Here is a 71715-nt window from a genome sequence, read left to right as displayed (position 1 = left end):
CAGAATTCCTTTGACGATTACTTTTTCGGCTTGTGTGGACTCATCAATAGCTACGGTTCTACATTCGGTTGAACAGAATTCAGTTTCGGTATATATTGTTTAATGTTTTCCAACCAAACAGTCCGTGAAAAAATTGTAACTTCCATTAGGTCACTGTTGAAAATGAATATACTTCAGATATTTCAAATACAGTAGGCGAAATAGAAGATTTTTTAGTAAGTTATTGCCCCTGAAAAAAAAACATGTTTAGTTAGATTCAGTAAATTAATTTCAATATTATTAAAATTATTATTTCAAGGACAATAGCCTCATACCTTTTGAAACATCCATTTCATCAATATTCGATTTACTTTTATTTACAATTTAGAAACTCATATAGTCAGAATATTCCCATAACAACCCATAACCAAAACACCTGTAAATGTAAAGTACTTTAAGCCTTGGACAAAATATGATTTCGTCAATTAGAATTTTTTTATTTTTAATTAAAAGATCATCTGTTGTTTTTTATTTGGGTTTCGAAAGAATTAATTGACTTATTTACAAATTATAATGAAAATTTACCTTATTTTAAATTCTCACAGCCGAAATATTCGAGAATCACGTCAGATTACCTAAAAGATTACAAACACTATTCTCTATGCACGAACACGTGACGATTTTTTATTTTCTCGCCTAATCGACAGGTGTCGCTTAAAAGTAGTACCACAGGAATACGGAACAAATACCGGCTGTCTGCTTGGCGTCGCCTCCGTATTAACCGCCCGTAGAATCTTGGGTCTATTTCTTTATTATGTCTATGGTTGAAACACTAAGTCTCAACTAATTGTTGGATATCCTATGATAAACTTTAAAAAGTACCAGATGGTAAAGAGGGAAATATTTAACATACAGAACTGGCAGCCCTGTTAATCAGCTGATGTATGAATCTTATTGTAAAAAGTAAAAAGTTCAGTCTAGTCTTTGATGTTTTGTTAAACATTTAGTTTTAGTTTTAACCGTTATGTTTAATATGATTTTATTAATAAATCTTTAATGATTACTGAAGGTTGGCCTCTTAATTAATTCCAACATGGTATCAAAAGCGTGGTTCTTCAGTTTTAAACTGAAGTGTTGATAGTCCGCAGATAAGGCCCAAGGCCCGTCATTAAACAGCATGGCATCGCGGCGTGGACTTTCCAAATCGTAATATGTTTTTTTTTAATACTTTACCTGGGAAGAAATAAGAAGTTTATTTGTTCATAACAAAATATTGATAATGGCGGAAAATTCTTTGATGTCGATCGTAGGCCAGATGGCAAAGTTAGACTCATACAATTGGAAGAGTTGGCGTTTTGAAGTTAAAATGCGGTTAGGAGACCGTGACCTTTGGGATATTGTGGATAATATAGAGAAACCGCAAAGAAAGATTTTTATTTCGTGTCCAAGTAAGTGTGGCCTTGATTTTATGTTTCATAATTAATTTTTATCAATAAGCCACCCAAGTAACATCGTTAATTTGTTTGCAATCAAAGCCTTGTTCAGCTGTTATCCGGGCTCTAGGCAAAGTTTGAACCGGACCCCATCCTAAATTTTATTCAGATTATAGCTGAAAAAAAAATATTACATTTTAGTAGTTACTTTATAAAATTAAAATTACCCAGCAAACACAAGAACGTCCTTTGGACATCCGATAGACGTCACACTCGGATCTTGCCGTCGTCCGTAGGACATCCCAAAATAAGGGTTTGACGTCCAAATGTCTGGTTTGTCCATAGCCGTAGTACGTCCCGGGTACGAGTTGTCGGACGTCCAACGGCGATTACTGCGGTCGTCCCCTGGATGTCTTTCTATAAAACCTAGAGATGTCTTTAGGCCTTTAATTTGGTTCAATCATGGCTCAATAGGGATGAAACTAGGACGTTCATTGGATATCGTATTCTGAACAAATAATTTAAAAAGCCAAACTTGATATTAAAATTTTATTCAAAACATTAAAATACAAGATAATGGAAAAAATCCAGCAACAAGTGTACAATTTGATTGTAATAACACGAACTCTGCAAGTATTAGCAGTTAACATATAAATTACAAAACTTATATAGTTATTTAATTTTTATATAACAAAATAAATTTCGAACTAAAAAATTAAATAACCTTCCTTATACAAATGTAAAAAAAAAACAATAAAATTAATTTTTAAATCAGAAGCAAAATAAAACTAAGCCATTTAATACTATTCCTTAAAAAAAAAATTAAGACTATCGGATGAAAAATGTACTCTAGAAATTACTGTTTCTCGAAGCTTAATTTTAATATTTATCCAAATCTTACTTTTGGAATTACAATTTAACTATATAAAATATCACAGTATAAAATAAAGCTAAATAAAGTTAAATTGAAACATGTACAGGTCCAAAATGAACTTTAAAAACAGCGAACCTTCCCTAACATTCGGAGAATTACACGCAAATCTTACTTTTGGAATTCCAAATCCAATATATAAAATATAACAAAATTAAATAAAGCTTTAGGCGAACCACTCAGTGAGAGTAATGAATAATAAACTTAAAAAGTTAAATTGAAACATGTACAGGTCCAAAATGAATAGACTTTGATCAAACATATTTTCTTCCTACCTCTGTAAAAGACACATTAAAAAAATCAAGTTAAAATCATAAAAAAAATCAAACAGTTTTTTAATAAAATACTTACTCTTATGATATATTATCAGCAATACTAGAGATTACTATGTTATAATCTTTAACGTTTGTGTAGAACGCATTATGTACTTAATGGTGACCGATTCCAAACTATCGAGTAATGGCGTCGTACAAAAGAAACTACAAACTGGGATACCAGATATTTTAAAAGGACTTTAGCGCGGCCAACTTAGATCAGCTTTTTCGCAGTAATTGGCTGTGATTGTAGAAATAATTCATCAAATGAAAATAATGGAAATAAAAATATAATTAAGTATTTTTGATTTAACACGTAATTTCATTAATTCACGTTAAATAAACTCGTAAATTTAAATAATAATATTCATAATAAAATTAATATTTTGTGGTTCATTAATCATTATCAGCTCAAATACAAATACAGGTGAAAAAAATTAAAATTAATTGCTGATAAACGCACCTCTAGATAGCATTGATGGACGAAACATTTCGGACGAATAGTGGAGATCCATGCGACGTCGATTGGGCTGAATATCGGATGTCACGAAATTGGTTCTACGAGGACTAAAATGGGACGTCCGTTATTCGTCCCGTATGACAAATTTTGGACGGGACCAAGCTGGGCTCTAAGGACCATGCTGGGACGTCCCAGGGACGATTTGTGTTTGCTGGGTACCAATTAAGCGACAGCGATTTTAAATCAGAAACAATTAAGAAGATGTTAACTGCCGAATTTGGACGGCAGATTCAACATGAGGCAATGAGAACCCAGGGGGATTAGCTTTTTCGGCGCAAGCATATACACAAAAACAAGATAGTAAAGCTCAAGATCAGCGGAAGGGTCATAGGTAAGCAAACCCTGGGCCATCTCAAGTCAGATGTTACAATTGTGACAAGATAGGGTAAAATTGTACTATTGGGGATCCGCCGCAATTTGGTTTTTATTTCTTTTTTTTTAAACATTCCTTGGAGAATACAATTTTACTAAATATTAACCCCCGCTTTTTGAGAATCATTGAGAATTTAAGTAATATTTCCAAATTCATACATTCCGTAATATTTCCTAATATATGTAGAATATACAGCGCAATTTTGGTCCTAATTATAAATTTTGATATATCGTAGGGTACATGACGGTAGTATTACTACTTTTGAACTTTACTACGATTTGATATCTTTGTTGTAATATAGAATGATATAATAATAATGATCATATATTGAACCCAACCTAACCTAACCTAACCAATTTAATCGTATCATAGGGTAGGTTAGGTTAGGTTAGACTAAAAAGTAGATTAGTCCATAATTAAAAGGGATAATATAGCTAAATCCTAAGCAAATTTGAAGAAATTAAAAAACTTATTAATAACTCGTACCCAATAGGTCTTCGAGCAAAAAACGCGAAACTCGGATCAAATAGATCTTCGAGTAATAAACTAAATTAATTTTAATTTAGTTTATTACTCGAAGATCTATTTGATCCGAGTTTCGCGTTTTTTGCTCGAAAATCGGTAGTGATAATATAGCTTTTTAAATTGTACGCTTTGCATCTAAGAAAGAATAGGCATTCATGAAGAATAAAATTTATTGCATTTAAGTTAAGTAATTTTAACAAAAGGAACACATAACGTTAATAAATATTGAGGTTATAAAATATCGTGGTTGAAAATAGTTAATCTCACCTACAAATTTCTTGCATTAGGCTCTTTCCTTGATTTGGAAGCTTTAATTTTTAATTAGTTTTAAAACGTATCTTAAATATGGACCTTTAAAAACAGTGGAGGCGCCAGCGAGTAGTCAAGGTATGCACCCTATTTTGACAATTCATCCTTGGGAAATAAGGCTCCCAAAAAATTGAGGGTCCTCCTACCCTAGTAGCACATTTTCGTTGGCCCAACTGTAATGGATTTGCAGTTGGCCATTTCAGTTGGGATAACAGCCATTTTCCAGTCGAAATGTCCCTACCGGCCAAGGGCTGGTTCCAAGGTTTTTATTGGTGTAAATATTTTCAGCGTTAACTGGTGTTGGCCAATTATTGTTTTCATTTATGGGTTACAGTTATTTTTGTAGTCAAATCTGGTTGTTACCAACTGTGATAACACAAACATTTTTAATGCATTTTACAAAATCAGATGCTGGCCAACTACTAGTTGTTATACATCTACCGCAAATCTAATAGGAAACCAACCCCATTTCGGCTAGGAAACCAACCCCAAAATTAAATTAAAATATTTAACTTAAACACATAAAAGAAATTCAAAGAATAAAATGGTTTTATTGGAAGCTAATTTCACAAATTTTTATTTGAAAGTGGAAATTATTTATCATTGTCCTCATCACTTTCATCAGGCGCTGGCTGTTTTTTTCTTTTTTCTCGACCTCCATCTCAGTCAAACGCGTACTTTATCCATTTTTTTATGACATTTTCCACTTGGAAATCTGTTATGCCTTCAATATTTTCTTTCACTGTTTCTGCAAATTTAAATAGAATAATTTTTATAATTATTAATTATTAATAATTATAATAGTAATAGTAATTGTAAATGCATAAAATTAAAATTAAACACTTGCCTATTATTACATTTTTCAATTTTAATTCATTAAATGATTTCTTATCTTGAGGACCGCCACCAACCCAATTGTATTTCAATGCTAAGGAATTAGTTAAAACTTTCTTTAGAATTGTCCTACATGTATCTTTTAAAGTTAAGCAGCCATAAGATGCAAATGCTTGTATCTGTAAATGTTTTTCATTAGATCAATATAAAACCATGATGAAATGTATATAAAATTATGAATTTATTACCACTTGTTTTTTACGGCATCATTTTCCATTAAGTCTTCCACAATTTTTACGTCTTCAAAAGATTTGAGTGGAAGTTTGGGAAACCCGTTGATATCTTCGATTTTCACTTTTTTCTTTTGGACGAACATCCATGGTTACTGATTACGGATTGAACTTTCGTATTTAGGTCCGAAAGCATCAACAGAACTGTATTTTGAAAGTGGGCTGGTTGAATTTCTGAAAAGAAATTAAAAAAATTAGAATATAAATATATTTTGATTTCATTGTGAAAACCTATACCATCAATGTAGATATTTTTATTTCGAGCAGCTGTGTTAGATCTTGAATTACCTTAGTTTATAAAATGAAATATTTCAAAAAATAAGGAAAAAGTCAGTGCAAATGGTTTTAAGATATTTACCAATTTGTACATTCCTTATGCATTCCCTGACGTACTCTGGATTAATTCATGAAATTTGCCTACTTTGAAAGTTGTCAGTTCTTTGAAACTGAATTTCACGACGGTTTCTGTTGTTCCTGTCAGAGTCATTCCCATCTCTGGATTGAGCCATGACAGAGTAGTTTTGATCCCTAGTTTGAGGTGAGGAGCGGCAGTTTTCATCCCAGGGTCTAGAAACACTCTGAAAGTTTTCATTTCTGGATCGAGTCGAATTAAGAATAATCATTTTGGTTTATGGATTGAGAAAAATAACAGGTAGCCTCAGTGGATCGAGGTGTTAAAAAATAGTCTTCATTTCGAAATGGAGGTGATGAGCCACAGTAGTTTTCATCTCTGAATGACTTTTCACTGTTATTGTCAATATTGACAACATTACCGTAACCCCTGTATATTATCGTATCACCAACTTCAGTATTTCCCAATTCTTTAACTACACTGGGAATTGCTTGTTTTTTATTAGAGTTAGTAAAAGTTTTTCCTGAAAATATTTTAGCCATATAAATAGGGCAACTAAGTAGTAATTGCCTGGAAGATAATTTACCTGGAAGTGGTAGTGGTTTAGGAAGTATAATATTTTTATCGGATTTTTTCTTTTTTGTCATTGGGTTGCCATTAACAGGTTTGGTTTTCGGTCGTAATTTAGTCCCAATTTCTTCATCATCTAAAAGAGATAAATATATTTGATCATTGCATTGAAATAATATGGCATTTGGTCTCGTACCTGAATCAGAACTCTCAGTTTCTTCAATAATAAGCCTCTTACGCTTTAATTTTTTGAATGCGGTGACCTCTCCCCAATGTTTCTACTTCGCTTGCCAGATCTGAGGTGTTTTCCGCTTTTTCAAGTACCTGCTTCGCTTTGCTGTAAGACACTTATGATTGTTTTTTGTTTTTTTAAATACCAAACATTTAGTCATTTCAAAAGAAATGTTTATGAATGTATTTACTTGTCTTGTACAATAGCTTTCTTTGATATAAAGACCATTCTGTAGTGTTGCATGGTGAACACTTTAAATATACAAATGTCAAACTATAGATAATTATTATTTAAAAACCACCATATAGGGACGTGATCCGATTTGCTATGTTTTCAATAGTTTCTTTAAGAAAATAGTCCTAATTTGTTGATCTTAAAAAAACTAGCTTTTGCAGAACAATGTACCAGCGGAACAATTTTAGCGAACAGTGAATCTTTGCTATTTGGGAAAAAGAAACACTTTCGGTCTAATTGAGAAAGAGAAAAGACACTTTTAGACACCCTAGCAATGAAAATGCCTAAAATTGACGAACGAAGAGGATAATCAAAAACATCTTTATAAAATTTGCAAGTGTTCGCAATATTCTTAATTTCTTTTTCTTCAAATTGATAAATTTCCAAAATTTTAATTCTCCAGATTTCAATTTAAAGCAATTATCTCTATCATGGACAGATACACAAAACATAGGAGTAATAATTTTTTTGAATGATCTGGCATTATTTGGAATATTTTGTCTTCTGTTTTTACATTCACTTTTCAGAGTAATATGATTAACTTTGTTGTTTTTATTTAAACTTAAATTTTCAGTTAGGCGCTTTTGAACTTGTTCTAATGGCTTGTTCGGCGAGCGTACCGGTTTTTTTAAGTAATTGTAAATAATTTTCGAAACGAAAAACACTGAATGTATCTACGGGGCCAAACATTGTTACATCAGATGATAAGTGTGTTTACGAATGAACATTTAACACCACGAAATCCTGTCCATATATCTCGGAACTACTAGTAACAAACATATTTAATAATTCCCCAGCGTAATCACAATAATCTTTACAATGAACTGGAGAAGCTAAAATGTAAATAGCGCAAGACAGAAGTCTGAAGTGATTTAAAACACATTCCGAAAGTATGCCTTCACCTAATATAGGCCCAGTATATATTAAAAATTGCCCAAATTCAGATGCTTTCCATCTGTCAATATATCTTAGCGCTCTGGGCTTTCGTGCAAATTCACTAGGAATTCGTTTTCTACATATGTCAAGTTTTTGCGAAAAATCTTTTATCATTTGGGAGATTAAACGAACTACCGCGTTTCCCCTTTTTACCATGCAATTTAACATTCTTCGCATAACCCCCAAACAAACTAGATGCATGTAATCCAGAGGAAACTGTCTTACTAAATCCATATTTATTTGTCTCAAGGGGGTAAGAGGCCCAAATAAATGGTGCTCTTCATTTTCTTGGTTTCTAAAAGTCTCATTGGTACGCAAACTAATAGAGGTATCACTTGCTTCTGATATTAAAAATATTGTGCGATGGTTAAACCTAGCACCCATAATAGTACACTTATCGCATGAAAAAAACCTGTCTTATCCTTTGCTGTGTTTCACAAATGATCTAGCTGGAGTATCAAGTATGAAAGGACCATCACATAAACCTTCATATGTATTAGCCTCATAGGTAAAACCATTTTCACTAAGGTCATTTAAATCATTAATTAAAGGCTGTAAATATTAATTTAGTGATTCAGGTTTGCTATTCCCACAAAATATTCCAACCGGAAAAACCTCACTAACAATACCCTCTGAAAATCTATACACCGCCGCTAATATAGGCCAGAAATTTTTATTAAAACTTTTGAACAATGGAATTCCATCAATGTTAATAGCAAAAGATAAAGGTTGGTTATAACTCTGATTAGATTTCAAATATTCAGATATCCCTTTTTTGAACCCAATATGCCAATAATCACCGCCACTTATTTTATTTATTCCAGTAGTTTTTCTTTGAGTATGCCAAAGTGTTCGACTATCTTTTGGAAGCTCCCTATGGCCATGGGCTCTTAAAATATCAAATAAACTATTCAGCCTGACAGTGTCAATACTATAATTCAATGCCCAATTCCGAATATCTTCGCCAATATCAGTTACATTATCAGAAACACTGCTAATATTACTGCTGTCACTGTCAAATGAACCATCATAAAAGAATCTGTCAAAACTTTCACTTGATATGTCCGAGCATTCGTCAGAATAATTTTCTACTTTATCCGCACTCTGCGATATCACAAATTCACCCCCTAACTTAAATTGACTATAGGTCTCTAGCGTTTCTGTTTCGGAAATCTCATCACTATTTTCAAACCCTGTCTCACAGTTTCGTTCTGATGCTCGTTCTACTATTTGCTTGATATAATCATCCCTTTTTCTCCGTAATTGCCGCTTACTTTCTGGTAGTCCCCTCAAATGAGCCTTTTTGCATTAAGGGAGAGAGAGAGAAACGAGCGCATGCGCGTTGGTCTGTTTGTAGCCAATATTACTGCGCGATCTCTGGGATACACGAGCATTTCTTCTAACTACCGTAAGTCTAGTTGATATAATTTAATATTTTAAAGTGTTATGCAAAACATTTTTATACTTTTTCCAGGAAGATATAAAACTAAACGTAAATACAATCTTATTTTATAAAACGCGTTATATGACAGTACAGAATGCCTTCGTGTTGTGTGGCTGGCTGTAGGACTCGATCAGGTACAGAGGAGGCCAAAAGAGATCAAATAAAATTCCATAGGATACCTATTGCAAGAACTAAATTATGGCAAAAGATAATTAATAGGAAAAATTGGAAATTGTCACATACAAGTAGAATGTGTAGCAGAAACTTTGTTAGTGGCTACCCTGGCTGGGAAAAAGACGACGAAGATTGGGTACCAACTCTTTTTATGAAGCCAAGTAAAATGAAAGTGAAAAGGATCCGGCCTCAGAGTCAGCAGTCACAGAGTTCTTTAGTTCAGGTACAGACGGCTATGGATAAGGTCTCTGAAAAGTAAACACCTCATTGGAATCTGCTTTTAACGCCTTGAGCAAAGAAGATTCATCAGATTTTCGAGAAAAAAGGCGTACAATGAGAGAAATCAAAAAGGTATTCCAAGAAGAGTTTTTTTTTGTTTTGAAATCAATTGTGTTATTTATATCTTTGAAGCTTAAAAGAGCTAAAGAACTGAAAGAGGAACACTTTCATTCTGACTCTCTGAAGGCTTCCCTGTCCTTTCATGACTACGAGGATAATTCCATTAGCCAACCTGTAGAAAGAAACTTAGAGCAAAGCGAAAGACCTCACGCATGTAGAAGTAAGATATGCATTGCAGTAAAAGTTAACATAATCCAGTAGTAAATACACACCCCCCCCACTGGTTTAAGGGGTTTTCCCCCCCACTGGTTTAAGGGGTTTTCCCCCCACTGGTTTAAGGGTTTTCCCCCCACTGGTTTAAGGGTTTTCCCCCCACTGGTTTAAGGGTTTTTCCCCCACTGGTTTAAGGGTTTTTCCCCCACTGGTTTAAGGGTTTTTCCCCCACTGGTTTAAGGGTTTTTCCCCCCACTGGTTTAAGGGGTTTTCCCCCCACTGGTTTAAGGGGTTTTCCCCCCACTGGTTTAAGGGGTTTTCCCCCCACTGGTTTAAGGGTTTTTCCCCCCACTGGTTTAAGGGTTTTTCCCCCCACTGGTTTAAGGGTTTTTCCCCCCACTGGTTTAAGGGTTTTTCCCCCCACTGGTTTAAGGGGTTTTCCCCCCACTGGTTTAAGGGGTTTTCCCCCCACTGGTTTAAGGGGTTTTCCCCCCACTGGTTTAAGGGGTTTTCCCCCCACTGGTTTAAGGGGTTTTCCCCCCACTGGTTTAAGGGTTTTTCCCCCCACTGGTTTAAGGGTTTTTCCCCCCACTGGTTTAAGGGTTTTTCCCCCCACTGGTTTAAGGGTTTTTCCCCCACTGGTTTAAGGGTTTTTCCCCCACTGGTTTAAGGGTTTTTCCCCCACTGGTTTAAGGGTTTTTCCCCCCACTGGTTTAAGGGTTTTCCCCCCACTGGTTTAAGGGTTTTCCCGCCACTGGTTTAAGGGTTTTCCCCCCCACTGGTTTAAGGGTTTTTCCCCCTACTGGTTTAAGGGTTTTTCCCCCCCACTGGTTTAAGGGTTTTTCCCCCCCACTGGTTTAAGGGTTTTCCCCCCCCACTGGTTTAAGGGTTTTTCCCCCCCACTGGTTTAAGGGTTTTCCCCCCCACTGGTTTAAGGGTTTTCCCCCCCACTGGTTTAAGGGTTTTTCCCCCCACTGGTTTAAGGGTTTTTCCCCCCCACTGGTTTAAGGGTTTTTCCCCCCCACTGGTTTAAGGGTTTTTCCCCCCCACTGGTTTAAGGGTTTTTCCCCCCACTGGTTTAAGGGTTTTTCCCCCCACTGGTTTAAGGGTTTTCCCCCCCACTGGTTTAAGGGTTTGTTTCCCCCACTGGTTTAAGGGTTTGTTTCCCCCACTGGTTTAAGGGTTTGTTTCCCCCACTGGTTTAAGGGTTTGTTTCCCCCACTGGTTTAAGGGTTTGTTTCCCGCACTGGTTTAAGGGTTTGTTTCCCGCACTGGTTTAAGGGTTTGTTTCCCCCACTGGTTTAAGGGTTTGTTTCCCCCACTGGTTTAAGGGTTTTTCCCCCCCACTGGTTTAAGGGTTTTTCCCCCCCACTGGTTTAAGGGTTTTTCCCCCCCACTGGTTTAAGGGTTTTTCCCCCCACTGGTTTAAGGGTTTTTCCCCCCCACTGGTTTAAGGGTTTTTCCCCCCACTGGTTTAAGGGTTTTTCCCCCCCACTGGTTTAAGGGTTTTTCCCCCCCACTGGTTTAAGGGTTTTTCCCCCCACTGGTTTAAGGGTTTGTTTCCCCCCCACTGGTTTAAGGGTTTGTTTCCCCCACTGGTTTAAGGGTTTGTTTCCCCCACTGGTTTAAGGGTTTGTTTCCCCCACTGGTTTAAGGGTTTGTTTCCCCCACTGGTTTAAGGGTTTGTTTCCCGCACTGGTTTAAGGGTTTGTTTCCCCCACTGGTTTAAGGGTTTGTTTCCCCCACTGGTTTAAGGGTTTTTCCCCCCCACTGGTTTAAGGGTTTTTCCCCCCCACTGGTTTAAGGGTTTTTCCCCCCCACTGGTTTAAGGGTTTTTCCCCCCCACTGGTTTAAGGGTTTTTCCCCCCACTGGTTTAAGGGTTTTTCCCCCCACTGGTTTAAGGGTTTTTCCCCCCCACTGGTTTAAGGGTTTTTCCCCCCACTGGTTTAAGGGTTTTCCCCCCACTGGTTTAAGGGTTTGTTTCCCCCCACTGGTTTAAGGGTTTGTTTCCCCCCACTGGTTTAAGGGTTTGTTTCCCCCCACTGGTTTAAGGGTTTGTTTCCCCCCACTGGTTTAAGGGTTTGTTTCCCCCCACTGGTTTAAGGGTTTGTTTCCCCCCACTGGTTTAAGGGTTTGTTTCCCCCCACTGGTTTAAGGGTTTGTTTCCCCCACTGGTTTAAGGGTTTGTTTCCCCCACTGGTTTAAGGGTTTGTTTCCCCCCACTGGTTTAAGGGTTTGTTTCCCCCCACTGGTTTAAGGGTTTGTTTCCCCCCACTGGTTTAAGGGTTTGTTTCCCCCCACTGGTTTAAGGGTTTGTTTCCCCCCACTGGTTTAAGGGTTTGTTTCCCCCCACTGGTTTAAGGGTTTGTTTCCCCCCACTGGTTTAAGGGTTTGTTTCCCCCCACTGGTTTAAGGGTTTGTTTCCCCCCACTGGTTTAAGGGTTTGTTTCCCCCCACTGGTTTAAGGGTTTGTTTCCCCCCACTGGTTTAAGGGTTTGTTTCCCCCCACTGGTTTAAGGGTTTGTTTCCCCCCACTGGTTTAAGGGTTTGTTTCCCCCCACTGGTTTAAGGGTTTGTTTCCCCCCACTGGTTTAAGGGTTTGTTTCCCCCCACTGGTTTAAGGGTTTGTTTCCCCCCACTGGTTTAAGGGTTTGTTTCCCCCCACTGGTTTAAGGGTTTGTTTCCCCCCACTGGTTTAAGGGTTTGTTTCCCCCCACTGGTTTAAGGGTTTGTTTCCCCCCACTGGTTTAAGGGTTTGTTTCCCCCCACTGGTTTAAGGGTTTGTTTCCCCCCACTGGTTTAAGGGTTTGTTTCCCCCCCACTGGTTTAAGGGTTTGTTTCCCCCCACTGGTTTAAGGGTTTGTTTCCCCCCACTGGTTTAAGGGTTTGTTTCCCCCCACTGGTTTAAGGGTTTGTTTCCCCCCACTGGTTTAAGGGTTTGTTTCCCCCCACTGGTTTAAGGGTTTGTTTCCCCCCACTGGTTTAAGGGTTTGTTTCCCCCCACTGGTTTAAGGGTTTGTTTCCCCCCACTGGTTTAAGGGTTGTTTCCCCCCACTGGTTTAAGGGTTTTTTCCCCCCACTGGTTTAAGGGTTTTTTCCCCCCACTGGTTTAAGGGTTTTTTCCCCCCACTGGTTTAAGGGTTTTTTCCCCCCACTGGTTTAAGGGTTTTTTCCCCCCACTGGTTTAAGGGTTTTTTCCCCCCACTGGTTTAAGGGTTTTTTCCCCCCACTGGTTTAAGGGTTTGTTTCCCCCCACTGGTTTAAGGGTTTGTTTCCCCCCACTGGTTTAAGGGTTTGTTTCCCCCCACTGGTTTAAGGGTTTGTTTCCCCCCACTGGTTTAAGGGTTTGTTTCCCCCCACTGGTTTAAGGGTTTGTTTCCCCCCACTGGTTTAAGGGTTTGTTTCCCCCCACTGGTTTAAGGGTTTGTTTCCCCCCACTGGTTTAAGGGTTTGTTTCCCCCCACTGGTTTAAGGGTTTGCTTCCCCCCACTGGTTTAAGGGTTTGTTTCCCCCCACTGGTTTAAGGGTTTGTTTCCCCCCACTGGTTTAAGGGTTTGTTTCCCCCCACTGGTTTAAGGGTTTGTTTCCCCCCACTGGTTTAAGGGTTTGTTTCCCCCCACTGGTTTAAGGGTTTGTTTCCCCCCACTGGTTTAAGGGTTTGTTTCCCCCCACTGGTTTAAGGGTTTGTTTCCCCCCACTGGTTTAAGGGTTTGTTTCCCCCCACTGGTTTAAGGGTTTGTTTCCCCCCACTGGTTTAAGGGTTTGTTTCCCCCCACTGGTTTAAGGGTTTGTTTCCCCCCACTGGTTTAAGGGTTTGTTTCCCCCCACTGGTTTAAGGGTTTGTTTCCCCCCACTGGTTTAAGGGTTTGTTTCCCCCCACTGGTTTAAGGGTTTGTTTCCCCCCACTGGTTTAAGGGTTTGTTTCCCCCCACTGGTTTAAGGGTTTGTTTCCCCCCACTGGTTTAAGGGTTTTTTCCCCCCACTGGTTTAAGGGTTTTTTCCCCCCACTGGTTTAAGGGTTTTTTCCCCCCACTGGTTTAAGGGTTTTTTCCCCCCACTGGTTTAAGGGTTTTTTCCCCCCACTGGTTTAAGGGTTTTTTCCCCCCACTGGTTTAAGGGTTGTTTCCCCCCACTGGTTTAAGGGTTTGTTTCCCCCCACTGGTTTAAGGGTTTGTTTCCCCCCACTGGTTTAAGGGTTTGTTTCCCCCCACTGGTTTAAGGGTTTGTTTCCCCCCACTGGTTTAAGGGTTTGTTTCCCCCCACTGGTTTAAGGGTTTGTTTCCCCCCACTGGTTTAAGGGTTTGTTTCCCCCCACTGGTTTAAGGGTTTGTTTCCCCCCACTGGTTTAAGGGTTTGTTTCCCCCCACTGGTTTAAGGGTTTGTTTCCCCCCACTGGTTTAAGGGTTTGTTTCCCCCCACTGGTTTAAGGGTTTGTTTCCCCCCACTGGTTTAAGGGTTTGTTTCCCCCCACTGGTTTAAGGGTTTGTTTCCCCCCACTGGTTTAAGGGTTTGTTTCCCCCCACTGGTTTAAGGGTTTGTTTCCCCCCACTGGTTTAAGGGTTTGTTTCCCCCCACTGGTTTAAGGGTTTGTTTCCCCCCACTGGTTTAAGGGTTTGTTTCCCCCCACTGGTTTAAGGGTTTGTTTCCCCCCACTGGTTTAAGGGTTTGTTTCCCCCCACTGGTTTAAGGGTTTGTTTCCCCCCACTGGTTTAAGGGTTTGTTTCCCCCCACTGGTTTAAGGGTTTGTTTCCCCCCACTGGTTTAAGGGTTTGTTTCCCCCCACTGGTTTAAGGGTTTGTTTCCCCCCACTGGTTTAAGGGTTTGTTTCCCCCCACTGGTTTAAGGGTTTGTTTCCCCCCACTGGTTTAAGGGTTTGTTTCCCCCCACTGGTTTAAGGGTTTGTTTCCCCCCACTGGTTTAAGGGTTTGTTTCCCCCCACTGGTTTAAGGGTTTGTTTCCCCCCACTGGTTTAAGGGTTTGTTTCCCCCCACTGGTTTAAGGGTTTGTTTCCCCCCACTGGTTTAAGGGTTTGTTTCCCCCCACTGGTTTAAGGGTTTGTTTCCCCCCACTGGTTTAAGGGTTTGTTTCCCCCCACTGGTTTAAGGGTTTGTTTCTCCCCACTGGTTTAAGGGTTTGTTTCTCCCCACTGGTTTAAGGGTTGTTTCTCCCCACTGGTTTAAGGGTTGTTTCTCCCCACTGGTTTAAGGGTTGTTTCTCCCCACTGGTTTAAGGGTTTTTTCTCCCCACTGGTTTAAGGGTTTTTTCTCCCCACTGGTTTAAGGGTTTTTTCTCCCCACTGGTTTAAGGGTTTTTTCTCCCCACTGGTTTAAGGGTTTTTTCTCCCCACTGGTTTAAGGGTTTTTTCTCCCCACTGGTTTAAGGGTTTTTTCTCCCCACTGGTTTAAGGGTTTTTTCCCCCCACTGGTTTAAGGGTTTTTTCCCCCCTACTGGTTTAAGGGTTTTTTCCCCCCTACTGGTTTAAGGGTTTTTTCCCCCCTACTGGTTTAAGGGTTTTTTCCCCCCTACTGGTTTAAGGGTTTTTTCCCCCCTACTGGTTTAAGGGTTTTTTCCCCCCTACTGGTTTAAGGGTTTTTTCCCCCCTACTGGTTTAAGGGTTTTTTCCCCCCTACTGGTTTAAGGGTTTTTTCCCCCCTACTGGTTTAAGGGTTTTTTCCCCCCTACTGGTTTAAGGGTTTTTTCCCCCCTACTGGTTTAAGGGTTTTTCCCCCCTACTGGCTTAAGGGTTTTTCCCCCCTACTGGTTTAAGGGTTTTTCTCCCCTACTGGTTTAAGGGTTTTTCTCCCCTACTGGTTTAAGGGTTTTTCTCCCCTACTGGTTTAAGGGTTTTTCCCCCCCACTGGTTTAAGGGTTTTTCCCCCCCACTGGTTTAAGGGTTTTCCCCCCCACTGGTTTAAGGGTTTGTTTCCCCCACTGGTTTAAGGGTTTGTTTCCCCCACTGGTTTAAGGGTTTTTCCCCCCACTGGTTTAAGGGTTTTTCCCCCCCACTGGTTTAAGGGTTTTTCCCCCCCACTGGTTTAAGGGTTTTTCCCCCCCACTGGTTTAAGGGTTTTCCCCCCCACTGGTTTAAGGGTTTTCCCCCCCACTGGTTTAAGGGTTTTTCCCCCCCACTGGTTTAAGGGTTTTTCCCCCCCACTGGTTTAAGGGTTTTTCCCCCCACTGGTTTAAGGGTTTTTCCCCCCACTGGTTTAAGGGTTTTTCCCCCCCACTGGTTTAAGGGTTTTTCCCCCCACTGGTTTAAGGGTTTTTCCCCCCACTGGTTTAAGGGTTTTTCCCCCCACTGGTTTAAGGGTTTTTCCCCCCCACTGGTTTAAGGGTTTTTCCCCCCCACTGGTTTAAGGGTTTTTCCCCCACTGGTTTAAGGTTTTTCCCCCCACTGGTTTAAGGGTTTTCCCCCCACTGGTTTAAGGGTTTTTCCCCCCACTGGTTTAAGGGTTTTTCCCCCCACTGGTTTAAGGGTTTTTCCCCCCCACTGGTTTAAGGGTTTTTCCCCCCCCACTGGTTTAAGGGTTTTTCCCCCCCCACTGGTTTAAGGGTTTTTCCCCCCACTGGTTTAAGGGTTTTTCCCCCCACTGGTTTAAGGGTTTTTCCCCCCACTGGTTTAAGGGTTTTTCCCCCCCACTGGTTTAAGGGTTTTTCCCCCCCACTGGTTTAAGGGTTTTTCCCCCCCCACTGGTTTAAGGGTTTTTCCCCCGCACTGGTTTAAGGGTTTTTCCCCCCACTGGTTTAAGGGTTTTTCCCCCCCACTGGTTTAAGGGTTTTTCCCCCCCCACTGGTTTAAGGGTTTTTCCCCCCCCCACTGGTTTAAGGGTTTTTCCCCCCCCACTGGTTTAAGGGTTTTTCCCCCCCCCACTGGTTTAAGGGTTTTTCCCCCCACTGGTTTAAGGGTTTTTCCCCCCACTGGTTTAAGGGTTTTTCCCCCCCACTGGTTTAAGGGTTTTTCCCCCCCACTGGTTTAAGGGTTTTCCCCCCCCACTGGTTTAAGGGTTTTTCCCCCGCACTGGTTTAAGGGTTTTTCCCCCGCACTGGTTTAAGGGTTTTTCCCCCCACTGGTTTAAGGGTTTGTTTCCCCCCACTGGTTTAAGGGTTTGTTTCCCCCCACTGGTTTAAGGGTTTGTTTCCCCCCACTGGTTTAAGGGTTTGTTTCCCCCCACTGGTTTAAGGGTTTGTTTCCCCCCACTGGTTTAAGGGTTTGTTTCCCCCCACTGGTTTAAGGGTTTGTTTCCCCCCACTGGTTTAAGGGTTTTTCCCCCCCACTGGTTTAAGGGTTTTTCCCCCCCACTGGTTTAAGGGTTTTTCCCCCACTGGTTTAAGGGTTTTTCCCCCCCACTGGTTTAAGGGTTTTTCCCCCCCACTGGTTTAAGGGTTTTCCCCCCCACTGGTTTAAGGGTTTGTTTCCCCCACTGGTTTAAGGGTTTGTTTCCCCCACTGGTTTAAGGGTTTTTCCCCCCACTGGTTTAAGGGTTTTTCCCCCCCACTGGTTTAAGGGTTTTTCCCCCCCACTGGTTTAAGGGTTTTTCCCCCCCACTGGTTTAAGGGTTTTTCCCCCCCACTGGTTTAAGGGTTTTTCCCCCCCACTGGTTTAAGGGTTTTTCCCCCCCACTGGTTTAAGGGTTTTCCCCCCCACTGGTTTAAGGGTTTTCCCCCCCACTGGTTTAAGGGTTTTTCCCCCCCACTGGTTTAAGGGTTTTTCCCCCCACTGGTTTAAGGGTTTTTCCCCCCACTGGTTTAAGGGTTTTTCCCCCCCACTGGTTTAAGGGTTTTTCCCCCCACTGGTTTAAGGGTTTTTCCCCCCACTGGTTTAAGGGTTTTTCCCCCCACTGGTTTAAGGGTTTTTCCCCCCCACTGGTTTAAGGGTTTTTCCCCCCCACTGGTTTAAGGGTTTTTCCCCCACTGGTTTAAGGGTTTTCCCCCCACTGGTTTAAGGGTTTTCCCCCCACTGGTTTAAGGGTTTTTCCCCCCCCACTGGTTTAAGGGTTTTTCCCCCCCACTGGTTTAAGGGTTTTTCCCCCCCCACTGGTTTAAGGGTTTTCCCCCCCCCACTGGTTTAAGGGTTTTTCCCCCCCCACTGGTTTAAGGGTTTTTCCCCCCACTGGTTTAAGGGTTTTTCCCCCCACTGGTTTAAGGGTTTTTCCCCCCACTGGTTTAAGGGTTTTTCCCCCCCACTGGTTTAAGGGTTTTTCCCCCCCACTGGTTTAAGGGTTTTCCCCCCCCACTGGTTTAAGGGTTTTTCCCCCGCACTGGTTTAAGGGTTTTTCCCCCCACTGGTTTAAGGGTTTTTCCCCCCACTGGTTTAAGGGTTTGTTTCCCCCCACTGGTTTAAGGGTTTGTTTCCCCCCACTGGTTTAAGGGTTTGTTTCCCCCCACTGGTTTAAGGGTTTGTTTCCCCCCACTGGTTTAAGGGTTTGTTTCCCCCCACTGGTTTAAGGGTTTGTTTCCCCCCACTGGTTTAAGGGTTTGTTTCCCCCCACTGGTTTAAGGGTTTGTTTCCCCCCACTGGTTTAAGGGTTTGTTTCCCCCCACTGGTTTAAGGGTTTGTTTCCCCCCACTGGTTTAAGGGTTTGTTTCCCCCCACTGGTTTAAGGGTTTGTTTCCCCCCCCTGGTTTAAGGGTTTGTTTCCCCCCCCTGGTTTAAGGGTTTGTTTCCCCCCCCTGGTTTAAGGGTTTGTTTCCCCCCACTGGTTTAAGGGTTTGTTTCCCCCCACTGGTTTAAGGGTTTGTTTCCCCCCACTGGTTTAAGGGTTTGTTTCCCCCCACTGGTTTAAGGGTTTGTTTCCCCCCACTGGTTTAAGGGTTTGTTTCCCCCCACTGGTTTAAGGGTTTGTTTCCCCCCACTGGTTTAAGGGTTTGTTTCCCCCCACTGGTTTAAGGGTTTGTTTCCCCCCACTGGTTTAAGGGTTTGTTTCCCCCCACTGGTTTAAGGGTTTGTTTCCCCCCACTGGTTTAAGGGTTTGTTTCCCCCCACTGGTTTAAGGGTTTGTTTCCCCCCACTGGTTTAAGGGTTTGTTTCCCCCCACTGGTTTAAGGGTTTGTTTCCCCCCACTGGTTTAAGGGTTTGTTTCCCCCCACTGGTTTAAGGGTTTGTTTCCCCCCACTGGTTTAAGGGTTTGTTTCCCCCCACTGGTTTAAGGGTTTGTTTCCCCCCACTGGTTTAAGGGTTTGTTTCCCCCCACTGGTTTAAGGGTTTGTTTCCCCCCACTGGTTTAAGGGTTTGTTTCCCCCCACTGGTTTAAGGGTTTGTTTCCCCCCACTGGTTTAAGGGTTTGTTTCCCCCCACTGGTTTAAGGGTTTGTTTCCCCCCACTGGTTTAAGGGTTTGTTTCCCCCCACTGGTTTAAGGGTTTGTTTCCCCCCACTGGTTTAAGGGTTTGTTTCCCCCCACTGGTTTAAGGGTTTGTTTCCCCCCACTGGTTTAAGGGTTTGTTTCCCCCCACTGGTTTAAGGGTTTGTTTCCCCCCACTGGTTTAAGGGTTTGTTTCCCCCCACTGGTTTAAGGGTTTGTTTCCCCCCACTGGTTTAAGGGTTTGTTTCCCCCCACTGGTTTAAGGGTTTGTTTCCCCCCACTGGTTTAAGGGTTTGTTTCCCCCCACTGGTTTAAGGGTTTGTTTCCCCCCACTGGTTTAAGGGTTTGTTTCCCCCCATTGGTTTAAGGGTTTGTTTCCCCCCACTGGTTTAAGGGTTTGTTTCCCCCCACTGGTTTAAGGGTTTGTTTCCCCCCACTGGTTTAAGGGTTTGTTTCCCCCCACTGGTTTAAGGGTTTGTTTCCCCCCACTGGTTTAAGGGTTTGTTTCCCCCCACTGGTTTAAGGGTTTGTTTCCCCCCACTGGTTTAAGGGTTTGTTTCCCCCCACTGGTTTAAGGGTTTGTTTCCCCCCACTGGTTTAAGGGTTTGTTTCCCCCCACTGGTTTAAGGGTTTTCCCCCCACTGGTTTAAGGGTTTTCCCCCCACTGGTTTAAGGGTTTTCCCCCCACTGGTTTAAGGGTTTTCCCCCCACTGGTTTAAGGGTTTTCCCCCCACTGGTTTAAGGGTTTTCCCCCCACTGGTTTAAGGGTTTTCCCCCCACTGGTTTAAGGGTTTTCCCCCCACTGGTTTAAGGGTTTTCCCCCCACTGGTTTAAGGGTTTTCCCCCCACTGGTTTAAGGGTTTTCCCCCCACTGGTTTAAGGGTTTTCCCCCCACTGGTTTAAGGGTTTTCCCCCCACTGGTTTAAGGGTTTTCCCCCCCCTGGTTTAAGGGTTTTCCCCCCCTGGTTTAAGGGTTTTCCCCCCCCTGGTTTAAGGGTTTCCCCCCCCCTGGTTTAAGGGTTTTCCCCCCCCTGGTTTAAGGGTTTTCCCCCCACTGGTTTAAGGGTTTTCCCCCCACTGGTTTAAGGGTTTTCCCCCCACTGGTTTAAGGGTTTTCCCCCCCCTGGTTTAAGGGTTTCCCCCCCCCTGGTTTAAGGGTTTTCCCCCCACTGGTTTAAGGGTTTTCCCCCCACTGGTTTAAGGGTTTTCCCCCCACTGGTTTAAGGGTTTTCCCCCCACTGGTTTAAGGGTTTTCCCCCCACTGGTTTAAGGGTTTTCCCCCCACTGGTTTAAGGGGTTTTCCCCCGAGTTCTTCGGTTTCCCCTTCCATAAAAACTTGTTGAGGTTAACGGTAATAGTTAGTGTAGGGAGCTGTCGGCTAGCTCGCGTGGCATGCAGGGCTTACCACCACCCTCCTATGCATTGTAACCCGGCCACCGGTAAATAAGGCATTAAAAGTCGCAAGTTGACTTGGGCCTGTGGTGGTGCCTAGGGTATTAGCCTAGTTAATGATTATTATTAATATTATTATTTACAATACGGTAATTTTTGTAAGCTAACAGTGTTTACTTGGAAGTTTTTCTCTAGTTATAGATTCTTTTACATGGGTATTTCATGGGAGCTGCCACTACCATGCTACATGGGAGAGAATGGGTTTTAAGGGAAAGAAATTTCAACGGTAGAACTACGTATAGTACAGTTATGGCAGCTTCTTGTGAAGGAAATTGTGGTATAAATCCTGGGTGGGTGGCAAACCTGCATAAAAGAGTGTATAGCCCAAACAAAAGTGGGACTAACTTTCTGGTTACAGAAAAACCCAAAATTTCCAAAAAGTCATGGCTCTCCCAACCTAACTAGAGAGTTACTTCTCCTATTTTCTTATGGCGTTTTCTAGTTAATAGCGAGGGGGTAATCACTTACCAAAAATTGTACACCTGATAACGGATTATGATTATTTTCGATGGATTATATTCAAATATTTGGGATTAAAAATTAAACTAAGATTATTACATATTTCGCACGATTTTTTTTTCTAAACTAGGGATTATGGATTTTGTCTGGGATTATAAAAATTTGTGGTTGAGTATATACAGAATTTCAGTTGATTATGCACATTTTTTAGGGTTTGCGATTAATAAAAATTTTTAAATTTAAATTTTTAAACTGGTAAGGCAAATTTTTCTAAGATTATTTTTTGAGATTAGTTGATTTTTTTGGGGATTATGGTGATTGTTTTATATATTTTTACGTAAATTTTAAACAATGGAATACGTTAAATTTGTAATTTAAATTTTTTTTTTAAACGAGAGATTACCAAAAATAGCCAAGGATTTTAGCAAAATGTTTAAAGCAAGTCTCGGCTCTATCAAAAAAAGTAAAAAAAAGTGAAAAAAGACGTCCTTGGCATGTGCTGCCACCTAGTATTAAAAATAGGAACTAATTAAAAGCTATACTATCGCCATCTGGACTTATTGAAATTTATCGTGCTGCCATGTGAAGAAATTTACATAAGTTGAAAAGTTTGACTTGGAAATGAAATTTTACTATAAAAATTAGATGGAATAAGGTTCAGCAATTTATCCCAGTTTATTTCCTTTATTATTGATACAAAAATATATTTACAATCATGTAAATAATAAAATAGCGATAAAGGAGTTATACAACCAAACTAGATTTTTTTGTATGGTTACTAGTTGAAACTATAACGCTGTAGATCAAAGAATAAATTTATTTATGAAAATTTTTTATAAACTATATACAAAATATTATAAAGCGCGCTTCGTTTTGGATTTTTCAATCGAGAGATGGCGTATGTAGTAAATTTCTACGAAAACGTACTAGCGCTCAGCCTTGGAAATAAGGTTTTTTCTAAACTGGTCCCTATGACCTCATAATTTGTAATTATTAAATGGTCTTTTCTCTGTGACCAGTGAACCCTAGCTTATGAATTATTAAACTGGGGAAAGCGAGACTAGAGGATTGATTATTTGAGGTAGAAACCTAAAATCAATAAAATGGTCATCACCTATTTTTTAGTAATGTTTTGAATTATTAATCTGGTCACCTATTTTTATTTTGAATTAATAAACTGGACACGGTGACCAGTGATCCCCCAAAATTTTAATTTATAAACTGGTTTGAACAATTAATAAACTGGTCTTTGACCACCGTTATTATTTTCAAGGCTGCTAACGGTCCCCTCTCAAGAACGCCATATGCAAATCGATTATTTGATTTTCGGGGCTAGGAACCCCAGGAGGAATACTTGATTTCTGCTGGAAAAGCATGTTGTCTTCGACGCATGTCAAAGAAATTCGACTGTAGAAAAATTAGCGCGCTTACTGCTAAAAACGTACACTAAAGTAGGTCTTTCAGGAGTCTAGGAAAATCCCTGGTAGACACCTTATTTTTGGTTACTGCTAAAGATGTATTCACCACAGTCAAATGGAAATTTTGTTCCTAAGGCTAGGAACCACAAATCCAAAGGTGGTTTATTTGTGGTCAGACATTGTATAAAAGGCACGAATAATAGCACATTTAACAATGATATACACATTAATATTGACTTCAAGACTGATCGGTGCTCGTTGGGGACAATGAATTTGGATACGGGAAAAAATCATCTAACCATAAAGTAATCGCTTTTTGGAAGGTAATTGTAATAATTTGGGTGGAATATTGCTCCAGTCGTTAATTAGTTGACATAACGAGTTGATGTATTCTAAGTGGCATTATTAATTGGGTTGATGTCCCCTTGTAAAAGTATTAGCAGTCACCAAGAGGAACTTCATCACCGAGGATTAGAACCCTAGCAGGGATCAACTCAGTAGAAAAAGCTCGTTGTCTTCGTGGTGTCAAAGAAAATCACTGAGAGAAGAAACGTTAGTTGTCTTATCGCTAAACACTTACTTACTTCGCCACTGGCTAAGTGGCACATCCTTACCGAGGACTAGAACCCCAACAGAAAAAAACTCTGTTGGAATAGTACGTGGTCTTTGATGTGTCAAAGAAAATCACTGAGAGAAGAAGCGTTAGTTGTCTTATCGCTAAACACTTACTTCGCCACTGGCTAAGTGGCACATCCTTACCGAGGACTAGAACCCCAACAGAGAAAAACTCGGTTGGAAAAGAACATGGTCTTGGATGTGGCGAAGAAAATCACTGAGAAGAAACGTTAGTTTTCTTATCGCTAAAAACTTACTTCGCCACTGGCCAAGTGGCACATCCTTACCGAGGACTAGAACCCCAACAGAGAAAAACTCGGTTGGAAAAGAACGTGGTCTTTGATGTGGCGAAGAAAATCACTGAGAAGAAACGTTAGTTTTCTTATCGCTAAAAACTTACTTCGCCACTGGCTAAGTGGCACATCCTTACCGAGGACTAGAACCCCAACAGAAAAAAACTCTGTTGGAAAAGAACGTGGTCTTTGATGTGGCGAAGAAAATCACTGAGAAGAAACGTTAGTTTTCTTATCGCTAAAAACTAACTTTCCACTGGCCAAGTGGCACATCCTTACCGAGGACTAGAACCCCAACAGAGAAAAACTCAGTTGGAAAAGAACGTGGTCTTTGATGTGGCGAAGAAAATCACTGAGAGAAGAAGCGTTAGTTGTCTTATCGCTAAACACTTACTTCGCCACTGGCTAAGTGGCACATCCTTACCGAGGACTAGAACCCCAACAGAGAAAAACTCGGTTGGAAAAGAACATGGTCTTGGATGTGGCGAAGAAAATCACTGAGAAGAAACGTTAGTTTTCTTATCGCTAAAAACTTACTTCGCCACTGGCTAAGTGGCACATCCTTACCGAGGACTAGAACCCCAACAGAGAAAAACTCGGTTGGAAAAGAACATGGTCTTGGATGTGGCGAAGAAAATCACTGAGAAGAAACTTTAGTTTTCTTATCGCTAAAAACTAACTTTCCACTGGCCAAGTGACACATCCTTACCGAGGACTAGAACCCCAACAGAGAAAAACTCGGTTGGAAAAGAACGTGGTCTTTGATGTGGCGAAGAAAATCACTGAGAAGAAACGTTAGTTTTCTTATCGCTAAAAACTTACTTCGCCACTGGCTAAGTGGCACATCCTTACCGAGGACTAGAACCCCAACAGAAAAAAACTCGGTTGGAAAAGAACGTGGTCTTTGATGTGGCGAAGAAAATCACTGAGAAGAAACGTTAGTTTTCTTATCGCTAAACACTTACTTTCCACTGGCCAAGTGACACATCCTTACCGAGGACTAGAACACCAACAGAGAAAAACTCGGTTGGAAAAGAACGTGGTCTTTGATGTGGCGAAGAAAATCACTGAGAAGAAACGTTAGTTTTCTTATCGCTAAAAACTTACTTCGCCACTGGCTAAGTGGCACATCCTTACCGAGGACTAGAACCCCAACAGAAAAAAACTCGGTTGGAAAAGAACGTGGTATTTGATGTGGCGAAGAAAATCACTGAGAAGAAACGTTAGTTTTCTTATCGCTAAAAACTTACTTTCCACTGGCCAAGTGACACATCCTTACCGAGGACTAGAACCCCAACAGAGAAAAACTCGGTTGGAAAAGAACGTGGTCTTTGATGTGGCGAAGAAAATCACTGAGAAGAAACGTTAGTTTTCTTATCACTAAAAACTTACTTCGCCACTGGCTAAGTGGCACATCCTTACCGAGGACTAGAACCCCAACAGAAAAAAACTCGGTTGGAAAAGAACGTGGTCTTTGATGTGGCGAAGAAAATCACTGAGAAGAAACGTTAGTTTTCTTATCGCTAAAAACTTACTTCGCCACTGGCTAAGTGGCACATCCTTACCGAGGACTAGAACCCCAACAGAAAAAAACTCTGTTGGAAAAGAACATGGTCTTGGATGTGGCGAAGAAAATCACTGAGAAGAAACGTTAGTTTTCTTATCGCTAAAAACTTACTTCGCCACTGGCTAAGTGGCACATCCTTACCGAGGACTAGAACCCCAACAGAAAAAAACTCTGTTGGAAAAGAACGTGGTCTTTGATGTGGCGAAGAAAATCACTGAGAAGAAACGTTAGTTTTCTTATCACTAAAAACTTACTTCGCCACTGGCTAAGTGGCACATCCTTACCGAGGACTAGAACCCCAACAGAAAAAAACTCGGTTGGAAAAGAACGTGGTCTTTGATGTGGCGAAGAAAATCACTGAGAAGAAACGTTAGTTTTCTTATCGCTAAAAACTTACTTCGCCACTGGCTAAGTGGCACATCCTTACCGAGGACTAGAACCCCAACAGAAAAAAACTCTGTTGGAAAAGAACATGGTCTTGGATGTGGCGAAGAAAATCACTGAGAAGAAACGTTAGTTTTCTTATCGCTAAAAACTTACTTCGCCACTGGCTAAGTGGCACATCCTTACCGAGGACTAGAACCCCAACAGAAAAAAACTCTGTTGGAAAAGAACGTGGTCTTTGATGTGGCGAAGAAAATCACTGGTAAAAAAGTTAGTTTTTCTTACGGCTAAAAACTTACTTCGCCACTGGCCAAGTGGCACATCCTTACCGAGGACTAGAACCCCAACAGAGAAAAACTCGGTTGGAAAAGAACATGGTCTTTGATGTGGCGAAGAAAATCACTGAGAAGAAACGTTAGTTTTCTTATCGCTAAGAACCTAGGAATCTATACATCATTGCCAAGACTAAATAAAACAGGCCTTCTTTAGAATATCAGTTTAGTCCTAATCCCGATTTCCACATAGGTTCATAACAAAATTACAGCATAAAATTTAGAAGAAAAAAGATGGCCTAGGTGATAAATTAGGCTCATCCCTATATCTCAAAGAAGAACCACATACCGCGAAAAAACTAATGGAGACTAAGGCTAGGCTGAACTGTAAATTACAGAGTATTACGGCAGACATTTATATTTCTATCAGTATATCAATATATAAATTTCATATTTTAGGGGATTAATTTAGATTAGCTAATATTTACAATATTGATAATATATTGTATAGCGACCACTGAAACAGGGGCGCCCGCAGAAAGTTTTCAAGGGGGGGGAGGCAATCTTCATACTCAGTCAAAACATGGGCCCAGATTTATCGTTTCTTGGCCCATGGACATTTATAGCTCATAAAAAGGGTGAGGGGGCGCCCATGCACTGAAAATTGAAATAATTACCTTTGTTTGAACTTGCCCCTCGTTGTCATTTCTAAACAAAGACCGAAGGCGATTGAAATTGTGGTGGTCTGATTTGTTTTAGAAAAATAACCGCAATTTTACACTCCTTACAAACCGGCAAATAACGAAACTGCCGTCTACTTCTCTTTGGCTACTAACCCTATTCTATAACTTTTGGTCTTCAAAAACTAACCAATTTCCGAAAAGAAATACACTACACGTTGAAAGTAAAACTAAAACTTTACGCTTGATTTGTCCCAAACTTCTGTACGTTATAACCCATCACTGCCATGCTTCTGCGAGCGGGCGGAAAAGAGGAAATGAAAAATTGGGGACTACATTCTCTTCGTCCGACCTAGGTCCGACCTTGGTCCAAGGTCCGACCAGACCGAAACAAAAGAGCCGCCCCCAATTTTGAATTCATTCTCCCCCCTCCCCGCTGTACGAGGAGGAGGGGGTTCAAGGTCCGACCAGACCGAAACAAAAGAGCCGCCCCCAATTTTGAATTCATTCTCCCCCCTCCATGCTATACGAGCAGGAGGCGAACGGAATATCGAAAAATGGATTAGGATGCATAGGAATCCGCGCGCCGTTTGAGAACTAAAACCACGTAACTCGTGTAATAGTTGATTTTATAAAATGTCTTTACGATTGCTTGTTGAAATGTTGCCCTGGAATAGTTCAGCCAATGCCTAAGAATGAGTTCATAAACTCTTTAGTGGGAGATAAAACGGATCCCCAGCTGAATCGGGGAGGCAACATATCAACAAGATGGCCAAGGTTATTTTATATAAAGAACTATTCCGTTGTTTGTTTGAAATCGAAGCCGCGTATGGCCAGAAGTAATAAATAAGTAACACTTGTCGAAACCGTGTATGGCCAGAAGTAATAAATAAGTGTGGCACTAAATAATATTATCGCATTCTTGGCAAATCTTTTTATTTCCCCTTTGCTTTATACGAGGGGCTGATCACTCCGCGTAATCGGTGTACAGAGCCGTACCTTTGACTGTACTAATGGGATTAAGCGTAATCTTTTAAGTCCCTGCCTTTGGCAGTGCTAATCTAAGCGTAATCCGGTGTACAGACTTTCTAAGAGTGGTTAGCCCCTCGGCTTTTTAGGCTTATGAGCCATTGGGAATTGATACGTTCTTGGGAATGTCGAAAACCTTGGTGGTTTTTTACTTTTCACGTCACTAAAATGACTGAATAATAGCGTCCATTGCTAACAAGGCACTAGCAATAGCGTCCTTTGCTAACAAGGCACTAGCAATAGCGTCCGTTGCTAACAAGGCACTAGCAATAGCGTCCGTTGCTAACAAGGCACTAGCAATAGCGTCCGTTGCTAACAAGGCACTAGCAATAGCGTCCTTCGAAAGTAAGGCACTATGGCGTCCTTCGACCGTAAGGCACTATGGCGTCCTTCGACCGTAAGGCACTATGGCGTCCTTCGACCGTAAGGCACTATGGCGTCCTTCGACCGTAAGGCACTATGGCGTCCTTCGACCGTAAGGCACTATGGCGTCCTTCGACCGTAAGGCACTATGGCGTCCTTCGACCGTAAGGCACTATGGCGTCCTTCGACCGTAAGGCACTATGGCGTCCTTCGACCGTAAGGCACTATGGCGTCCTTCGACCGTAAGGCACTATGGCGTCCTTCGACCGTAAGGCACTATGGCGTCCTTCGACCGTAAGGCACTATGGCGTCCTTCGACCGTAAGGCACTATGGCGTCCTTCGACCGTAAGGCACTATGGCGTCTTTCACTCTTGTTGGAATCTGCTTAGTTGAGCTAGCCTTAAGGCTCTTTTGATGGCGATGGCGGATCAACCATTCCTCTGGTAGAATGGATGCGCTTGGGGTGATCTTCTGGTAGTTCTCCCCTTTTCTTCATGGAGCCCTTAAATTGGAAATTGATATAATACGCCGCAAGTAGCCAACAATTACTATATAACTTTTTTATCTCGAAGTGGACTTTTTATCTGAAATATATTGTCTAGTAAGTTATCTATATAGGTATAGTCTTTAGGCTCCATGACTGGTACAATATACAATGCTTTGGTGCGCTTACTAACGCATCTAGTATCTCTATGAACGTTCAACGACAATAATAAAAATCACTGTTGTATAACATAAACGAAACATTACCTGAGAGTGCCTTCGTTAGTTTTTAGAGTATAGTTTAAAGAGTATGGGCTGCTAATCAAAAATATTACAACTCAGTTGACTAAATGGTCGTTCAGAATTAATGTTAAATTAACCATTAATGATAGTGTTTAGTTTTTCCTAATTTGTATTGATGTTTGGTTAACGTATTACTTTAAAAAGGTTTGAAATATGTCTATAATTGTTGTAATAGGATTGGAAATTTCTTGATTCCTTTAACCGTAAGATGTTTGTAAACGAGAAAGAGCCAGAGAGGGGGAAATGCCATCAAATTTAACGAGCATACTTCATGCTTGTAGAATGTGGAGGTTTCGGGTTCGAAGTTAAAAGGGTCTAAAAAATAAACAATTAGTGTCCGAGTAGAGAAGAGATCCCTATCTACTTTTAAGCGTTTATGGCTTTCAGCTGGGTTCTCAATCTCGCTCGCTCTTCTTCGCAGTTTTTTGTTGTTGTTCATATTGTTACTAGAAAATAACACTGCCTTTCTCGGAAAATTGGTCACTCCTAGTAGTGGCCGCGAAAAGGAGAAGTTGGACAGATGCGATTTGGTCGAGTATAAGAGTGGTGGGGTTTTTAGACAGTTTTCAGTTGAGAATAAAAAAATTCGTTTGCTCTCCCAAAAAGACCCAAAAGTGTGTCAGTACGGTATAATTTTTAATGAGCGCTTGTCGCGAAGTAAAAAGAGGGAGTCTTATGGGTCTTATGTCACTTTTGGTAACACTTTATAAAAAGAGTGATTCGTCGATTTTTAATTCGTGCCTTGTTCAACTTGTTAAAATGTTCCACGCGCTCTTTAATATTTTAGCGTTAAAGGCTCGCGCATTTCTTTTTTAATTTCAGGGAGCACGCGCGAAATCGTTCGAGCCCATTTACACTAAAATGTCAAGACGCGCATGGAACTTTTTAACAAGTTGAATAAGACCGAGTTTATGCTCACTTCTATTGGCTATCATGGTGAAACGTAACAACTAAACAATGAGGCCAATGGTACTTTATATAAAGGCCTATTACAAAGATTAAGATATTAAATTATAAAATAGCTACATTCAAATTTAGTAAATTATTTCCCTTTTAATATTCGTTGTTTCTGCCAGTACCACTTAGTCAATATGTGCTACAGAAAAGGTGGGTGCCATGTAGATCTAACGAGGGGGGGGGGGTCCTTTTAAAAAAAAAACTACCCTTCTAGATAGAAACTAATCAAAAGCAAAAAAAAAACATTTAGCAGAGTAGTGTGACAAAAGAGAAACGAAAACCACCATGGGATAGGTCACGGGATGACACATGAGACATGAGCGAACGCGAGGGAAAAACTCTCCAGCAGAGATAATTTCGAAATTTCCAAATTACTTTCTTTCTTGACGAAGTTCCGCTAAAATACAGCGACCATAAACATTTTTTTTCATCGTCACTCATTTTGGTTTACGTAGTCAAAAGCTCAGGACATTCATTACGAAAAGTTTAAATTCAAACATGGATCTACCACTAGCGATTCGCGATACTTTAAAAAATCCATGGGGAGGATCTTGCAATTGCAAGACTGGGTGCAGAACAATTACGGGGAGAAACATTTGTCCATGCAAAGCTACCGGCAAGCTGTGCACGGACAAATGCACGTGTGACGAGATCGGCACTAAAAAAAATTCCGTGCAGAAATCGTAAAGGCACTTCTAAAAAAAAGAAAATTGACAAACAAGCTACCACATCATTTGAAGCGGAATTGGATTCCGAAAGTTCGGAATTTTCCGAGTCCTCTGTATCGTCAGATACAGAGGAAAATAAACAACCTAAGCCTGCGTTCCTTCAAGCAAACTGGAATTTGGATATAGAGACAATGTTGCAACAAGTAAGTTAATTTGTAAAAATTCATTTGTATGGATACCGGGATGGCTAATCATTAACAATATATAAGACCGCATTTCTGATATCGGTTCCGGTTCTTAAATTTTTACTTTAACGGTTCCGGTTCCTAGAATTTTGACAAACGGTTCCGGTTCCAAGAATTTACCCGGTTTCTATTGGTTCTGGTTATTAGTTTCATTCCTAATCCTTCTAAATTAGTAAACTTTCTACTTGGTGGTAAAAAGTTTTAGAACCGTTTATCTTTCTAAAAAACGCGGTTCCGGTTATCATTTTTTACAAATATCGGTTCCGGTTCCTAGATTTAAAAATTATCGGTTCCGGTTAACCGTTGCATCCCTTCCGGACAGTGTAAAACATTTTAGACTAGGTCAGACTATCACTAACCGAAATCATTCAGTGCCATACTTATGTCTATTATATTACTTATGCTATATCTAATACAAAAATTGTACTCGAGATACAACTGATTGCTTTAATAATAATACCGCTTTACATTACTGCGAGTCCAAATTTCAGTTTTAATAAAATTATGTTAAATAGGGCAGTTCTATTGCTCCTAGTGAAAAGGTTCCTACTACGAATGTGGAATTTGAAGAAGTAAGACCGAGAGCTTAAATTCAAAGTACTGCCCATTTTAAAAGAAATCGTGTTACTCTATAGGAATACGAAGTTGAACCTTGGGAAGTTCTAGAAAAGAGCAGATACAAAACCGGCAGGGGTAAAAAGAGGACGAAGCCCCTTGCAAAAGCCACCAAAAAACCACCGAGAAAAGCCGGCCCAAAAGCAGCCGGAAACAGAGCCATAAAGGCTGCTATGGTCCAGATTGATAAAGATTACGAATCGTTCCTGGAAAGTGGTCTAGCAAACCGGAACGAGGATAATAAGGTGTGTATTATTACGCTAAACCTTAGTTTAATAGCAAAAGCTATATATAGAAGGCTAAGCAGTGGCGCATCCCGAAATAATTTTGGGGGACTTGGTTTAATAATTTAAAACAAATTAGTATAAATCCGGACGTTATTGAGTATTGAGGTGCGCCACTGTGGCTAAATCTGTCGAAATACCATGTATGATAAGATTATTTCGCTTTAGAATATTATCAATACTATGACGGACAAAGCAAAAAATTTGCTCCTTATGAAAGTGGCTCAAATATTGCCAGAATTTAGTGTACTAGCTAATGAGGCAATTGCAGAGAGTACTGCGAGCGAAATTGCGGACATGAATATTCAAGAGCTAGGCCAATGTGAACCTCAAGGACCAGATGTAGCAACCCCAAATGCGAATGTATATGGAGCTCCAGAAGATGGCGCGCCTTTTCCTAATCCTGAGCCTAACCCCATCCAGAATTTTGTGTCTGTGGGAATTGCAGGCCAATGCCCACAGACATGGAAAATCAATGCTGTAACCAGCATAATTGCTTAATTGGAACACCACAGTTCCGTATATTATGTTTAGAACCGTTTGTTTTAGTTCTAAACATGCGTATGCGGAACGAGCTGCTAATGGACATAGACATGCTCCAAATAGCAAATGATCGCTTGCGCTTCGCCGCGTACTCCAATTTAGCACTGTGGCTATATGGACGTTTGGGCGTGGGGAACCGCTTGGTACATCCATCTTGCTCGGTCCTCCGAATTCGCCAACGGTTCCCTAGTCCAAACGGACAATATAGAGGGTTTAGAAGGGGTTTTTATCCGGATTAGGACGGCTTGCGATTTTCATCGTCCTATTAATTCTATACACTCTTTTATATCCTTATTTGTGAGAGCTGCCATTTTATTACAGGTCTGATTTCAAATAGCGCATGCAAGGCCGCTTTACGCGGTCAAGCGCACGCGACGTCTCGAGCTAATGAGCACGTGCAGGCGCCCTTGCCTGTACTATTTTAAATTAGGCCTGTAATGAAATGGCTGACTTCGTAAAAGAGTGTATATTTTAAGTAGCATCGAAAATACGAAATTAAATATTTTTCAATATTGAGTCGTTTCGGAGATAATAAAACAAATGATGTACGGAAACCTTAAATTTAACATTCAATTAAAAATTCGATTGCTAAATATAAGGGGTCATCCATACATCAAGTGTTCCTTAACTCGGAAAATGCTAAATTGTCACGAAATAGTTTCGGTCGAATTGGCTTGAAAAATCATTAGGACGCCTCTCCTAACACTATTTTTCATATTTCTTGTATTTACAAATCGGGAGTTGTTCTCGGCCCTTATGTTTGGGTAATATAACTAAAATAATTTTTTTCCCATTGTAAAAGTTGAAAAAAGTAACTAATTTGTATCAAAAATAAACCTGATTCTGTTACAAAAAATTAAAATTTGCATTATCTATCAGTCATAGATCTGTAAAAGGTTTTTAACATCTTTGCTATGCAACAAGCCTTCACTGTTTTTTTTTATTTTAACAGCGTTGTTTAAAAGTCAAGCGCGACTTTTTGCTAGGTTATTTGTAGAATGTTGCACTGGTTTTCTACAAACAGTTTGAGCTGTTCTTAAGTGTGGAACTCCGCTCGTCTCATCTGTAGCTTCCTAGTAGGTGGTATTTAGGTGGCCATTGCTATATGGGGGTGGGGGAAAGGGGGATGACACTAGCCTTTCTCTATAGCGATGATAACGTAACGATAAAACATGTTTTTGCTCATGGTATGGTCCTGGAGAAATAATTGACCGTTTCAGTCGGTTGACCCCCTGAGCGTTCTATAACACCCTAAAATTTCAAAATCGTAGCTAAAACACATTGAGATATTTGCCCTGGTCCATTTTTTAATTAACACCCTGTATATATTTCCGTCATAGCGACCATTTTGATCTTTAACGAACTCTGCGACTTGCAATACTAATTTTTTTCGAACTCAGCACCACGTTTTCAACTAGAATAAACCCTCAAACCTTTTGCATTCAAAATGTTTAATTAAACCGGTGGTAGCTCTCTGTCTATTCGTTAGGCATTTCTTAAATCATTTTTGATAAATATCCAAATTGACATAAAAGTATTAATACTAGGTGGCACAGCCACAATAGTAGCCTCTTCCTCCTAGCTCTCTATACGCCGTAATTTGCAATCGGGGGCAAAATATTCCCCTTTGATAACAAACCATGGCTCAGCACTGGCATAGGTAGATAGAGAGAACTAATACAAATCGAATGACGAATGAATTAAATTTATATCTAGGGACGTTGAAGGGAAATCGTTGTTTCGCGGGGACCTATACGGAGCTATAAGCTCGTACTGTATCCTAGCTTCCACTGTATTATTCACCTTCACCAACACCGCATACACCAGGAGTGAAAATAACAGCCTCTTTCCTCTACACTAGAGGAAGAGGCTAATAAATATTATCTTAATTGGCACAGATATCGGCTACGCGTATCTGTTTTATTCAACGCTTTTAAAAACCCGAAACTATTCCAGTGCCGTAGGAACGGGGGTACAGGGGTACGATGTACCGCTTTGAAATTGGAAATGGGCGCCTAATTGGTTTCAAAAGCAGTGGCGTAGCTGATGGTCCGCAGGGCCCGCGGTGCGGGGGGGGGGGCGAGCTTCAAGGGGGGCCTCGAGCTTCGGGGGGGGCCCCCGCTAACAATAAAAAAATTAAATAGGGGGCCTCATAGAGATTTTTGCGGGGGGGCCACTGAGTTCTCAGCTACGCCACTGTTCAAAAGGGGCACCTAAAGCCTATCGATGAGGGGGGACACCTAATTAAGCAATTACATGTACCCTCCTTATCTAAAACGTTCCTATAGGCGAATGAACTGTTCGAATATAAAATGCGGATAAGCAAATCAGATTATAGCAGATCAGATAAACGAAGGGGCAGATTACCATACACATCTGTTTAATCGATGTCATTATAATCTGATAAAAACAGATAACCATTTTCAGATAAAAATTAGAAACACTAACTACGTATATCTTTAGAAAGTTTGGGTACATACCTTTCTCATTTCGAACTGGAATTGCCCCAGCAGTTGCACCAATATCGCAACGAAAGAAATTTTCATCAATGATCATCCTTCAAACACACCATAATACACCAAATAAATATTCGTTAAAAGTTCACGAGTAAGGCACAGGTATTAAGGCACCAAGACACAGTTGTTAAGCGTCCTTCACGAGTAAGGCACTAGGACACGTTTATTAAGCGTCCTTCACGAGTAAGGCACTAGGACACGTTTATAAAGCGTCCTTCACGAGTAAGGCACTAGGACACGTTTATTAAGCGTCCTTCACGAGTAAGGCACTAGGACACGTTTATTAAGCGTCCTTCACGAGTAAGGCACTGAGACGCAATCGTCGAGCGTCTCTCACTAGTAAGTCGCCAACACTTAGTTAGGTGTCCTTTAAGAATAAGGCACTAAAAGACGTTTGTTAGGCGTCTTTCACAAATATGGCAATAAGGAAGACTATTGTTATGCATTCTCCACGCATAAGTACTTCGGTTCCAAATAGATTATTCGTGAAATCTACTTTTATGAGCTTCTCTCAATTCTTCTTTTGATGGTGGGTCAATCATTCCTCTGGTTGGGTGTATACGTTTGGGATGATCTTCTGGTAGCTCTTCTCTTTTTTTCATGGAGCCCTTACGTTGATATTTTGTATATTATTCCGCAAAAAACAAGTATACTTCTGATTATATAAAATCATCTTACCTTGAATTGAGCTCTGTTTTCAAATATATCTTCCAGCAACCCATCCATGTAAGTATACGTTTTCGGTTCCATAACTGGAACTACATACCACGCCTTAGTGCGCTTGCTAAAGCACCTGGTATCTCTGATTGTTTAATGATTATCAATAACTGTCATTGTTATATGTATAAGTCTGATAGACGTCTGTAGAAACTTACCTTAACGTACCATCCTTGGTTCGTGCTTGGGGACGGTCTACATGATGGTTGTGGTCTATGCAAGCCAACTTTACGCGCATGTCCAGACTTTCATAACTATAAAAAAATACTCAGATCTTATTTCAAACATATGATCAAGAGAAATGTGTCTGATGAACTATTTTTATTTCCTTACCTGAAAGCAAATCGCTTTGATGCATACATCAGAATTAGGCTATGATAATTTTCTAGAAATCCTGTGTGTCTGAAGTTGACGTAATACCCCATATTGTTAACAATGTAAGGGCGTTTTACGAATTTTATCAGCGCTTCCAATACATCCGAATTTGGTTTCAGCCATTCATGTTCTTCTAATTGCTCAGGTGTGAGGTCATCATGAGCGCAAGGTAGTGGTCCATTAAATGTCATTGGATTAAACCATTCGTGCCGGTTGCATACATGATTTAATGTAGTGTACCAGATACCCTAAATTTGAAAATTAAGTAACGAGAATGGAACCATGATTTTATAATTGTAAGTATATACAAGCATCGTTTCCTTAGACCCATGACATTCTCTTGCGGCATACCAAAAATGGTTCCTAATGAGTGGTGCCCAGTGGGCCAATGCTTCAAACCCTTTTTTCTGTGATAGCTATATGTATAAGGACCATTATGGTATAATCGATTTTAATAAAAACTAAAAGCAAAATAATACATACTTCCATTAATTTCTTCAAAATATTTTTAGAAGCGTGCCATATGTCCCAAGAATGTTTTACTTCTTCATATATACCTTGTTTTTTTTCTATTTTCATAGATAACTATTAGATAAAATGTCTAAATTACGTTTAAAAAATTATCTTACTGAGCAAGGCAGTGACTTGTACGTGAGCATCGGTAACAACTTCTTTGATTTTGCATCTAAACTGTTGCGAAAGCTCATGGGTTTCAGAAAATGCAAGCTCAAAGGCAAGTATTTCCATGTTTGTACTCTTTCCCTTGGCGTGCCTGACATCCCTGGATTTCATGGATAATACTTTTTTGGATGTCGTGTCCGCTAGTGTATACTGGCAATCCTTTGCACAGTGACCCGGAGAATCGTTCCTAGCATCGCCAGCTAATATTAAATTAATAATAAAATAATAATAATAATAATCAGCTAGGCTAATACCCAAGGCACCACCTTAGGCCTAAGTCATCATGCGACTTTTGAAGCCCTTAATTCCCTCTAAGTTCCTCGAAGGTTTTTAACTGACTCTTCTCCCAGAATTCGTTGACAGCCGGTGCAATTAAATGGTATTGATAGCTTTAAAAAATTAAAATTATATAATTTTGTTTCGCAACTGGTGTTAGCAAAAATATTGGCGAAAATACGCCATAATGTATAAATGGGCTACATATTAGACAACAATTACGGTGCGGTCGTCAAACGTCCCTACAAAAGCAATCATCTTAAAGGGAATATAATCTCAGGTATTTTTGTCCCCTCCAAGGGTTCCAATATTGTCCGCTGCCTCCCATGGCTTTTCACACTTGCGGCGCTGATTATTGCCTTATTTTGGAAGGAATCCCGGAAATTGATGGGGAAATTTTATATCGATTAATATATCATTTACACTTTTTACAATCGGTTGAAGTGTTTAGTAGGAGACCAGCGAAACCACAAAAAATGGGTACTGCCCACGTTCTGGACCACCGAACAAAGGGTCCTATAAAATGGGAAAATGACAAACTTCTTGCTGCTAGATTTCCAAATAATTTACAATGGCGAGGAGGGAGCTACATGTTTAATCGATTGACTTATCGCTTGATTTGATAATTGATAATCAGCTAGGCTAATACCCAAGGCACCACCTTAGGCCTAAGTCATCAAGCGACTTTTGAAGCCTTTAATTCAGGTGACCGCGTTACAATGCGTAGAAGGGTGGTGGCAAGCCCTGCATGCAACGCGAGCCAACAGCTCCCTACACTAACTATTTCCGTTAACCTTAACAAGTTTTTTTATGGAAGGGGAAACCGAAGAGCTCGGGGGAAAAACCCCTAAACCAGTGGGAAAAGAACTTGCAAACTCAACGCAGAAGGAGTTGTTCCGAGTTTTCACCCAGTGCCACAAGCTGGGATCGTACCCGGCTCCTCTTGCTGCGAGGCGAAAGTGCTAACCACTCCGCCACCCCAAATAGTACCAGAGTAACAGAACAACGAACGGTGGCGACTACGTACCAGGTCATATTAGTGCACACAAATCTCCTTAGGATTGTGTATAGAGCATTTTCAACCGAGGGGGTAGCCTCTTAAGAAATATGGTGTACAAATAGCGCGAAATCAAAATAATTATTTCCGGAAATGTTACAAATCCACGAGAAATATTAGAAATATCGGAAATATTTGAGAAATATCGGAAATATTTGAGAAATATCGGAAATATTTAGGTAACAAAGTATGAAAGGAAAAAACTTACTCGCTGTAAGTGTCTTTCTTGAAAAATAATATTTTCGAATGTCGCATGAACAGCGCAATTTTCCCATACATATTTCCAGACAAAGGAATGCAACTGGCCACAGTTATGTTACCAGAATATAGGCCATGAAACAACGGCTGGCTGCTCCATCGCCCCTAAAAGATAAGAGATGAATTTCAATACATATGAATGAAACATTGTCTTTAAAGACTGCAGACATTCCCCGAGCGAGGTGCCTGGCGGGGAGTGTTCAACACGGTTTACACGTTTATTAGTTGCCATAGTTACACACCCTTTTATAACAGAGCGGATCCGACACAGGGCGGAGCTCAGCATACAATTTTAGCGTTTTAAAGTTATGAAAAGTTACGAAAATTATAACAACATTTAGAACCTCATACAATAAACATTCTACAAACGCAAAACCATTAATCATATAAGGCCAGTCAAAAAGGGAATACAGAACATCTTGCCGTTTAGTCCACAATAAATCCAGCTCATCAATAACAAGTACAATGGCTTTCTGAGACTTTGAAAACAAGTTTTGAATAATTTGAAGTGATTGATTAATGCTCACTGTATCACCGGTTAATTGTTTGACAATTTGAACGTAACACTGGTGAGGTGCTGTTAAATTCATGGCATTTACTTCAACTAAATGGAAATCCGGTAGGAATCCAGCTTCCATGTTTTCTTTCAAATAGCGTAAAACTCTTTTAATTGTCTGAGTTTTGCACGGTAATAACGAATCATGGCGTCAAATAAACCGTGGAACGTGGCTTCCCGAATCGCACGACCAATTGGCATGTACTAAGGTCAAAATATCGGAAACATTGCGACGCAAACGTTTGAAACAAATATCTGTTCTCAAGGTCGGAATATTTGGTCGGCGGCCAAGAGGAAGACTGTAGAGGAAGACGCCAAATACGACGGAGCCAAAGGGTCAGTGCGGGTCAAGTCCTTCACCAACGATTTCCCGTCGATCCACCAGAAATGCATAAATTTAAACCATTTAAATGAAACAAGTACCTTCGCAGATTGCAATGGGCCCTAATGTTTATTTCATTTTTGTTCCGTTTAGTACATTGGACGTGGACGGGCTGCATGATACATATTATGCTACTAGTCTACTTCTAGGGAAGAGGCAGAGTAATTAATTTTTATAACATATTATAACGTACAATAAACTTCGGTTTCATAAATGGAGTTTAAACCCGGTTTTATAAGAATCAGAGCTTTCAGAGGAGCTTTCCATTTTTTCATATCCGAAAATTCTCAGGGGGTATATTGTATTATGCGCGCGGTACAAGTGGTTTTTTTTTAAAGTAAATGACTTTTAGATGTAATTTGACCTTCCGAATCGTTTAAAACTATTACCAAATTTCTAGGACTATAAAGCCCAGTTCACACAATTGAATTAATTGGGCCACTTAATTGTATTCAACTAATTGTAAGCAAGAAAAATGTACAGTGTGAATAGAAAAAGTGGGAAAAATGTTACAATTTTCGGTTCACTTTATACATTTCTCTCGTTTACAATTAGTTGGACCCAATGAAGTGGCTCAATTAATTCAATTGTGTGAACTGGGCTTAAGAATGTACAATTCAATCATTTTTGTGGATTTTGGCCGTCAACTTCCAAGATGGTTGCAAAAGCACAACGTAGAGCGTGAGGGACACTTCACCAGGAATTTGCGAATTCATCGTACCCCTGAAATTGCATTTCCCTGCTGTTTGATTTGTGCTTGTTGCAGCCTACTTCCAGGGGCTAGTAGGCCAAACTTTGAGGCTCCCTGACCGACGTCCCTGGCGCTCTTTTAACTTATCGTAGGAAAATGGGACAAAAACCGGCATAATTCTCAGCTCATCCCCTACAACTCCTTATAAATTTTGCATAACCTTTGGAAACACCCTGTATAAATTGACTGAACAATATAGAAAATTAGTATTTAACGTAAGCGTATTTAGCCCGCACTTTTTTCGTCCAAATTCAATTTGGGAAATAGCAGAGCCTGCGAAAGTATTGTTTGAAGCGTATAATATAAGGATAATATCCATACTACTGTGGATACTTCTCTTAAAGGGAATATAACCTGCAAAGCAATCTTTACGGAAGACCCCTTCAATTTTTCAAATGTCCCTGTACAGTGGCGCCAAACATTTTTAAAGCCAAAGGCAAGAGCGGCCAGAGCTGCAAGCGTTGGTGTGCCACACCAAATACCTGAGGTTATATTCCCTTTAAGATATTGTAATCGATTCGGCGTTCGAATCGATTACAGAAGCATTTCGATTGGCTTTCTTAGTGCCCGCCAGGATGACACGCTCTGTCGCGTGGCCGAGACGTCAGCGATTATCACGTGACAACGCATCCGGGCCGAAAAGCCTATAAAGGCAGAAGTCAACTAATTAGCCTTCTCAGTTTACATAGAGCCACGTTGTGGCAAATGCAAGAAGCTCATGAACTGCTCGATTTTCGTCTGCAACGCAGAGGCTTTATTGAAAAATCGTCTGACGAAAATCCAGCAGTTCATGAGCTTCTCGCATTTGCCACTACGTGGCTCTATGTAAACTGAAAAGGCTAATTGTCTTTCTTTCTTCTCTCGTTATCTTTGACGGATGAGTCTCTTGAATTTTTAGTTAACTCGTTTGTTGAGTCCCCGAGTTATTTGAGTGAGGAAAGGAGATTGAATTTTCTCGTAAGTTTATTATGTATCATTTTCAATTGTCATTAAACGTATTTTCTGATGTATTCAACTCGTGTAATAATTATTCATAGATAAAACTTGCCTGGCCCGAACCCTTAAATTGTGACGGTTTAACCTAATCGTGTCGCATCCTTAATTGAATACGGTTAGGTTGACCAAACCCGTTACAATATTATAATACAAGGTGGCACAGCCACAACAGTAGCCTCTTCCTACTAGCACTATCTACGCCGTAATTTCCGATCGGGGGCAAAATATCCTCCTTTGATTAAAAACCGCGCCTCAGCACTGACATCGGCAGATAGAGAAAGCTAATATAAATCGAATGACGCCTGAATTAATACGCCGTAATTTTCAAGAGAAATCGTTGTTTCGAGGGGACCTATACGGAGCTATAGCTTGTACTGTAACCTAGCTTCCACTGTATTATTCACCTTCACCACCACCGCATACATCAGGAGTGAAAACAGTGCCGTAGCCAGGATTTTGTTTCGGGGGGGGGGGGGGGCACGCCATTGAAAAAAGTAAAAAAATAAAAATATTTGTACATACGACCATACGTTTCGGGGGGTGTGCCCCCTGTGCCCCCCCCCCCGGCTATGCCACTGAGTGAAAATAACAGCCTCTTTCCTCTATACTAGAGGAAGAGGCTAAAAATTGAATACTTTCGAAAATAATCAAACCTTGCTGTGTCTTTTGGCGTTACTCCCTGGACCTATGCACCTATAATTCACTTCAACTGCTGTTCCAACATTCCTTGTCTTATATTCAAGAGGTTCGGAGCAGCCTTTGCACTTTGCACCATATGCTGTCTTCACTAAAGCGAGTAATGTTGGCAGATGTACCAGTGCCATCTCGTCTTTTACATTGTATTTAATTGGTTCTGTAGTAGCCTAAAAAAAACACTTTTAGAAAACAACTTTCTAGTAATGTATTACTTCCAGTCTAAATCGTAAAAATATAATACGGACAGGTAAACAACAGTAATATGTACCCTTACGTCAACGTTAACTTGGTTGTTCCCGTAGGTGAGAATAGTCACCACAGGGCCAGATTAAGTAGATATCAAAATTTATACATTTCAGCACTTCATCTTAAAGGGAATATAACCTCCAACGCGATCTGAATGAAATACCCAACAATTTCAGGAATTACCGTTGGGGCGCGACATACCACTAACAAAGCAGCGCCGGAAATTTTAAAGCCGAAGGAGGCAACAAATGTTGGAACTTTTAGCGGGCGACGAAAATACTAAAGGTTATATTCCCTTTAACGTACGTCGACGGGTCGGACATTCAAAGTACAATTCAGAGTCGGGGATGGTTACTGTTCGGGGACACCTTTCTTGGACATTGGAGGGGATTATTTTTTCGTTGTACTTCATTTCGAACTTCTGACTAACGACCATAGAAATCAGAAGGTAATTAAAACGATTTTTCCAATGGCGGAATGCCCGCCGATTAGAACCGCAGCTTTGGCTTTACTAGAGCTCGGCGAAACAGATAAATTAACCGCTAAAGTTTTGATTAATTATAAAAATTACCATTAACTATTTATCCATGGATATTATCCACGGCAATTTAACATGTAAAATAATCGGGTTTCTTTTTTCGGATAATTTTCGTTTGTGGATAAAAATAAATTAAGTGATTATTTCTTATCCAAACGCCGAGCTCTAGGCGTTACTAAAATATAGCGGAATCCGCCGGTGGTGGTCTCTCCCACTTGTTTTGTAGTTAAAACGTCTACCTTCGTTACCAATGAAGAATATTGTAAAAAGACGGCGTTACCGACTAATCCGGCAGTTTCAAATCGGCACGCGGTATACCATAAGGTTATGTATTTGTACCCCGCCGTTCCGCTGGGCACTACGGCGGCACACAAGACAAAGAGTCATGCCGGACAAAAATGCACTTTGCGAAACAAACGTTCGGCCAGTGAGACAGCCATAAAGACAGGCTCACATATGGCAAACAAACGCCCTCATCATGGCCCAACAAAAGGCGACACCATGGGCTGCCTTAATTCCCACCCTCGCACAGCTGAGGACTAGAGTGACTTCGTCTTCCACCACAACTATCCTCCCCAGTAGGATATTGAATGCCAAGTATGGAACACCCCCGAGGTTCCAGTGACCCAGCGCCCCGAGCACGTGACACCCCAAGGACTCCAGTGACCCAGCAAACCGGGTGTGGACCGCCCCCAAGAGCCCCGCGACTCCGAACGCCGGGTGTGGAGCCCCTCAAGAGCTCCAGTGACCCCATAGGAAAACGCACTGTGACGTTGCAAGACGTCACCCATGCTTTTTCCTATACAAATAATATTCCCTCAAAATGGCGGCCATGGCCAAAGCTACAGAGTGCCATGTCCGCTATTGCTAAAATCGTTCTACCCTTTCAAAAATAACTGTAGGTTTTTCCCACGGTGTTCCAGTTTGGAATGGTCTTATGGTTCCATATGTTTTTTGCACTTTTTAAGGCCTTTTAACCAGTAGCCTTGTTATATAGCGTAGGAGGGTGGTGGCAGGCCCTTCTTGCCACGCGAGCTTACCGTCCGCCAGGGCCGGACTGGCTAGTAGTTGGCCCCACCGGCTATGCAATCGTGTTGGCCGCATTAATGCCAAATTCTTCCTCTTTGGCCCCCAATTTGAGTTGCCCCCAACCTGACGGACGATCTCCGGTTGGCCACCTGCCGTCCGGTCCCTACACTTCCCATTAACCTCAGCAAATTGTTAAGTGCACTTAAAGGTAAACCAAAGATTACTGGGAAAAATCATTTGACCAGTGGGGAGATGACCTACTAACTCTACACAGAAGTGATTCCAGTTTTTCACGCAGTGCCACTAACTGGGATTGAACCCAGCTTCTATTGCTTAGAGGCGAAAGTGCTAACCACTCCGCCACCCAACCTTCTACAAAGTCAAACTTCAATTCATTCCCACAATTTCACATGTCATTAGATACATTATACATAATCCAATCTATTTAGATTTATCCACACTAACACGATATTTCCAAGAATTGTAGGAAACATTTATTTGCTAAAAGGACATCCAATTAAAACTATACACATTGTGAATTTTTATCGTGACTGATGAATATGTAGACATTTCCATACTAAATATCAGAATTTTTTTTGTCTTGTGAGTGAAAATCATTTAGGTTAGGGTAGGTTAGGGTAGGTTATAGGTCGAGAGGCTCATCGCATTCAACAAATTTCTACTCAGTATATGTTAAATCTATATTAAGTTATGTAACCACTTTACTGCAATCAAAGCTACAGGTTTTTCTACCTATTACAGGGAGTGCTCAGCCTTTGGTTGAGGGCCCCTTTGTCAAGTTCAACCCTGGGCCCCTATTCCTATACTTACGCCAGTGGTCATATCTTTTGTCAAAGTAGCACAGCATTTTTTTAAATAAATATGTTACTCTACCTTAGTTGTTTTTATTCTAAAGCAAACAAAAGCCAATAACAAAGAACGTACTTTTATAGTTGGCTCTATTAGAAGAGATTCCAATTCAGATCCAATTTCCTCCACCTCAGGTACAATCTCCTCCATTTCTTCATCATCCGTCTTATTATTACCCATATAAGTTAACTGATTTACAGAAAATGCTAAATATTAATAATTCTTACTAGCTCAGTAGAAAAATCACTTGCTTCAGTGAACGTGTGAGTGAAATTTAGCATATTTTCATCATTATCTTCCTCACTAAATTAACATATATTATTCAATACAAAATTTAATAAACTAACAGCCTTTAACAGTTATTGAAAGAACCTTACTCTAAATTTTCCAAAACACCAGTCATTTCGTGTTCTACTTCACTAGTCATTTTTGCACCTTCGTCATCACTTATATCTTGATATTCATGATGCGCTAAATCTTCAAACTCCTTGTCTGACTCAGACTCATCTAATCTATAATTATAAAATATTAGGGAAACAAAGGTTGTTCTATATTTGCAAACGTTAACAATGATAACCAGTGGTGTATCCAGGGGGGTGGAACAGGCAGCACATGCCCCCGATGAAATGTATGGTTGTATATACAATGTTTTTACTTTTAGTTTTATTTTTTCAATTGTCGAAACGAAATATTTAAGTCGTATTTTTCAGTGAAAAATTCGTTTAATTTATATACATATATATGTCTATATATCTATATTTTTTTTAAAAGTAGTAACACCCTCACAACTGTCTAGCATTATCAAGATATAAAAGTACTACGTACATTGGAGAATATAAATTTTTAAAATGACTTTCCAAAGTCTTGGTCTTTGAAGCTGGTGTTGAGAAAAGGTTTCGCCCTTGGTATTTCTCTGGTGTCGGATTTGGGGTCACCTCGGGATCCGATTCCATCGCCAAACCATATGCAATATGTGACACATTTTCTATGATATTTGTAATTAAAACAATGACATGGCAATAGTTTTACACATCTGCTCCCATATTAAAATACGTTAAGACCAAATTAAAGTTTTAGACAGCATTATTTGACATAAACACTTAAATAATCATAATACTTAAGTCCCCCCCCCCTTATGCTTAAGTTAGCTATTGACTACTATTCTTATTTTCCAGGTGTAGGAGAGTGCGGACAACCACTCAGTTCTAACGCCAAGGGATAGGCTGAGTAGGCTGTTCAAGAGGGGCCCACAATCTGTCAACTATTGATAGACGTGATTGAACACGCATACAACCAAAAGTTTGCAATAATAATTATGGCAAACTTTTTGTTGCGTAACCAATCACACTGAACCTTATGCCAGCAGTGGAAGAGGAATCGAAACAATGTAAAATTGCTTGCGGCACTCTTTAAGCACTAGACAACAACAACTTGCACTTAGTATTACCATTAGTCTAAGGAAAATTAGGCCTCAGGGCTTATCAAGAAACCCTGTATTGTTGTCCAAAACAGTATTTTTTTTTTCATCATTTACCCTACGTTACATGGTGGCAGATATGTAAAACAATGATAATGGAAATACAGATACTTACTTGGTTGTGGTTTTCGTTCATAAGTTCGAATTGGCTTCACAAAAATTTGGTGATCAGTTTGGCTGCCAAAGTCCCTAAAATACTTAATTGGTGTCTGTGTTGTCGCAGACTCCTTCCGACTCTCTGTTTGAATTGATAAATCAACTGTGACTGGTACAGCTTGAACGTACACAGAATGGCGTGTTGAAATTGGTGGCGCAATACTCGCAGTTGCACTGTTTTGAGGCTCATTTCTAATAAAAATAATCAAAATAATGAGTAAATTGTAAGGAGCCAAAATCAAGGATTCATTCCCACTTACAATTTACGGATAAGAAGGTCAATGAATGGATCAATGGCCATACCTCTCTTCTTTCTTTCCAACTGAAAGAGCCTAAATGATTCTTCATTGCAGGTAATTTTATGTTTGGCATCTAAATCGAAATTAATTACTATTAAAATAATAAAGCAATCATAATTGTAAAACAGTCTTACTTTTCTCCATATTTCACAGTCGAAAGCTATAAACACTACTTTATACTGATCGATAAATAATGGTTTTAGATACAGGCTTAGGCGTAAGACTGAACCGAGTACAAAATGACAGTTACACTGTTAAAAGCGTCTACAGCATAGGTCTACAGCCTCATCACGAATACACAAATACGTTATAAAATAATGGACTGTAGCTTGTAGGGCATTTGCCTTAGAAATAGTATGTTAGTTAAAACTTATTAAGTCTTTGTAAAATGACATCATTTTCAACCAATCGTAAAATATGCTCCTTATAAGACACACCTTCCCGAGCAAACTTTGATTCTTACTCAACTTGTTTTAATTTCTATGCTGGCGACATCTACCTTCAGAAAAACCAGTTAGACCAGAGCCGCCACTTGCTTTAAGGATTACCTCCAAATTTAAAGGGATTATGCAGATTTTTTATGGATTTGACCAAAATGTTTAATATTTCGAAAAAAATTAAGGGATGACTAAATATTTTTCAGATGATGGGTAATTTTTGTGATTAGGTGGATTATTTTATTCTGTTTTCAAGGATTACAATTATAGTTTGCTCCTGATTAAGCGAGTGACTACCACCTTGGTTAATAGCCTAATAGTTACTTATTTTTTTTACAAATTAAGGCATTGGCACACAAACGATAACGTACCCTCTTTTTTACGAGAATCAATGTTTAAAAGATAAAATTCAAGAATACGAGGAGGTTTTACGTCTGAAGTCTTGGTCAGTAGAAAAGTTTCAGCATGATGACAACGTAGTACGATTTTATACTGGAATGCCAACTTTTTCAGTTTTCCTGTGGTTATTTAAGTAACTATTTTATTTTTAAATACTCTGACTCTCTGAGAAGTTGAAATTAAAAAAATATCTTTTACAGTTTTCTGAAAGATAAAGCAAGCAAGATGACGTATTATTGATCTTCAAATGTTGAGAAGAATGAACGCAAAAATGTTCGCTTTCGAAAATTATCTTTAATTAACGAGTTCTTAGCAGTGCTAATGAGATTAAAACTGGGATTGCTTGTGCAAGATATAGCTGATCGTTTTGACATTAGTATATCCTCGTTCTCTGAAATTTTTACAACTTGGATTTGTTTACTAGACAAAGAACTTAGTGGTTTGTGCCCGTACCCGGACAAGGAGCTTGTGGAATATTATATGCCAAAGAAATTTCGTAAATATCCTGATACACGAATAATCTTGGAGTGTACAGAGATATTTATTGAGATATCATCAGACATGCTTACCCAGAACAAAACATTTTCATCATATAAACATCATAACACTGCTAAGTTCCTTATTGGAATTACACCTGGCGGTGTAATATCATTTATTTCAGACGCTTGGGGGGGGGGGGGGGGGTCGTGCATTTGACAAAGTGATTGTTGAAAAAAGTGGAATATTGGAATTGCTAGAAGTCGGTGACAATGTAATGGCTGACAAAGGATTTTTAATCAGCAAAATGTTGGAAGAGAAACAGTGTACACTAAATATTCCACCTTTAAAAAAATCTAATAGAGAGCAATTTACGGAAGAGGAAGTAATTGAGACAAGGAGAATTGCTGAGCTACGAATTCATGTTGAAAGGTCTATAGGTCGAATCAGAAACTTTCACATATTAGACTAATCAGTCAAATATTTAGTGTTTGCGCTAATTTGACAAACATAAACAAACCTATAATTAGTTAATTTTGCAAATTCTTTAAATTTAAAATTTTTTATCAATAAATTAATGCACTTTCCACTTATTTCCACTTTAATGCAAACACTAACATTTAAAAATATACAAAACGTTTTTAAGTTTTCTTCCCCATCCTGCGGTCTGGTTCCTACGCCTTGGTCGTAAGGTTTAGTTTTATCACAGTAAAAATTTTCTATTGCTTCTACGTATTGTATTTTTTTCGAATTAGATTTTAATACTATTCCTTTTTCTTTCAACAACATTTAAAGTTGCTTAATAGTGTAGTTATTGAAGTTTTTAGACATGACTAGGCTATACTACCACCTTCCTATTTGAAAATTAAGGAAACATAAGCCACATAGTCATTTCTACGCATGCGTGAATAAATTAGCGAAAAGGCTCATTCTCTTGGCCTTATTACTATTATCCATTACAATTCAAAAATATTTAAAGCTTTTATTATTTAATATCATTAAAATTTATTAAAAAAATAAATATGTTACTAAATAACAAGTTTGGTTTCTTTTCCAAATGCATAATATTCTGAACCATTTGAATTATTAAGACAAAATTTAAAATTATTTGAAAAATTTAAATACATACCGTCACGCTTAACTCGTGAGTCCTAAGCACACCAAAACGTTGATAATTAATCAAACCCCTGGCCTTTTCTGCAATGTTACGGTAAAGCAATTAGAAATATAATTTTTACTCCATTTTTATGGATTATTTATAACTGCAATATCTTTAAAACGGGATTTTTTAATTATAAGTCCCTGAGCCCCATTTTTTTTTATTAAAAAAAAGGTTAAGATGCTAGGGATTCAATGGTGCAAAAAAGATTTATCGGAAACAATTATTCGTGGAGTTATGGAAATTCAAAGTTAAGACTTTGTTCCCTATGTTTTTGAGCATTGCACTGAATATTCAAGTGGGGATTTTTTAACAATAGGTATTATTGTGTGTTGTTTTTAATTTTTTTTTGGTTTGTTATTTATCAAGGATTACAGTAATGCAAAAAGTTTTAACCGCAATTTATTATTTAAAAAGATATGATCAATGTAAAATTGTTACTTGCCAGCAATTTTTACAACGGAAAATACGACATATTTCGAGATTAGTGTACGTGCTGGATGAGGTAGGACTGGTTACGAGGACGGTTCTTTAAATTCCTCGATTTTAATCCTTTTTGGATAACGTAGGGCTGATGACGAAAAAGAAAAAGGCTGAAATGCAAAACAGTACCAACTTTTAAGGGTTGGGAATTTTCCCCGCATTTCAACGCTTTTTAAGCTTTTTTTAACCATACTATGTCATATTATATGTCCTCTGTGTGATGTAGACTTAAAAAATGTCGAATTTATTCGAAGAATTGGCGCCTCCCCAACCCCATACTAAAAAAAGCTATGGGCCATCTATAACGCAACTTAGAGGACAGCCTGACGCATCAACTATCGTCAACCCGATATAAATCCAACTAACTTAATAATATAAATAACCTAACCAAACCTAACCTATTTTCCCCGCCAAAACCTCTAAAATGCGTTGAAATACGGCGAAAATACCTTAAATAAAAAAACAAGGGCTGTAGTTTACTTCTGCCCCAATACTAATTTTGGTTGACGTAGAACTGATGAAGACGAGTTTTTAAGTTTGATCTATACTAATATTTGTTAATCTTATTGATTGTAGTTTACATCTGCCCCAATACTAGTTTTGGATTACGTAGTGTTCGCGACGATTGTATTAATAGTTGTAGACTAGAATATTGATGTTCATATTGATTATATACGTAGCAGCTACAAAAGAGCGAGAAATGGCTTGTTTCAATGCTTGTTAGGTTAAGGTTAGGTTAAGTAAGGTAAGGTTAGGTTAGCAATTTCTGGTTCTTTGTAGCAGATCCGTATCATTTCACCGATTCTTGCGAAATCCAACTCGCCAAGACCTCAACTAAATCCCAACCTCGGGAAAGGAGAAAACTTGGTTCTCTCTCTCTGGGCACTTTTTAAAACTAGCTCATCGTTCTTTTAAAAACTTAAAACGAAACCTCCGCTTTCCCAACCACTTGTAATCTCGGACGTGGGGATTTCTACCCACATCGCGAACATCATATTTGTGTACTTACAAACGCTACTTACAATATCATACATTGCTAGCAAAAATAAGGATGGAAAAAGGATTTGGCAACCATCGTACCAAGAAAATATTTAAAACGCTATAGGAAATGAGGGGGATGAACTTAGGATTAGTGAAAGCTTGCATTTAGCAGAACATACCACGGGAAACCGACGTTCTTGGCCAAAAACGCCAAGCTTCCCATTGGGGAAAAACCCAACCCTTATTCTCCGAATGACCAGTACGTGGAGAAAACAAGATTGGCCTAACCCATATCTATATAGTCTGTAGTGTATTACTAACCCATATCTATATAGTCTGTAGTGTATTATCTTAATCATGTATATACGGACGAAGTCTGCACGTTCCAATTTGCTATTGAAAAAGTTAAGTGTCATGTTCTATCTTCTATGACACTCTGCCTTTGAGACATGGCAGTCATTCTTGTCTCGTATACCACCAATTTTAGCAAGGTTTTGTCCTTAGACGAATAATGAAAGCTTTCACGTACCCTGTTCCGTAGTTGCAGGTACTGTATACCATCCACAATCCTTGCTGATTTGGAGCAGGAATCGTAAGTCGGTTGAGCCCAAATTAGCTACAAGAATAATGCGGTATATTTTCAAATATGGAATTAATTATATAATGAGATAATATTGCGAAGAAAGAAAGTTTGGAAACTTCATTGGATTAAATCTTTTTCGAGGATGCTTAGCAGCACCACGGAGAAGTAGAAATATCTTTCTTTTGTAAGCTTTTCATCTCTGATGTTTTATTTGAGTATTTTGAGTTCAAAATCATTAATAAGTTCAAGAAGTCTATTATTAATAATGTGATAATTATTCATTTTCCTGTACTGCTCATGTTATGCTTTGGAAAGATTTTAGAATAAAGTTTCGGAGAAAAATAATTTAAAGAAAATTTTTAGTTTTTTTTGGGTTATTTCAATCGAGTCTTCTCGGATTATTTTATAATTTGCTAATTCACCAGCCCATTTATTGAACACATATTGGTAACCACACCATTTTGAATCAGGAATCTAAAGTTAAAAAAAAATGGTTCATTGGAAATAAATTACTTAATAACCGTAGCAGTTTTTGAATTTTAACCCTTTCTTAATTCGTTGGAAGTAGAGTAATATTCCGTGGATTTCTTTATTTCTACATCTATACGATCAATTGACGGATTCACAAATTACAAAGACACAAACAAATTTAATGAACCCTTTAGCGGTTCGATTTCAATGCTATTTTTTCCTCTAAATGACAACAATATAAACGGGAAGGGAAAATATTCTGATTAACAAAAAAACTTAACATTTCTAAGACTATATTGTAACGGACCCCTGGGAAACGCCAGATGCCCAGGGGCTATTCTCAGGCGATCGTTAGCCGCTATACCGAACAAAACATTTCGTTAGGAGCCATAGTGGTGATTCTGAGGCGTGCGGAAGAGAGTTTGTTCGGAAACGACAATTCAAAATTGTCGGTAGCGTAACGACAGGTTTTCATTTAAAACCAAATTTAAAATGGCGGCGGATGTAATTCGAAGTGAAATATTGCGATTGGCAATGATTGCAGATGAATTACAACAACGGCAAAGAGTATCTAGAGATAGAGCACAAGCTTTTGAACTTGATGAATATAGGTTTCAAATACACTTTAGGATTAAAAACCCTTAGCAATGGATATTTGTGCTACGTTTGAAAATCGGTAAAAATGCTTTGGGAATCCCTCCAAATATTAAGGTAATAATATAATTAATACTTATAATTATATTTTATTTTATGCTAAATTTATAATTAAATTTTAGATACTTAATAGTCCAGGCAACGAAAAGGTATAGAGGGAAATGTTGGGAACACAATTTTTGACTTGGTAACTTTGTTTGGACTAGTTAGGAGGTGAACATATTAAAAGTCCCCGCCTGTAGCCCTTGAGCCGGGGGGCAGGATGGGGTTTGAAGGTTCCATTTTTCGGTTTTTCGCTTATATCTCGGAAACTATGCGTCCTAGCGACATGGTCACTCTATACACAATGAAAGCTGATTAAATTTTCTACAGGTCTTACTCATTCACGGTTTTTGATATCTTGCATAGTTTTCGAGATATCCGCTCTTGAAAGTCTGTAATTTTGGAAGAAAAAAAAATTTTGCCTCACATTTTTTGCTCTTTTTGACCGGATAACCCTTCAACGATGCACCCAAAAAAATAAATTCCGCCCATAGGGTTGCAGAGCATTAAATTCACTTCAATAATATATATTACTTTACTATTTTATCTATTTTCCTTCCAATGTTAAAGCAATTTCAGTGTTGAGCGTGAAATCTGAAGTTTTGCGACAACTTCCGAATAATGAATCTTTCAATTTCTCACCATTCCCATTCAACGTATTGGCCAAAATATGCACCATTATGTACACATAGTGAGTACTGAACGTCTAAATAGCACAGATACTCATTTTAGAATATATACTAGTGGGGCCGCTGACCAGGCGACCAGCATCCTCACACTTAATTAAAGAAGACCTAGACCATTTTAATGGAAAAATATGTTGCTATGACCAACGTTGTGCATATATGAGTGTCTATAAGGCATTGGGATAGTGACGAGAAGTGAAGTCACATTGGCTAGTTGGCTGATTTTGCCATCACCCCTCTCTTTACTGGCTTTTAAAGGGAAACTATCCCTTTTTCACCCACTTTAGAAACATAAGGACCCGATGCAGTCACTTCCTCAACACATACAAAACACTTGCTGGTCATTTTGACGACACAACGCTCATGACATCGTTGGGATATTAAAACAAGTGTTCCGCTATTTACTTATGCATCGTACGCTCCACTACCACCCAACAGCGGCTGCTCAAATTGGGTATGCGTGTTGTACGCTCCAAAATATGCGTAGACTTAAATCATAAACGACATTTTCACTAAAACAGAATCAAGTGAAAGTGATACTGACGATGAGCTAATAGTTGCAAAGAGGAGATTAAGAGAGAGACGAAGACAAATAAAACATGAACGTAGAGCACTAGTAATTGATGTTCCGGAATATGTACCTACTGGGTCAAATTAAAAATTTCTTCGAGGAGGACAAGAACTTAAGCAACTCCTTGTAAGGCGCTTTCGTTGCAGGTTTTAAATAGTTTATCAAATAAAGTACTCAGTTTTTATTTTGCTAATTAATAATGATATTTTTTTTATTGAGTGAAATTAAGAGGCTCTTAAAGTTTAAAATGTACAATGTTTATTTAAAATCCCACTCAAAACTTTTGAGCGAAGGACATCAGTCGAGGAACTAGGTTATCACTAATATAAAAATAATTTTGCACAAATAACTTCTTTTTTTAAAACTGCTATTTAATTTATCATGACCACTATTTGCCATATTCTGGGCAATTACCCACAACGCAACAGCTATTTTCTCTATAATATTTACTTTTTCCTGTTCTATTATGTTTCTTTTTTCCAATTCAGTTTGTATTCCCTTGTAAATGCTGTTTAAAAGTTTCAGTTGCTCTCTCATAATTCTCACTATTTTCTGTCGGAGCATATTTTCCTAATTAAAAAATAGATTAATACTTCACGTTACTTAAAAATGCTTATTAAAATTTAAAATCACTTTTTCTTTTGCAAAGCTGATCATCAAGTTTCAAATTGTGAGTTGATTCCTATAATATCACAATATTATTAATAATTAATTTGGCACATGACCCTTGACCTATTTATTATATTACCATTGTATACATGTTTGCTTCTATTTAAATTAGCAACACATTCTCTTAAACTTGGATCAGGGTCATAACCTTCACCAAATGTATATGGCTCAATATCATGCAATGTATCGAAGCTAATAATTGGGTAATTAGTAGCTTTCTCATATTGATTTTCAATCTTATTAACCACATTAAATGGCATAGGCCTCTCTACCGCAAACCGGCCGGAAAGTCCCGGATCCTACTGGTCCCCCTAATCGGACTCCGGTCCCCCCTAATTCGCAAACAATCGCTCGCTTCTGTTGACTTCGGTATAAAAGCCCCTGTCGCCAGTCTATTGGAGAGAGAAGTGGAGTGGGACTCGAGTGACCGCTACGACCAACCGCAGCTAGCAGGAAGAAACATTTCGCCACTACCCTGCCCTCCAAAGCCGCCCATCCGGGAACCACCACCGGTCCGTCCACCGACCGCTGTGACCCACCATTATGACCTTCGACCGCGCCGTATTCGGTCTTCTACAACTCTTTTATTCAGAGGGACGAATAAAGTATATAAACCTAAATACGCCGTTTCAATATTAAGCGATGTTTCTTGTGTGAAGTTTCAGTGTACAAGCAATCGGGAAACAAACACGAAGGTTTTTTTTTAATTATGGGCCGGCGACAGGGGCTTTTATACCCCAGTCACGAACAGGGTATGCGAAAGCTTTTATTATTTCATGACAAAGCCTAGCTAAAATAGGTGGTATACGAGACATGATGGCTGCCATGTCTCAAAGGCAGAGTGTGATTGGGGACAGAAGATGACACTTTACTTTTTCAATAGCAAATTTGTTTTATAGAAATTTGTTCGCAATCAACTATAAAAAGCCACACCGCTTTTTAAATATCTTGGGTTAATTAATCCTATTGTACCTCCTGATATAACATCAGACCAATCATGTTATGTCGTTAAAAAACCTTATTTCGGAGGCTTGCGATGAAAGATAGAGAAATTCAAACGCCAGTGTGATATTTAAATATAATTTTCCTCAAGTCGAAGTTAGTTATGATAATTCACAATCCGTAAAAAAATAACCCTTTATCAATTTCTATAGTGCAATGGTTGCATGCTAGGCACTACAAGTTTTTAATAGATAACTCAACCTTTGATAATAGAATGTGCAATGACCGTAAACTGGAAAAATGATTCTTTCTTTGGTTTCTTTGTATCATAAACCAGTCGGTTTTGCAACTTTCCTTTTTTAAATGAAATTCTATCGATAAATATAATTGCCATTTATATGGCCAGATATAAAAAATGAAAAGTGGATTTGGCAAAAGATAGTTATAAACCATGTTATATCAAATTGGAACGTGCAGACTTTATCCGAATTCACATTATTAAGATTAAGACTTGTACACTTTGAACGAAAACGTTGAGGCTCCTACCGAGTTTTTTCAGTTAACCTAACACCTTTTCCAGGAATGGACAGCAAAAAAGGCCAGAAAGATTTCTTCCATGTTGAAATTTTGACGACCTTGTCCACGAAATCTGGGGTGCCGTTTCCGTAGTTGTCGTAGTCTCGAACAGCTCCGAGAACGGTGTTGTGGCTTGGTCTTCAGTCAGAATAAGTCAAATGTTTAGTATTCACTATCCTATCAGCGTTACGATTCGTAAAATAACTCGACATTAAAAGAGCGCTGCTTAAAAGTATAAAGTGGCCTAGTCTCAGAGATGTTGATTAGACTCAATAAATGTTAGAAAGTTGTTTGAAACTGAAATATTTCGCTTTTAATAGTACTTGACAATCGACTTCTGCGCAAAAGCAACTGAAAATGTTTTATTAGCAGGACTCATTTGCATAAATCACCTGCAAAAACCTATTTTAAGAATTTTTTAAATTTTTGTACAAAACTGGCTATTGCCGTTATTGAAAACTTGTTTGTTCATCACCTCGTATCTTCATGAAAAATAGGTCTTTTTCAGTTGAATTATTTTCTTTGGACATTATCGACAGTTATATACAACTTTTTCTTTGAAATTTTTTGTCTGGCACCCTCCCGCCAAATATTTTTTTAAACAACGTGAAAATTTTTCCAATTTTTCTGAAACGTTTAATTTTAAGCGTTCCCATACTAGACATATTACCCAGAAATTTCTTAACTGTTACTATTGTAGGTTTTGAGAAAAATGCCCAGTCAGAAAAAAAAACACATTATATAGCCATTAGAAAATAACATCCAATCATGGTTTTGAAAATGCAAGCACAAATACATCTGGACATAAGCAACCCCCATATTTTTGTTTTACTTAAGTAGGGAAAGGTAGGAATTTGCGTATAAAACTATGGAATCAAACAGCTAAGCGACGAACTATAAAGTCCAACGAAGGAAAGTTCTTGAACAGGGGACTCTACCCCTCGAAACGCATTAGCAATAACAACCCAAATCTCCCCTTGCTCTTTTTATCATCTTTACGAAATACTGATGTTTATGGGATAAGCCCTTGAACTTCCTAAATTTTTTTTTGAAATAATACGTCGTAAAATATTTTATCCTAAACTTTCGCGGGGGACACGAGAGTTCGTCATATGTGGTGTATTTCAAACAAAATAATCGGAAGCTGGCTACACCAATTTTTTTAGCTAGGAAACATATGACTAAGCGCTGTTTCTCTAAAACCGAAAAAGGCATGTGGTGAGATACTACACAATAAGAAGCTTATTATTTATTTAAGAAAATTGTGAAAAAGAAAGTTGTTTATTATGTACGAAATAAAATGCTGTGGAGGTGCTAATATACACGTCAATGTTTTATTTAAGTTTTTCGAATATTACAATACAAAATGACAATAAATACTTTCGAACAAAGACAGATAACTAAAGCGTTAGCTATCGTAAAACACAGTTAATAATTTTGGCTCAAATACAAAATGTCAAGTGACTGATTTTTTTTAACTTAAGCATTCTTGAGATGAGTGTGTATAGATACGGTAAGCAGTGCAACTGCATTTATCAAGATTTAAAGTGTATAACGGTTAAAACTAATCGCAATTTATTGATGCCAGAATAATTTAGCTATTTCTAGACACGAAGTAGAAATAGAGGCAGTATATGTTTGTAAAGAGCAACATAGAAATGGGAAAAAGGAATTTCGAAACTCTGTCGACTGGATTTGAGGTGCAAACTTCAATTTTCATCCCAAGCTTTGGAAAGTTCCTTTTTGCCAATATTTTTAAATAGGTCTTCCGAAAAATCCGAGACAAAATCTTGGATAATAATTTCAATTTTCGCTTTTCTTCGCTCTGAGTTTGTCTAGGCACGCTCGTCCAGGATATTTGTCCTTTGCCATTTGAAAATAGAGTATCTCGAACCTTATCAGAAATAAAAAAATTAACACACTTAAATACTCGCGAAAAATGCATTTTAAAATGTATCCCAAAATTTAAAACAATGAAAGCTTTTCAACTAATGTTATAAAGAGTCCGCAATTTTTGGGCTATCAGTGCCATAAGGTTAACTAAGCTGGAACCTATTTGCCCACCGAGAACAGGCACCCATGTACCACAAGGGGGAGGGGATATTCTCGGGCAAATAAGAAGCTCGAATCTTAGGGGCCCTTCCATAGCTTAATACGGGGTAGTAACATTAAACTCACTGTCAAGAATAATAATCGAACTGTACTGCATTAATATTATGGCACCCGCGTTGATTTAACAAGGAGACTACCCGAGGTGTAACTCACCGATTTTATTCCAACTCGGGCCTTAAGTAGGCCTTAATGAATAATGAAAATTCCCAAAAGGAAAAGTTTCAACGGGCATTAGTTTTGCCATGGCAACCGAAAATATTTTTGACAACACAAAATGGAAAATTCCTTACCGAAAAAACATGGGATTTATCACATTTAAGATTTTTTTCAATAAAATCAATTTTTATTAATTTTCTATCAAATCATTTGCATTTTTACTTATTTTCACCAAATTAAAAAAATTAATAAAATTTTGAAAAAAATTTTTTCGTCAATTTTGATCAATTTTTTTTAGTTTTTGAAATTTAAATCATTTCAAAATCCCATGTTTTTCATTAAGGAATAATCCATTTTAAGTTGTCAAAAAAAATTCGGTTGCCATGGCAAAACTAATGCCCATTGAAACTTTTCCTTTCAGGAATTTTCATGATTCGTTAAGGCCTACTTAAGCCCCGGGTAGTCTCCTAGTAAGTAGAAATACAGCCACGTGGTTTCGTTACTACTATCGAACTGAATGGGAGTAATATCATAATAGCATTACTTAACAAAAGTTGTTCGGCAGTAACTTAGAAGGTACAAATCAGTATTCCATATGCCGATATTGTAACATCAGGAGTTCATACCTCGAACTTGGAATGGTTATCTCGCCTGATTTCCGTCTCTATCTAGGGGAACGTTTTTTTTTTCATCATTTTGACGTCAGAGCATACGTGTTTTCTCATACGATTTTCAATGGTATTAAATCTTAGTTCCGGAACATTTCATCCCCCAGTGTCGAAAAAGGGTTCAAACATCTTTTTGCTTTTCCCTTCGCTAGCCCCGTATTGATAGCGACGGTCACCTCGTAATTCGGACTTCGCGGTTATCAAGGACATTGTAACTGCTGACAATTTTGACAGCGCTAACAATGCCGGACTTAATCCTTCCACATGGAGAGGTCGGGAGAGCGAGCTGACCCGTCGCTATCTATTGGAATTTCTAAACACCAATGATAACAGCAAAGCCTACACTACACTAAACTGACGAAACTAATAACGAGTCATAATACATTGATTACAATAACAAACGTTTATTAATTAAAACATATTAAGAGTGAATACTGTGCAAGACGGAATGACAGAACATAATGCTTCTATAAACGCTGTTGAGCGGATATACAGGGTCTTTTTTTTTGCTCGGAAAAGTGTTTTTTTTTCAAAAACTATTTATAGTACCGATTTCAAATTTGAAAGGTCAATTCTCTATACCGGGGGACATCAGTTTGAGAAATTTGAGCGTTTTCGGTAATGTTTTTCACCAATTTTGAAAAATTATTTTTCGACCACTAGGTGCGAGATAAAAAATTTCTATTATAAAGTTGTAGGCCGTCATCGAAAACCCTTAAAAATTGTTCACTCGACGAAAAACAATTTATTTATCAGTGAAAATTCGAGCTTGAAAAATTTACAAGTTGGTGAAGCCAAATTACGATTGTTTGAAACGATAATTGAAACCGAATTACCTAATCCAGTTGAAACTTTGGTTAAAAAAACGACCGGATTTAAAAAACACGAGGCTATAGGTCAATCCTAAACATGCATTGGGTATTTAAAGGAAAACTTTGGGAGATTATTATCAGTGTTTGATAATATTTCGACCAATGCCTCGTTGTTCAGTAGCTGAGCGTACCGAGATATTTGCCATTTACTATGGAGAAGCAGCGCAAAACCTTAGAAGAGTGACTGAAATCTTCGCAGAAAGACATCCAAATGGAGCACCATCTGTAAATACAGTAAGACGAGCAATTCACGATTTCAATCAATTTGGTCACTTGCAACCTAGGTTTCGCGGATTGGGTCAACCGGATTTAGACTTCGAGAACAATGTACTCGCGTACTTTGTGGCATATCCTCGTCACAGTTGCGCTAACGCCGCTGCTGATTTGGGTTGTTCTGCAAATCGTGTGTGGAAAATTCTTCGTAAGAATCGCTATCACCCATACAGAGCTACGCTCCACCAAGGACTAATTGACGGAGACCATCAAAGACGTTATGAATTTAGCAACTGGTTACTAAATGCTGTCCAAGAAGATAGACAATTTTTGCGCCATGTTTTGTTCTCCGACGAAACGTCATTTTCTAAAGATGGGCCCTTTAATCATCAAAACAGCCATCTTTGGTCTGACATCAACCCACATTGGGGTTTTGAATATCATCACCAGGTTCAATTTGAACGGGTCAATGTTTGGGTTGGACTTGTTGGAAACCGTTTGATTGGTCCCTTTTTCCTGCCGACGAACCTCAACGGCCAAAGGTATTTACATTTTCTACAGAACGAACTGAGTGACGCAATCGACGACCTTCCATTGGCTGAAAGACGTCAGTTGTGGTTTCAGCAAGATGGCGCCCCTCCGCATTTTTCCCGGCAAGTAACTGAGCACCTCAACAACGAGTTTCCTGAAAGGTGGATAAGGAGAAATGGTCCAGTGCATTGGCCAGCAAGGTCACCTGACCTAACACCGCTGGATTATTTTCTCTGGGGATTCGTTAAAGCAAAGGTATACGCCACGCCCATTGAAACTAGGGAGGAACTCATTAGACGAATAATCAGTGCTTGCCGAGACGTCACACCAGAAATGGTAGAGAAAGCGTTTGAGAACTTAATTGTTCGCGCACAAACCTGTGTTGCAGCCAATGGTGATATTATTGAAAATGTTTTGTAAAAATTTATGTGAATAAAATATCTGCATTTAAAAACCAAACGTGTACATTTTTTCAAGTGTGAAAACTCTACTACGTTTGTATTAGACTTGTTCCCTTTTCAATTATCGTTTCAAACAATCGTAATTTGGCTTCACCAACTTGTAAATTTTTCAAGCTCGAATTTTCACTGATAAATAAGTTGTTTTTCGTCGAGTGAACAATTTTTAAGGGTTTTCGATGACGGCCTACAACTTTATAATAGAAATTTTTTATCTCGCACCTAGTGGTCGAAAAATAATTTTTCAAAATTGGTGAAAAACGTTACCGAAAACGCTCAAATTTCTCAAACTGATGTCCCCTGGTATAGAGAATTGACCTTCCAAATTTGAAATCGGTACTATAAATAGTTTTTGAAAAAAAACACTTTTCCGAGCAATAAAAAAGACCCTGTATATATATATATTAGGTTAAAAAATAATAAACAAGATTAGCAATCATTAAAAAGAATATCTTATTTACATTTAACATTTTAACCTGTTAAAAAACGAAACGGGAAAAAGCCGATAACGTTTCTTATCTTCAACACTCGCCCTCGATGAAGACTTTTTCATGGTAACGTAGGTTGAGTTTTTGACGTAGACGAATGAAGACTTCTGCGGACAGAGACTTGGCGAATATGTCCGCTAGTTGTTCTTCACTTGGGACATACATGACGTTGATAATGCCCTCTTCAGCCAGTTCACGAACGTAGTATTGACGAATACTTATATGTTTCGTTCGGCGATGAAACTCCGGATTTTTTTATGAGTTTGATGGCTCCTGCGTTGTCGACTCGTAGTGTCGGGACATTCGTCTACGACCCCCAGGAATGACTTAACCCGTTCAATCCAGACGACATCTTTCACTGCTTCGGTGGCAGCTACCAGCTCGGCCTCGGTGGTTGATATGGCAACGGATTGTTGCTTTCTGCTCGCCCAAATGACTGGAGTTGTACCGATTACGCATAGTACTCCAGACGTTGAACGTTTCGTCTTTTCGCAGCCAGCATAGTCAGCGTCGCTGTAAGGGTTTGTCGTCATGGAGTCGCCTGCCTTGAATAGGAGATCAAGTGTTGTGGTCCCTCTGAGATATCGAAAGATTCTCTTAACCCAGTTCCAGTCAGTGACTGTGGGATTGGCCATGGCTTGAGATGCTCGATTTACAGCGTATTCTATGTCAGGTCGTGTTCCTGTCGCTGCGTATCTGAGACTTCCAATGGCTGAGGCATACATGGTTGTTGACTCGAAACTCTCTTGACTCTGACCGGTCGTGTCTGAACTTCCGGTGGGAGTTTTTACGGGTTTGCAGTCTTGCATGTTGAACCTCTCTTAGACTTTTTCGACATAGGCGCTCTGGTGTAGAAATATGGATCCATCTCTCAACGTATCGATTTTCAGGCCAAGGTAGGTTGACGCTCTTCCTGTGAGGATTTCGAATTCGTCACTGAAATTTTGGAGGAACTCGTCTACCGCTTTGATTGTACTTCCAGCGATCAGACCATCATCAACGTACATGATAAGGACCAAGAAACCGTCGTTGGTTGACAGGATATACAAGCATCGATCTCCATCAGCGCTTTTGAATCCATGGTTACGTAGGAACTCGTCGATTCGCTTGTTCCAGCATCGTGGAGATTGCTTTAGACCGTAGAGACTTCTCCGTAACTTCCAGACTCGTCCGCTACCGTCGTCGAAACCTTCGGGTTGGCGCAGGTAGATTTCTTCAAGTAGTTTTCCATGAAGAAATGCGGTCTTTACGTCAAATTGTCTGAGTGAAAGATTTTTCTTGGCGACCAGACTAAGAAAAATTCGTAACGTCTCGAAGCGAGCAACTGGTGCTAAAGTCTCGTCGTAGTCGATACCTTCTCGTTGCGTGTAGCCTTTTGCTACGAGCCGGGCTTTATATTTGATGACAGTTCCATCTTCATCATTCTTCTCTACGAAAAATCCAACGATTTCCGACGATTTTCCGACCAGGCGGAGGATCGACCATCTTGTAGACATCGTGCTTCTTCGTTGCCGAAAGCTCATCTGACATTGCCTTCTGCCATTCTATGGATTCGCTGCTTGAACGTGCGTCTCTTGCAGTCTGTGGTAGAGTATCACAGATCAGGAAAGCTTTATTTCCTGAATGACAGGTATGGCATAGCTGAACTCTCTTGAGTGTTGAACGATCTCCGAGTACCGGACCACTCTTCTCAGAGCGGTTGTCTGACATTTCGTCAGAGACTGTTGCCTCATTGTGTCCGGTAGCCACGTCTTCCGACGCTTCGACGGATTTGGTTGTCTCGTCGTTTGATGAGGACTCCCAAAGAGACAGGAATCCAGGAATCAGAAACGCACGTCTCGGGATTGAATTTGACATCTCGAGATCTTAGTACATCGTCCAGCTCTGGAACATAAACTCGATATCCGTCTGCATTGTCTTCATAGCCGACCAGGAAACCTTTAAACGCCTTCCGAGACAGCTTCTTTCGCTTCTCTTTTGGTATGTGGACAAAGCACTCGGTGCCAAACACACGCAGATGCTGGATCGATGGGTTTGTCTTCCCTGTCCACAATTCGAACGGCGTCTTCCCACCAATGCATGTAGGTGCTGTTCGGTTCAGGATATATACGGCCGTGTTCACCGCTTCAGCCCAGAGTTTCGGTGGTAAGTCCGATCTGGAATGCAACATGGCCCTTACAGACTCCATGATCGTACGATTTTCTCGTTCAGCGACCCCGTTCTGTTCGGGCGTGTATGGCATGGACTTACGGTGATGTAACCCTTCTTGAGACGTCTATTGACGGAACTCTTCGTTGACATATTCAGTACCATTATCCGTGACCAGCTCTTGTACTGTGTGATTCCGGGTTCGGCAAAAGGCAAGAAAATCTTTGAAACAGTTGACGACTTCGGATTTCTTCGTTAGGAAATATATGGCTCGAACACTGGAATCCTCGTCTTTGAATAGGAGGTAGTATTTCTTCCCCTTCATGGACGGTGTCGGTGATGGTCCCCAGAGATCTGAATGGATCCTTTCACCTGGTTTCGTAGCCTTCTCCAAACGAGTGCCGAAACTGTGCCTAGTCATCTTGCCGTAGATGCACCCTTCACAGAGTTTGTCAGACGTCTGGTTTAGAACTTCGTATCCGAGTCTCCGTAACGTCGCTGCTACATGCCGTTTATCTCGATGACCCATCCGTTCATGCCAGACTTGGAGATCTGCTTTCCGGTCATTTCTCGGATCTGCTGCGATGTGAGCGGAGCATGATGGCTGCTCGACTTTGATATCCATACGATACAGACTCTCGAACTTGCCAGGTACACTCTGTTTGAAAAGTCTTCGACAGCTGAAATTTTTGCCCTCTTTTTAATTCTGCTAGAAAACTATAATAGATAGCTCGATGAAACCAATTGCAACTTTTATTTATTTTCCAATATCTTTCGTTATTTATCGGTTTCGTCCGCCAAAAATTAATAGTTTGGCGGGAACCGTCGAAACTCATTTTTGACAACTGTTTAAATATTGGTTCTACGGCACTGACTCACGCGTTTTTGAATTCACAATGGTCGGTTCATATTTAGAAAGTGGAAAAATTATCCCTCTACAACCAACGGTTGAGAAGTTATCGCGTTTCCAAATTGTCGTCGAAGTTGCGTTATTTATAATCGCTTGATGCATTTTAGGTGTTTCCTAGTTTCGAGGAGAGTTTGGAAACGCTATAACTTCTCAACCGTTGGTTGTAGAGGGATAATTTTTCCACTTTCTAAATATGAATCGACCATTGTGAATTCAAAAACGCGTGAGTCAGTGCCGTAGAACCAATATTTAAACAGTTGTCAAAAATGAGTTTTGACGGTTCCGGCCAAACTATTAATTTTTGGCGGACGAAACCGATAAATAACGAAAGATATTGGAAAATAAATAAAAGTTGCAATAGGTTTCATCGAACTATCTATTATAGTTTTCTAGCAGAATTAAAAAGAGAGCAAAAATTTCAGCTGTCGAAGACTTTTCAAACAGAGTGTACACAAAGGTTCCTTTTGCCTCCGACAACTTCATAGAGACCGCAAGAATTTGCTGTGACCTTGAACTCCAGATTATTGTTTCTTTTCATTGCGCTTTTTAGCGAGAAAACATTACAGGCAAAGTCACGGGTGTGCCAGACATTGTGGACTACCTCTTGATAGAGCTTCTTTCCGATCCGGAATTGAATCCTTATGTCTCCTTCACCATCCGCTGTCATCTGCGTCTTGTTTCCAATCTGAAGAGTCGCTAGAGTAGCGAACTTGCGGAAGTTTAGGAACTTTGTGGCGTCGTTCGTGATATGCTGTGAAGCACCTGAGTCAAAGTACCATGCTGCTTCAGACAATGAGCAAGCAACGAGACCATTTGCTGCAATCAGACCCCCAATGCTGGTGCGATTACTTTCGTCAACGCTAGTCCTTCTAGGAGTTTAGTCTTCTGCTATGTGACCAAACTTTCGGAAATTGGTGCATTTTGGCTTACGTCTCATGACTTTCGTCTCGTTTGATGAGTGACCGTGATGACTTCCGGCATTGCGTTTCGCCATCAGACCGGAGGAATCTCTGAAAGCGTCACCTTCTCGAGTTGCACGGCCAATCAATAAACGTTCCAACTCTGCGACCGTCTGTTTTTCGGTTGGCAGCGTGTCCCAGAGCATACCGAATTCTCGATACTCATCCTGAGGTAGAGACTCGAAGATGCAGGCAATGAGGATGCAGTCGTCGAATGTAACGTTCTTCTCTGTCTGTGCCGTTGACAAGATGTCTGTCCAGAGAGAACACATCTGGGCAACGCGGGTGGCCATGTCGACGTCTGGTGACTTCGTAGTTCGCATAAGTTGCGCCAGAAGCTTACGCAGACGGTTGGAAGACTTCTGCTCGAAAATTTCAAGTAGCTTGTCGCACATCTCCTTTGGTGTCTCGCAATTGGTAATCATGTTTTGGACCTTCTTGGACAAGGCTGACCAGATGATACCCCGGACTGTACTGAATGCCACTCGGTATTTTTTCTTGTTTAAGGTGTATTCAGACTTCTCTTCTGCTGTTGCTGATAATAACGGCCCCGTGGGCTCAACCCATTCACCAGTCAATATCTCGTAAACGTCTCGTACGGTGAGGATGTCGACTATTTGTCGTTTCCAACTCCTCCAGTTCTCCGGACCAGACAGCTTTTCCACGTCTTGGCGAAGTAGACTATCCACGGTTGCTTTCGGGAACTGTTGACCAGGATACGGATTACTGTAATGGTAACTGGGACCAGGATACCGGATTCAGGAGGCAGTAGACTTGTTCATCAGTGTTGCTGTGGCGCAGTGGTAGCGTGCTGGGCCCATAACCTATTGGAGTTTCTAAACACCAATGATAACAGCAAAGCCTACACTACACTAAACTAACGAAACTAATAACGAGTCATAATACATTGATTAAAATAACAAACGTTTATTAACTAAAACATATTAAGAGTGAATACTGTACAAGATGGAATGACAGAATATAATGCTTCTATAAACGCTGTTGAGCGGATATATATATATATATATATATATATATATATATATATATATATATATATATATATATATATATATATATTAGGTTAAAAAATAATAAACAAGATTAGCAATAATTAAAAAGAATATCTTATTTACATTTAACATTTTAACCTGTTAAAAAACGAAACGGGAAAAAGTCGATAACGTTTCTTATCTTCAACACTATCAATGGTGGGGTTTCAAACCCTAAATTTCGAAATGGCCGGGGAGTCGAACAACAAAAAACTACAGTTGTAAAAACGGAAGGTTGCGCGGGGTAAAAACTCCTAAAGAGGGGAGACGCGTGCGAGGGGGCGATTTGTTTTCTCATACACGTCACTGCAAACGGTCCCCGAGATCTTACCATAGGGAATACGGCCGGATAACCATTCCAAGTTCGAGGTACGAATTCCTGGTAACATTTATCAAAATGCAAGTTTTAAGTGGCACCGGCCTGTTACATAAAAGTAAAATTTTGTTTGAGTAACCCAAACACGGCCTTAAACTCATTTGAAATTTTAACACCGGAAATACACGTTTTTTTTAAAGAAACGTTTATAAAAAAAAAGGTTCTTTGATAGCCAGAAGCATGCAAGGTGTGTTTAACCCCTTCTATTATTTTTAGAACTGATTTTTTAAGAAAACTACTTAACGATAAAAATTCGAAATTTCTACCTAAGTAAATACACCAGAGGACGAATTTTTATCGGTTTCTGAAGATATTTTCACACTTTTAGAGAAATAATTTTTCACAACTAAGCACTATATCAATTTAGTCAATTGCGAATTTGTAGAGCATCGTCTAAAACCAACGAATACATTTTGTTCACTGAAAAACGTGAGTTGAAAAATGCAAGCCAAAATGAACTTGTTTGATCCGGGAAAAAGATAGTCGCGCATTTTATTACGAAAGCATAGCTTACTCATCTAAAATTTCAATCATTAGTTTTAATGCGAACGTTATTTAGCCTTTAAAATCTTGGAAAAGGATTTTGAAATATGTAATTAGAAATGTAAAAAGCCTTTGAAACAAGACGGAGGATCAATGTCTACTTTATAATTTATAATTAATACTACTAGTTTTTCTCCATATTAATTGGCTGGTTTTCATTTTTAAATGTATAGTCAATTACATTTTCCCCTGTCATATCGCGCAATAAATGTATTTATATTGAGTGTCCATCTCAACCGTTAACTCAGCAGCTGGAATAGTAAAGAGCAACCATATCTTTTAATGTAGGAATCCTTAACAATTCAGTATTTTACCGAGCGAGTATGTGAAAATAGTTTGAGAAACGATAAAATATAATCTCTCGGATTAGCTACCACAAGTTTTCTCTTAATAGGTTAGTGTAAAGAGTTTCGAACTAATTCGCATATGTGCCATAAAGTTGAATTTTATTTATTACGTAACCACCGTATTCAATAGAAATAACGATTAGCAACTTTGAAGTCTGGTTTGAATGTATTATTTGGTAAAATACCCGTTGTGACATTTACCTTAGAGTCAGGATATTTCCGTGAATAGATATTTGCCATTACAAACTCCAATAAAGAGAGAAACACCAGGATTTGGCAGCCAAGCAGCCAGATGTCGAGTCCAGTCATGTAGTTGACCCTGGGCAGGTTGCTTCTCGAAGGGTCCATTTGAGTAGCGAGAGTCAGAAGAGCCGTGACGCCTAGTGTCACACGACCGGGAACTGCGGTGACCTCCAACCAGAAGGACACGAACGAGAGACACACCACCAGGAAACTCGGAATGTAGGTATTTATCATCGATGACGTCAAGAATCGAGAAAATCGAAATTCCACCGACAATATCCTCGTCGGCCCTATCAGTATAGTATTTCTTTAACTAAATTTAAAACCATATTAATTACAAATAACAAAAGCTTATCTCTATACATATATCAATAATTTATTTATACTTAAGAAGAATGACTTGGTTGAGACGATCCACGGGAACCATAGTCTGATTTACCCCCGGAAAGAGGGGGAAGGAAAACGTCATCGCCGCGGCGGGTGCTCTAATCGCGTTGGAACCAATGAAATAGCGATCTAATTTGATTTGATTTTAGGGGGACGGAGCTTATTCTTCGAACAGGCCGGCAATTTGTACATCGTCAATTCTACGGCCTTGGGTCCTAATTAGTCACAAATGTCTAATGAGCAATTGAAAATGGGTCCTTAAGTGCTTCGTTTGAGAGATATAGTTTTCCAAAACACTACCCGAAAAACCGATACACAGCCTAAACATGTTTTATTTAACCCAATTGTTTGTATGAAAACGTTAGTTGTTTTTTATAGGTGAAGGGAATAAATCAATAACAAGTAACAATAGTTTATTAAGTAAGATAGGTTTGATATTTAATACAAGTGTTTGTCAGATATTCGTCACAAATGTTTTTAATTATTTAAATTAAATATACAAGGGAATTTCTTTCTTTACACTTTTACAAGAATTTATCAAAATGATTCATATTATTAGGGTCAAAACTAAAACATCTCACATCATTTGCTTCAAAGTGTGATCTAATTACACAATATGAATTTAAGCATTCACTATCCATTTTTGTATCTTTTTGGTTTTTATGTCGGTTACTTTCGAAAATATTATTTCAGCCTCAGCATTTGAAATCGGCATGGATATGACAACTTTAGCTAGTTCACTAATGTTATTAAATTTCATCTTTTAATTTTGAAATGTTATCTCAAAAGATGGCAATGTCATTGTTTAGAATTTAAAATTTTCAATGGCAAATGATAATTTTCGCCATTCTATTGCAATTTGGTTAACATCAAACTTACCAATATTAGTAGCAAGGTTTATTAGACCCGGAATGCTGATTTCAGATCTACAATTTGCCACTAAGGGGAGCCTGCTCTGCTTTTCATTAAATGCTTTCATATAAAATTCAAAAATTTTCATTTTTATTACATCTTGTTGCTATTTTAGTTTCCAGTGGAAGTGAAGACAAAAATGCTTCGCATTCTGGCCCAAGACATACTTTATCCAAACTTAATTGATTGTAAGGGTTTTTGCAAATAATTTTTAACAATTCGCCACGTGTTGTTTCAAAAACGTTTGACCTATCTCTCTCACCAATTGTTCTGAGTTTTCTACTAGGCAATTCATTAAGATTTTCCTCGATTGCAATAAAGCATTGAAGGAATTAAAATAATTCAAAACATATTTAATAAAATAAAAGTACACTTTGGTATATTTAATCCTCAATTCTGTGAGAATAGTTTCGGCACTTTTTAGCTTGTCCTCATAAACTGCAAGTTGAAAATAATTTTCTAAGGCAGTCCAGTTGAAAAAAAATTCTTACTACACATGGGTGCATCACAAGCCATCTCGATGAGGCCAGTTTAAAAATATTGGCTAAAGTAATCTTGTTACTCCCTTAGAATTGCACATCTCTTCCCACTTCCAGATATATGAGACGAAACACCTCTTTTTAATTCTTCACGTGATCTGGGCAGTTCTGCGCATGTTTTGCTTGCCACGAGAGCAGAAGAATGGCAAATTTATTTAAGTAGAACAATACCCAGCACATTTTCTTTCAGACGGATGAAAAATGAATTGTGGTTTCCTACCATTGTGGAGCAGCCATCGCACGCCACTGCTATAATATTTGTCATTGGAAGTTCATAATTAATTAGACGAGGTTCAAATGCTTCAAAAACTTTTCAGCTGAACAATCTTTAGCATCTAATTTAATAAGTTCTAAAAGTTCTGTTTTCACAAAACCAGTATTGTTATCCACGTATCTCTCTAGCAAGCAAAGGTTTTTTACATCGGCAATATCAGTGCTTTCGTCAACAAGCATGGAAAACTTTGTCATTTGTTAATGTTTTACTGTTTTTTCATTAATTTCTTATGCAAGAACATTTTTCTTTATTGCTGTACATTTGGTCCTTCCTACAGTGGTGGATTACCGCACAGGTACATAAGACGCAGCAGGCCAACCCTTGATATCTTCAATTTCCATCCAAGCATCTTGAAATAGCTTCTTTAGATTTAGAAGAAGCTTCGCCTAAGACACCTAAATGTTTTCTCGGTGGTGTATAATAAACGTATTCTTCGTCAGTAAATTCCATGCCTCCCAGGAATTAAATGAAAAACGCGTACGGCCTCGGCACGCGGGTTGAGTATACTATAGAACTTCCGTGAAGTTCATTCAAAGAAAATCAAATGAACGGTATGGACCGGAAATAAGAAAGTCAACAAAACTTGCCTTTAGAGACTAAAGACATCAATTTGTACTAGATGGAGCTACAATTTCCGTTTCTTGTCCCATATTGATACTTGGTTTTTGTTTCGAAATAGCAGAAGACAGTTTTCAGGCTTTCACTTTCGCAGCGCCTTTTTGGTAGTTTTAGGAGGCACCACCAAGACTCAAGAAAATACACTGCTCTAGATAATTTTTAGCTTTCAATTGATAGTCAAATTTAAAAAACAAACATAGGATAAATACCCGCCGACATCCCACAAAATCAACGTTTTTGAAAAAAAAATACCTTTTCTCCAGAGAGCCAAAATGGATCCCTAAAATTACAATAATATGGAAAATTTCTCACGATATGGCAACACTGCCTGATTCATGTACAGGGATCGTCTTTAAAAATGGTATTGTGTATAAATAGTTGAGAAAATTTTAGGAAAGGCTATGTGGTAACTGAATTGTAAATACCTGTGCCTCTACTTCTTCTGAACCATATCATAGCTTTTTCCCGAGCGTTAACCTGGTTGTACTGGCCCGCTCTTTCTCTTTGGCATCTATTTACAGCCTCGAAAGTGCGTTATTAGAAAAACGTGCCATAGTAATCGCAATTTTGAATACAGCATTATGAATTTTTTGAAACTTCACGCTTTTTTATACTTAAGTACTTTCCTATGTATTCAAAGGAGCTACAGACAATTTCCTAACGAAACGCGTTTTAACATTGTTAATCCGGTCTGTGGCTGCTCCGACTACTAGATTTTCTACTCAACGTGATATTTTTGGCGATCATTTAACTGAATATTGTTTTCTACTACCCACGCTACTTGTTGAGAATACCTTCGTTTTCTTCAAGACAATTTACCTGAGTTACTCGAATACGTGCCGTTAGAAACCAGACGGCGCATGCGGTTTTTGCTCCAGCTCATTTTAGTCATAAAGTTAGAGATCATCTGGAGGTAACAAATCCTTTGAGGTGGACATGTAGACGGGGAGCAGTATAGTTGTCAGATCGATCTCCTGATACTAACCCATGCAATTTTTCGTTTTCAAGACAGAAGCCAGGGGTAAGTCACTCTTGAAATCAGGTATACAAATTTAAAATAAAATGTGAAATCAACAGTGAAATCACTTGAAACCTTGAGAACCTAGGAAAATCAAAAGTGAAATTACTTGAAATCTTGAGACTCCAGTGAAATCGCGTGAAATCACTTGAAAATCACCCGGAAATCAGGTGAATCGCTATGAAATCACGAGAATCGCCATTAAGAAGTACTCAACTTTGAGGACTAGTGACAACGCATAATGGAAGGTTGTGAGGCTATTCGTAAGACTCCTGAAATTTTTGAACGAGTACGTGAATTATTTCTACGTCGGGCTCACCCTTCTATAAGAGCCAGAGGTGATCAAGTTTAACAATTTTTGTGCAATTGTGAACTAAGAAATCTTTTTGCGTCTTTAATTTTAATAATCAAAAACATTTGTGACAAATATCAATAAAAAATTTAATTTTGACTTTATTTGAACAGTATCAATACTGGGATACCTTGAATTCATTGTCAGACTTATTTTAGTTCCAGAGAGTTATTAATCAACTTTTGTCACCTTACCAATAAAAAACAACTGATGATTTGGTTCAAGTATGAAAATCGATCGTCATTTTCAACGATTTGTACCACATTTTGACTAATTAGGACCCAAAGAACACGCCATAAAACTTACGACGTACTTATGTTCACACGGCTCCATGTTAAAGATGGTATATTCAAAATCAGGGATGCCAAATTCAGGACGTTTACTAAATGGTGCAAACACCGCCAGTTACGCCAGGCATTTGATAAATCTGTAGACCAAGATGGGAAATGAGGTGCATCGTTTCTGGGACCCAATAATCATGAGTTTTAGATTACAATTTTTAGCTTAACGTATCATGCCTTGAACATAAATATTCAGGCATTCATGCAAAATAATCGAGTACTGAAAAATATAACTACAGGAACACCCTAATTCAAAAA

The 71715-nt window shown here is 39.3% G+C and overlaps 3 protein-coding genes and 1 pseudogene across 3 annotated transcripts; all 4 read right to left on the bottom strand.

Annotated features, from left to right (window-relative positions):
- Window positions 1-34672: 34672 nt before the first annotated feature.
- LOC149945586 (uncharacterized) lies at window positions 34673-35674 on the bottom strand. The gene is made up of 4 exons (XM_090175792.1): window positions 35501-35674; window positions 35326-35421; window positions 35129-35252; window positions 34673-35058 (listed from the first exon to the last, which is right to left on the bottom strand). Exons 1-4 carry the CDS (start codon window positions 35590-35592, stop codon window positions 34930-34932), a joined length of 441 nt encoding a protein of 146 aa, XP_090031918.1. The 5' UTR covers window positions 35593-35674; the 3' UTR covers window positions 34673-34929.
- Window positions 35597-36409, bottom strand: LOC149945585 (uncharacterized). Its single transcript, XM_090176622.1, has 5 exons — window positions 36172-36409; window positions 36026-36111; window positions 35851-35958; window positions 35684-35790; window positions 35597-35633 (listed from the first exon to the last, which is right to left on the bottom strand). The coding sequence occupies exons 1-5, from the start codon at window positions 36332-36334 to the stop codon at window positions 35597-35599; spliced, it is 501 nt and encodes a 166-aa protein (XP_090032748.1). The 5' UTR covers window positions 36335-36409.
- Window positions 36410-36524: 115 nt separating this feature from the next.
- Window positions 36525-46278, bottom strand: LOC149945584 (uncharacterized). Its single transcript, XM_090176620.1, has 10 exons — window positions 45945-46278; window positions 45772-45883; window positions 45471-45703; window positions 44704-44863; window positions 44256-44390; window positions 44106-44181; window positions 43954-44043; window positions 41153-41362; window positions 37765-37919; window positions 36525-36612 (listed from the first exon to the last, which is right to left on the bottom strand). The coding sequence occupies exons 1-10, from the start codon at window positions 45952-45954 to the stop codon at window positions 36525-36527; spliced, it is 1269 nt and encodes a 422-aa protein (XP_090032746.1). The 5' UTR covers window positions 45955-46278.
- A 14378-nt stretch (window positions 46279-60656) lies between these two features.
- LOC149945583 (uncharacterized) lies at window positions 60657-61247 on the bottom strand (annotated as a pseudogene).
- Between the last annotated feature and the right edge of the window lie 10468 nt (window positions 61248-71715).

The sequence above is a fragment of the Leiobunum rupestre genome, chromosome 5 (assembly GCF_980474605.1).
Source record: "Leiobunum rupestre chromosome 5, qqLeiRupe1.1.hap1, whole genome shotgun sequence".
Classification (NCBI taxonomy): Eukaryota; Metazoa; Arthropoda; class Arachnida; order Opiliones; family Sclerosomatidae; genus Leiobunum; species Leiobunum rupestre.
Note: the sequence above shows the minus strand (reverse complement) of the source record. Positions and strands in the feature narration are given on the sequence as shown.

Excerpts from the sequence above, each read along its gene's own strand:
- LOC149945586 (XM_090175792.1), bottom strand. The coding sequence starts at position 35,592 with ATGGGGTATTACGTCAACTTCAGACACACAGGATTTCTAGAAAATTAT. Across the intron at positions 35,422-35,500 it reads TCAAAGCGATTTGCTTTCAG|TTATGAAAGTCTGGACATGC; the intron begins GTAAGGAAATAA and ends ATTTTTTTATAG. Across the intron at positions 35,253-35,325 it reads ACCAAGGATGGTACGTTAAG|AGATACCAGGTGCTTTAGCA; the intron begins GTAAGTTTCTAC and ends TTAAACAATCAG.
- LOC149945585 (XM_090176622.1), bottom strand. The coding sequence starts at position 36,334 with ATGAAATCCAGGGATGTCAGGCACGCCAAGGGAAAGAGTACAAACATG. Across the intron at positions 36,112-36,171 it reads ACAAGTCACTGCCTTGCTCA|AAAAAAAACAAGGTATATAT; the intron begins GTAAGATAATTT and ends CTATGAAAATAG. Across the intron at positions 35,634-35,683 it reads CATGATGACCTCACACCTGA|CGCTGATAAAATTCGTAAAA; the intron begins GCAATTAGAAGA and ends ATGTATTGGAAG.
- LOC149945584 (XM_090176620.1), bottom strand. Across the intron at positions 45,704-45,771 it reads GACCTTCTTATCCGTAAATT|AAATGAGCCTCAAAACAGTG; the intron begins GTAAGTGGGAAT and ends TATTTTTATTAG. Across the intron at positions 44,391-44,703 it reads AAAAATTTATATTCTCCAAT|ATTAGATGAGTCTGAGTCAG; the intron begins GTACGTAGTACT and ends TTATAATTATAG.